A 72089-nucleotide genomic window follows, 5' to 3' on the forward strand; every position below is an offset into this window, starting at 1 on the left:
TCCGACTCAGAGCATAGAGGACGATTTACTTCAATTGAAACATAGCTCATCAAGTAAAACAATTAGTCAAAGTATTCTGATGGCTGGTTTCTTTTGTCAAGCTGTTCCAATGGTAGGTTTCTGCTATCTAAACAATCTGATGACGGAATGCTACCATTAGAACACCTTTTCTACTATTTTACTTTGTTGTGCTTGCAAATAACTTTGATTCATGGAATGACGGGTGGCTCTGAGAGAGTTGTGTTGTGTTGTTAGGAGAGCAGAGTTGAGGAGCTAATTTTGCAGAGGCATCTAGGGACTGCACAGGCTTCATATTCCTCAATGCTATGTTTTTTGTTTTTCTCAATCTTTAGCCTCTCTCTTTGATTTTCTAATGCATTTTTATTCATCCTCCCATCTACCCCTTTGTAATATAATCCTAAATCTCTTGTTTTCTTCTGCATCCATGAGGAGCTTTAGACTGAGCATGCTCTGACCTAAGAAGGAAGAACCCACGATAAACTCCAGCAAGCAACATCAAGGAGGTATCTTGGTGGCTAACGGTTGGTTGGTGATCATTGCCTGACATTAGAACCAAGCATCACATAAATGGCAAAAGTCCATCAAGCATGGAGAGTGGTGCACCAGGCACCACAATCTTAGGAAGTTATTATATGGTAAAAAATATTTTATAATATTATGAATGATCTTATGATACATTTGTTGGAAGTGGGGCATACTGTAAAAGTCCTTGGCATATTTAACATTAAAATAGACCCAAAAAAAGAGTACACAAGTACTCAGGGTTATCCAAGTTGTTGGTTATTTTTCATGAGAAGGATCAGATACTCCTAAGTAATTAAATTTGCTCACAATTATAGGTAAGGTTACGTATCGTGCCTGTAAGACTGAGGAGAAGAGTAATAACATGTGGAGTTCCTTCTTCACCAAGGTCAGACCTCATATTAACATCCAGATGTGCTATCACACTAGGCAATAACACTGACAATCCACCTCATAAAGCATTACTAGAGTTAGATGTGTGAGCCAAATGCATGAGTTTGCAAATGGTCCCTTGATATAAAGAATAGGAAATTTTGTTTAAACTGAAGGTCAGTAAATTTATGGCCAAACTTATGTTGTGACCATGACACCCTAGAGTTTGTTCTTGATAGGGAGCACATTAATTTATTGGATCTACAAATGACTAATGGTTTGACCGTCCAACATAGAAACCATCATAATGGTAGAATGTCCATATTAGAACAAAGATGCGGTCAAACATATGAGACCCAGCTAGGCACTAACTTGCAAGGATTTGAAAATAATTGTTTTCAAATTATTATAGTTAATAATTAATTATTTTCTAAAGGGATTCTTGCAAACAATTTTCACAAAAGTCTATCTGATGTAATCTAGGATTTTAATGGACCATGAATTGCATGGCTAAGGATATGATTGTGCCATGGTACGAGGATACTAGAATGAAGGGGACTAGATTGTAGAATATAGCTTGTGCAAGAATAGGAAGATCAAATGGTTTCATCCTATTGACCAACATACTTAATAATACAATATGAGCACTACATACCCATCCTGGACCATGTCACTGGTATGCAACTAAATGGACCCGAAGGAAAAAGTCTTTGTTGAAAAGAAACCTAAGGTGACTTATCCCAATAATGTATCTAGTATGTGCTATTTCTCTCCCCATCAATTAGAATGAGATTCCAATTGATTTTTCTCTCAAATTAGATCAACTGATGTCTAGATTTAATTGGCGAAAAGATTGGGCTAGAGAAGTAGTTCGGATACAAGAAATGGGCTAGGTTGAATGAAGTAAGACTGGTCGGATAATTTTAGGTCACATGGATTGGATCCAAGTGAGGGTGGCCAACCAAGGAAGGTACCCGACGCCCCTACTAGTGTCCAAGCTAAGGCACATCTAAAAGATAAGGAGGTGGCCCTAGGGCAGCACCTTTGCCTTCTAGGACATCACTAGGGGGCGCATTTTGTGTGCCATCATAAGTAGGAGGCAACCCCTATGGCCGTTGCCCCTTCGCTCTCCTCCATAATTATAGAGTCCACTAGGACTCTAGATGAGGGGCGTCCTAGTAAGGATGCCTCTTCATCCTTATCCTTGGCCAAGTTCTTTCAAGACTCAAGAGAGGTGGTGCCTCCCTCCTCTATAATTAGAAGGAGGGGGTACGCTAGGGTGAGGTGTCCTTGCATCCTAGGAGTACAAATAGGTCGGGTCGGGTCCCGAGTGACCCCGACCTGATCCGATTTCTTATTTGGGTCCTAATTTTGGACCCAGACCCGATCTGGTGGAAAATTCGATCGGTCCACGCCTACAATTTTTGACCCAATGGATCATTCGGGTCAGGTCGGATCCACGTATAACTCAGACCTGATTCAAAAAAATCGGGTCCGGGTTGAGTCTAGTCCGGGTCGGGTCCGGGTCAAATGTTACCACTTTCTTTGTGCTTTTGGAAAATATAATCTTTCATATTCTGAAATACAACGGAAGCTGCAGCAACAGAATTTCAAAGACAGAACCTATGTACGACACATCTTTTATATCACCAACCAGAAGCAGCAAGCAGCATATCGCTTCTGTATATGTGCTAAGGCAAGCTAAGATAATACTCCAACTAAGAAATAACAATATGAAAACTCCCAAACCAAGTTGGCTTTGTGCAGCCTATTGAAAGTTCAAAGCCCCAAGGACAAACAACAAAATAAGAATACCAGAAAAGGCAACACAAACTAAGTACAACAGAAAAACAAAGAGAAAGGACATACACACTCACTGGAGCAGCATCTGACATTTGTTTTTCGGTTATTAAAAAAAAGTTAGCATCAATAAAACTAGTCACAGACTCACAATATCAGCATCACGTAAGAATGTATCAGCATCACATAAGAATTACATAATATTTGTTCAGTGAACCATAGTTTCCTCCATCTATTCGACTACATCTAAAAGATCACTCGCTCGGCAGAAACAATGCTTCGCATCTTTATCCTCCATGGCTCCGGTTAATAAGCACCCATGTAGCTATGGAAAAAGATAATAGATATAATTAACTATGCATAAAAAGCACAATATTCTTAACAATGTAAATATAATAATGAAGATGATTGTTACCACTTACCAATATAAGCTAATCATTAGTAATCTTCAACCTTGTATTTTGTATGAGGAGGTGGAACATCTACAAATAAAAAATTATAAAATGAAAAATCTCAAAGTTTAAAGCACTAGTACTGGTACATGATAAAATTTATGGATGTTTTAGAAATTAAACCTACAAGATGAGGCAAAATGTCTCGAAGCCAATCTTATGTGCATATCAATACTTTAACCATATTCGGAGATAGACGACTATGAAAATCATCTAAAATCCTGCTAGCAGTGCTGAAGGCAGACTCAGATGCGTTGGTAGAAACAAGAATTGCCAAGATATCACATACCATCCTAGACAATATTGGATATTTTGATTCATTGAATCTCCAATACTCTAGAAGGGGTAGGTCTTTGGTGAGTGAGAACCTGAGTGGCCTATTTTAATACCATACTTAATATATATCTTTTGTCTCCAGGTTAATTGGAAGAAGATTCTAATTGATTGTTATCTTATAGATGGGATCAAGAGAGATTCAGATTCAATTGAAGAAGAGATTATGGAAGAAAAATAATTTAGATACAAGAATTGGGCTAGGTCGGGTTAAGTAAGATTGGATCTGGGTCAACCTTAGGTCACTTGGATCCAATCCAAGTGAAAAGGCAAAGAACAAGGGTAGGTGCCCGTCGCCCTTGCTAATTTGGCACCCTAGATAGGGGTGCCTAAAGGAAGAGGAGGTTGCTTCTAGGTTCATACCCTTGCCTTCTAGGGCATCGCCCATGGGGTGCCCATATTTAGAAGGGGCGGCCCCTTGGATTAGCACCCCTTGGCTTCCCGACAAGAAGTCCATCTAGAACTCCAGAAAAGAGGGCAGCAAAATGATGGGAATGCCAATACCCCTTCCTTATCTCTCTTACTTTAGTCCTTTTAGAACTTTGAGAAGGAGGTGACCCCTCCATTATAAAAGAGGAGAGTGTTCTAGGGCTTAAGTATCCCAAGAAAAACAAAAACATCTACATGCCTAGAAGAGGAGAGAGAGAGAGAGAGAGAGAGAGAGAGGTGGAAGTCTAGAGATTCACTTCCCCATTAGATTAAGTGAGAAAGAAAGCTTGCAAGTCAAGCTTATATTACAGAGTATCCCCCTGACCTGCAATATTGGAGACTCATAGTTGGGCAAATCTCTAGATAGACATGTGGACTAAAGCAGTTGTTTTTACACTATATCAATTCGATGACTGTGATCTGATGGCCGATACATCAAAGAAAGTATAGGATGAAATACTAAGAGTGCAGGCTAAGTGACTATTGTGTAGATCGAGGAGGATGAGAACAATCGACCTAGGATAAGGCCTTTTATGGAGCAACAACTAAGGGGTAGCTAACCAATAGCTACCACTACTTAGTATACGAAGAAGTGGTAGTGCTATCCATAATATAAAGTAGTAGAAGAGAGGTAATTATCATGCATAACAATAATAGTCCACATAGTATAAACTAATAAGAACAAGTATTAACCGAGTAGTTACACCTACTTACCACTACCTATAAAGTGGAAGGAATTGTAGCACTACTTAAAATATATAAGTAGAGTGGAGAGAAGATAACCATCATACATAATAATAGTAACTCATATGATACAAACTAGTAAGAACAAGTATCAAAAATTATGTAGTGACACCTATCCCAATAAATAATTAGAGCCACTTAAAAATATTAAATTATAATTCCAAAAAAAAAAGCCATCTACCAATCAAATAATTAGTTATATTTATCTTTAACCTTAAATTATTGTTGCTTTTACCCTTTGAATTCTATGCTTTAGTTCTCTACTACGACTCTAGTTTATATGTAACAATAGAGTAGACTTGTAGTCCTAGCTATACCCTATTTTCTCTTCTTCTGATCAAATGATATTATGATAGTGAAAGTCCTCGAAGATCAAGGCAGCTGGACTTATGCTACTATTCCTTTTCCTTATCTTTCTTTACGATTATCCAATGCTAGTGCCATGCTTATGCAATCATTGACCCAGCCCTAAGCTTGTGATCCATCTCTCGCAAGAGAGCAAACATGCTAGAATAGTAATTTTTAAAAGATCATGTGCTTTTGAAACCTCATGTCATTTAGCAGGTATACTTCTCTCATAATATGAATACAATCTATGTTATCATCATGATTTATCAAAAAAGTGCAATATGTTCCATTTTTTGCACTGTTTTATTTTGCTACATAATGTCATGAAAGTGCCCACTGCATCGTTAAATATTTTGATAATATATTAATATTATTGTGTTAGTTTGCAAAATGTGATTCACTAAGATTATTAAAATTGCAAAATGTGATTCACTAAGATTATTAAAATCAATTAATATGTATATCAAATAAATGCCAAAGTTGAGGTATCTTTTCTCCGAAAATAAAGTAACACATTCTTAATGATAAGGTGTGACACAAGAAGATCTATGAACAATCATTTGAGTTGAATATAGACAATCCATCTTGTTTATACAAATTAGATAAGAATTAAATAAACCAAAACTATACAAACTTGAATTTCGTATATAATATATATTTATCATTTTGTGTTTACCTTGTGATGCATGATATTAGAACCCTAAGTTTTACTCTCCTTCTACTCTAAGTACACTCTTCAATTAGCCGATTCGATCTATTTATTTTTGTTACATATTAGATTATAAATTGACCCTCAAAAGTATTATTATTAATTTCTTTTGATATATTTTCCTATATGAATAGGTTCACAAATACGAGCAACCTGACTACTGGAGTCCGTTTAAAAATCAATATAAATATGTTTTGTATAGGAATTTTCCACACCATTCAAGATAACTTGACAAACAAAACATGTTTAGTTTGCCTTCACATATAATGTTCGTAAAGATCCTTTCCACGAAATTCAGTCAGAGCCTTACGATAATGCTTTTTAAATTAGATGTGTGACATTTTCTTCCGAAAAGGATTTTGAAGTGATTATTAATACTTTCATTTTGTTGTATGATAATCATCATGGCGCAAAATGCAACAAAATGTTAAACCAAAACCCATTTATCTCAAATTGCATATAAGCTTTTAACTTTTGTCGAGTAATTACTTCTAAGGTTAAACATGTCGATAAGTTACTACATGCATGCATATGTACATATATACACACACATAGACAAACATACATTCATACATATATACATACATACATATATGTATGTATACACACACATGAATATCTCTGTGTATATATACTATAGAGAAAAGTTGATATGTAGAAACTCCATATAAATATCCTAAAATTTAAAACTCCTGAGTAGGAGTTTAAAATATAATCATCAAATACTGCTATTTCTTCTGATTGCATAAGATATGTTATAGAAAATATATTTAAAGATTCTAAAATGCTTAATTGTAAGCTTAAATCCTAATTAATGGAAGTATCGGTGGTCCAAAGATGGAAGCAGCCATTAATCATTAACTTTAACCCATTCAACATGTCAGTGTTGGGAGATTGGTTTTTCTTGTACAAGCTTCATGTAACTTGGACTTTCATTCTTTAAGATGAAGTTTTCATGCTCTACCACTTTTATAGTGGGCATGACAATCAATTTTTATAAAGCCATTAGTTGCAAGTCGATGATTGCCGGTATGTAGTCACTGATTTCACATTTTACCTTGCATATGGTAGAATTACTAAAAGAATTTTTATATTCTAAATTATTTGTACAAAGGGATTCTTAATTGGAAACACCTTGCAAATGAAAATTTCTAAAGATTCTAATGGGACAGCCCATCCCTTCCAACCTTCACATGGTCATAATGAACTGCTTGGATATGATGTATGGTTTCAAAGATTTGCAGTTGTATCAGTCTCTTAGAGAGGACAATACTAAGATGGCCAACCATGCCTGGTCCTCTGGGGTTAATTGGTTTATAGATGACCAGGTATTTGGGGAGCCTATGGGTTGGCTCATGACATGTTGGGGGCTCATGATGGAAGGATGCAACAACGGCAACCAAAGAAAAAAATAAAAATAAAATAGCCTCCTTCGAAGCAGGGTCATACCCGAACCGAACAGAAGTTGCGAGCCGAAAAACCGAAAATCCGAGCCGATAGAGAGCAGGACGCGTAGTCGCGCCTCGGCGCTTGCAACGGGATCTCATCTCCCCCACTTCCAGATAGATAGATAGAGAGAGAGAGAGAGAGAGAGAGAGAGAGAGAGAGACGCCATGGCGACGACCGGCAATAAGGAAGGAGACTGGGACTTCCACCTGAGATCACTCTCGGCCAACGCCAGGGATTCCTCCTCCGCCAGCGATCCCGCCTCAGATCCTTATCTCCTCCAATCGGTCCGGCTCGATTCCTCTCTCCTCTTTTAGTTTTTTTTTTTTTTGCCGAAGTTTTTAGCTTTTCTTTTGGGTTTTCTTTGATGTGGTGAAGGTTAGAAAGATATACGATATTTGCAAGGAGGGAGGATCGGAGGAGTTGGTGGCTCGGGCATATCCGCAGATCAACAAGCTTTTCCACCGATGCATCACCGCCTTGCCGCAGTCCCAGACCTCCAATGGCCTTCTACTGCTTGTGGGTTCCAATGGATTTGCTTAAATTTTCCCTTTTCAAGAATATTCTTGATTTTATCGTTTCGATTGGCTTTTAATCATCTGTGAGAATGTTGAAATATTGGCTCGTCGCTTCCACATTTTTGTTGAGATTAATTCAAGAAACTATTTTACTATGCGTGACTCTGTATGGTGTTCATCTTGTAGCATATTGCGAAGTACCTATGTATGTGGATGCGTGATTTTGTGCTGTTTCTCGTTCACTATTGGAGCTTGAAAGTTGATATCATTGTTACCTGGAGAGTATTTGGGTTTAAGGCTTATTTCCCTTTTTATATGCCATTAACCTAAACTTAGGAATGTGGAAATTCTTCAACTAATCTTCTCTTTGTTAGTGTTGGATGATGTAGCAGTGAATGTGTCCTAGAAGAAAATACACAACCAGCTTTGAACTAAAGAAACTATGAGAGGAACAAGTGGATTTTGAATATCTATAGGACAAAAAAGTAAAGAAAAAGGATGACAACATGAAGGGGATAAGAAAGGAGAACAATGAAAGTGCAAAAGGCAGGTGCATGTGTGCAACTACATATTCGAGTACTATTAACATTCTAGGTCAAGGAGTGCTAGGGTACACACGCGAATAGGCCAAGGAGACCTACTCGTGGTGCACTTCTGCCACATCACTTAATAATTTGTTTACCTTTCTCACTGTAACCTATGAATGGTTGGGATGTTTCTTTCTCTTTTGCTCATCTTTGTCGATCTCCTTTTAAATTACCCCCTCATCTATCATCTAAATCCACCCAAAAACACCATGTCTTTTTCTAAACCAAATCTCTCATGCCCCCAAGAACTACTAGAAGCATGCTGCACAATTTCTCAAAAAAGGTCTTTTCGAGAAGAAGGGAATTGATGCTTTCTTCTACTCTTGTACCTCTGCTTTGTAATCTTGGTCTGCTTTTCTATCCATCTACAATGTGGTTTAATTTAGCAATGCTTGGATCCATCTAATTTGTGGTGCACTGATAGATTTTGCTGCTTTAAGCCTTACTAGATCATCTATTTTCCAAGGTACCAAGAATTACCAAGAACCAATGAAATTGATTGTTTGGCTCCGATTGTGATGGAGAACTGCTTTGCTGCCATAAGTACTAGATGGTAGAAGAGTGACAATAATGTCCATCTCACATCGTTGACTTTATCCTAATGCCAAGCACATCCCTTGTTCTCAAAGTCTTGACCGAGTTATTATGCCCCCTATTCTTAAAGTCTTGACTGATTTATTTGGCTGCCTCACCTTGTTCCTTGTTATTTACAGCATTCGATCTTTTATCCTATTCTTGCAAAGAAATTACTTTCATATAGCTAGAGATTCTTGAGGTGTGCCTTCTGGACTTTGGGTTTGATATGCATATATTCCATCTAGGGTTTGTTAACTTCCTCTTCCATCCCCTTCCATCAACAATAAAAAAAAGATTTGTATATATTCCTTTTGTCTCATGCTTATTTGATTGGAGCTTAGTGTGACCTTTCATCCATGTTCTTGTCTCTATAGCATTGGAACTTTTCATAGTAGCAAACCATTTGCCATGGGCCTTGCTCTGATAGGGGCTGGTTAGGGAAAGGGAGAGACATCCATTAGATACCTGAGAAAAACTAGTCCAACTGGTTATCTACTTCATTAAGGGTGTGTTTTGGAAGTTCCCGCAGCATCCAGTAGGATTGTCTTAAAGGGAGTGCGAGGGTGGAATAGAGGGGGGGAGTGAGACTTTTTATCTCTCCTATCATCATAAATGACTTAAATCCCCTGGATGCTCAAGCTGACCACTGATTATCTTTCTTGTTGTCATCATTGTTAAGGAAAATGAATTCTTCAACTTTTTTGCTTAATATTTTTCTCAATCTCAAAATTGAAACTCTTGTTTTTATGAAAATATTTCACTCTCTTAAACTACTTCAATATCATTTTACATTGCATGTGCTACTCCAAGTTGCAAACATCTATATTATTTGCTTATGGTTTTAAACAAATGGTATCCATTTTATCAATCCAAGCATTTTCTTTGATGCAGACTATCCTTCAATTTTTTCTTGATTTTGGAGAAGTGGTTCTACATGATGCTGATCCCAGTTTAAGGACCTTTTTCCGTTCATGCTTAAGTAGGTAATGATATTTCTCCATTATGTAAGAGTATTGTACATTTGTTCTTTTAAGCCTGTGGATGGTCGAAAAAGTATTGTCTGCAATTGCTGTTTTACCAGTCATACAAGGGAGTTACTTATTTGGTTCATGCACTGCTCATAATTGCATTTTTTGGATTGTGTAACCGATACTTCTCTTGGCTTATATCTATGTTTTAGAGAGAAATGTAGTTCCCTGCATCACAATCTGCGCTCTCCCCTTTCATTTTTTTTGACTCTATCCAAGTCTAAAGTAAACCTGAAAGGGCTGGTTCATGGCTGTACGAGCTTAAATTGCATAGCCAATGAAGTAGTTTATCTTTAATCCCAAATGGTGGGTTCATGGCATGACCTTCTCTTGCCCAAAGTTGTGCTAGCTGGGAACATGGCACCACTGGTTGCAGGGTTAATGTCAAGCTAAAAATTGCTCATAAATCAGCTTGAGATTTTGTTGCTCATGCATAGATCCGCTGTCCCAGCAAATATAGATTGGGTAAGGCTTGTTAATTAAGGATTCTTTTATTGGGAACAATGCGGAGAAAGAACTACTCTAGGATCTCACAGTTATGGGTCTTGAAGCATCATTGTATCTCTTGCAAATAATATCTCAAGTAATATATTCTGTAATCTCACTCACAAGAGTAAATAAATTTGGCAAACAAGGAACAACAATATTGATAAGTAGAGAATTCAACTTCCTCTTGAAGGAGAGCTAGTAGTTGCCACTAAATCTTCAACTTGCTTTGGTGGAATCAGCAATGCTAAGAACTCAGATATAATCATGAAATCAATACCAACATACAAGAGAAAACTTAGCACTTAAGATTTTTCTGTTGAGCATCCGTGGTTAAGCTTTGACTGCCAAGGATTTTATAGCTTCTAAGGCTTCCCTGATACTTGGGTAGAATTCAGGACGCATTAGAACTGTAAGGGCATAACTGCATACTATATACAATGAAACATTTGAAATCAGGGAATATTCTCTCTTGGTTCTGTTTGTCATTTTTTATATCAGAATACCTCTCCTGTTTGTCTTAAAAAATACATGAATTACCCCACAAACTTTCTCATTTGTGTTAACTACCACATGTGCTCTCTTTCTTTCTTTTTCAATCGGACTAGACCCCTTTCGTAGAACTCCCAAACAAATTGGACTCTATATCTTTCTCTAATTCGACTCTCAGATATATTGGACTCTTTGATTCAACTTCTAAACAGACTAATCTCTTTGATTTGACTAAAATAGATTGGACTTACCCAAGGTTTTAAATTTTGGTAGGAGTGCCGGGCGTCCCACCATTGCAAGGGATAGGGCACTGTCTTAAGTGTCAGTACGGGATGAGTCGGAAAATGGACTAGGACAAGACATCACATCCATCATCCTGAGTATTGGTATACGAGGTGTTTCGTTCCACGGAAAACTTGGGATATTTCCGCACTGTGATATTTAAAACCTTGACTCTATCACATGCTCTCTCTTCTCTCTTCCATTAAATGTGCATTCCATTTGCTTGCTTGCTACTTAGAATTCTAGGAAATTCAAACTCCATTAGGTTCCCTTCAACTTTTTGAAGAAATACAGGTGGATGGTTGTGTTAATGATGTTATTGAATCTAATGCTGTTCTTTCATCTATCAAATTCTGTTTATAGTTCGACTAAATTATGACCTGTTGGACATGCCAAGTAATACTGTATATAATTTTGCTTTTGTCTAGAAGCCAAGCCCATTTCCAAAAGTAAAATCCTACTCAAATTAGGACACAACATGAATGTCAAACCATTGGTGCTTCAAGGGGGAGTTGGGTGTAGTATTTGAGATTGTCCAAAAAGAGGAAGGAAATAGATAAGAATCCATCATCAAGTTTTAAACCATTGCCAAGTTCATGCCTTGTTGCAACATGAGAGGCATGCCATAATGCCTGAGATTTACTTGGTAAGGAGGCACAGAAAATATATGTTTTTAAGCAAGGTAGGTTGAACCAGTATCGGGATCTGTAACAGCCAGGTATTGGTTTGTATGGTACTGTTTCGGTACTGTATCGAACTATCGACACTTGGTATGCATGGGACGACATGCCTATTTTTGTTTTTTTTATTTTTTCAATTTTTTTGCCTTTCTCAATTTTTTGGTTTTGTGAGTAATATTAATCTTAATTTGATTTTTTTATGTGTTTTGATGTGTTTTGTTGTTTTTTGATGCCTTGACCCTAAATTGACCATAATTTTATCATGAAATATAATTAAAGTCGATCAATCGATATTTTTGTAAAGCAAATTAGTGAGATAAATGACATACAATCAATTTAATGCATTTTAAGTACAACATACATATTGATATCTAAAATTTGGTGGAGTATTGATATCTCTCGTAGATGTTGGGATCATTTATGTGTTCGGGGGCATATCGCACTAATGCTCCATCCACGCAGTGTGATAGTCCTCTAAGGTCATCACATAAGGTATGTGCCCTAGGTCAAAACTATTCTTTGACCTTTCGATATTCTGGCTTTGGCTTTGGGAGAAGTCGTTTATCTGATACCGCGGCTGTAGGAGGATTCATCCGAATTGTTGTTAGCAAAATCTGACCTCTAAGGTGCTCTACGTTGCATAGGATAGTAGCTACTGGAAGACGATGCCTCAAATATACCATATTCGTACACATATGGGTTGTAGTCTGCCTGTGGGTAATAGGATCTGGTGCATGATTCGGAACCTAATATGTCCAAGAATTTTACTCTACATACGTGGTCATTTGCAGCAGCATCATATTTTGAATGACCTCGAGGAGCTCTCTCTTATATGCAATGGTATTCTAGTGGGCTCTAGGTTGTGCACTATGGTCTCTATCTTGCATGGCAGAAGTAAATTAGAATTCTTTGATAATTCAAGGATCATCTTGGGGTTGTCTCATAAATGGTGGTCCCATGTCCTCCACTCCCTCTTTGGCCGCCAGATGCGTCATTATTGGAACTATTGTCGTTGCTCTTTCTGATCTCTTAGTCTGAGTGAATAGACACTTCTTTCACCCTCTCCAACGAGGCTGCAATTGCCTTTTTTTTTTCTTTCATGCTGGGTTGAGCAACTGCCTTCTTTTCCTTCATACTCTTTGTCTAGACATGCTGGGAGGATGGATGATGCCCTACTGACTGAGTGGACTAGATAGCGTAGTGGTTTCGTCTGAGGATTTCTCGATCATATCTCTGGGAGCAAGGTTCGTCGTCTCGGTACCGGACTTCGTACCGGTGCCACACTAGCACTGTATTGGTAAGGTACGATATGGTCTCTTTCAGCGTACTGACACTCGGTACGCTATTCTATCGAGTACCGTACCGTTATAGTACGGTATGCCTCGTACCGTCCAGTTCGGGCCAGTACGGCGAACCATGTCTGGGAGGATGTCTCAGACATGGAGCTGCTTGATGATTGACTCCTCATTGACCCCTCTAGCTAATCGACTAAATACGAGGGTGGAATGTTATGCTTTGCCCATTGCTCCATATCTAGCTCAGCCTTTCTAGCTATAAAACTGACCGATTGTGGAGGCGATCTTAGCTAATTGAGTTTTGGCTACTACGTTGGCCCTTAAGCCAACTAATCATGGGATCATCCTCATGCTGCATGAAATCATTATTGAGTAGATCATTATACTTCAGCTCCACTTTCTTCTGAATACACTTCAGTCTTAACCTTAGATTGTAGTGGATATATACGAGATCATTGAGGCGCTTCTGTATTAGATCGTTCCTCTGCATGATGTGGATAAGGGCGAAGGTGGACCAGTTACGCTTACAACCGCTTAAGGAGACTGCTTGTGAGAGGATCTGGATAGCTAGCAGCGTAATGCTTCTAGCCGACCTTTCAAAATGAATCCACTATTCAGCTGTAAAAATATTTAAAAAAATTATATATAGGATAGTAATAGTTATAAACCGTCAAGTAATAGTTATAGACTTGTAGTTGATATCTAGTATACATGGATCATAGTTTTCTTGCCTGCCACAACTGATTTCTTGTCAAAGCTGTTAGAGCCCTCTCGAAATATTTTTGTCTATGGAAAAGAGAACTTTAAGTTAATGATTGAAGACATGAGTTAACTTACTTCTTCAAGACACTGGGTTACAACTTCTGGATCAGGTTCTATCTTGTAGATTGCATTATGCAGAGGGGCTCGTCCGTATCAATTTCAAAGACTGTGTATTGGAACCTTGAGTTCAAACGGTAAGCTGCCAATACAGTATGCAATTGTTTTAGTAAAATATTTACGAATATAAGAGTATTCAATGAAAAGTATTTCAATGTACATTCTTACCTTCTAGATGCAACTTTATATCCATCTAATAGTCCCACCTTTGCTCGAGGATGTTGATGTATTGCTGGGCATGCTTTGGATCTGTCTGCTTGATCTTAGCCTTTGCCATGACCATCATATGTAAGGCTGCAAATGGGTCGGGTCGACCCATGACCCGACCTGACCCGACCCGCGTAGACCTAACCCGACCCGAATTTTAGGAGCCACGGGTCCGGGTCGGGTCCTAAAATTGGACCCGATCATTTTCTGGGGTGGGTCTGGGTTTACTGAACACACCCGACCCGACCCGAATAGACCCAAAGAGAGAGAGAGAGAGAGAGAGAGAGAGAGAGAGAGGAGGAGGAAAAGCCTTAGAGGCCTAAGGGGAGTAGGGTTCAAGTGTGGAAGGATAGCAACAAGCATAGGTTCACAGAATCCAAAGGAACCTCGGCCCGTCAGGATTCTCTCTCGATCTATTACACTGTTGATACCTCTGGTGTCTTGGTAGCTAGCTTTTTTTTTTTCCTTCTGTTTTTTGGTTTTTGTTTCTTTTAACTTTTGAAGGGAGAAAGTGAGGGAACACTGAATTGAATATGGGTCATGTGCCAGTTTTCTACAATGGAATTGGATTTTGGAAGAAGGTTTGGGATTTTTTTTGTCCTCGTGAGAGGGGAGCTGGGAGACACCAAGTTCCATTCAATCAGTCATATAGATAAAAAAAGTGTGATATGAAATTTGGATTGTAGACTGACTTAGTAAGTCATGGGTCATCAGTTCTGACTGAAGGTCAATTGTAAGTCTTTCAAGTCATGGGTCACCCAGCACCTCATAATTATGGTATGACCAAATTAGATTTGCCCAAATCTTTTTCCAAAAGCACAAAGAAAGCGGACTCGATTCGGACCCGAACCCGACCCGACTTGGACCCGGACTCGACCTGACCCGACCTTATCTTCAACCGGGTCGGGGGGGGGGGTGTCACTCAGGACCCGACCCGACCCGACCCATTTGCACCCCTAATTATATGATACAGAAAGTCCATCTGGAGGAATCTCTTGTTGTCCATGGCTCGAAGGTCTCCAATAATGGCTTGATAGCCTTCACGATCATCTCGACTCTTTGCTAGAACTACTAGCTCGTCACCAAGTGCTCCATGTAGCTCTCCTTAGTGTCGACCCTCGTATATCTGCTCTCCTACTGAGCACTGACAAGCATCTAATGCGGGCTTGCTTTCTTCTCAAGGAGGCTATCAAGTACAATATAATTAGTAGCAAGCCGTGTCACTGCTGGTCTCAAGATCTCCTCTTCTATGTACTTTCTCATCAGTGTTAGGATTTGGGTAGTTAAGCACTGACAAACTTCCGATGCAGGCCATCTTTCTTCTCAAGGAAGCTATCAAGTACAATATAATTAGTAGCAAACCGTGTCACTACTGGTCTCAAGATCTCCTTTTTTGTGTACTTCCTCATTAGTGCTAGGGTCTATATGTGGTTTTATATAAACCTGGTGATGGACTAGGTTGTCTCTATGGTTTGCTGCACCCTACAAATCTTCTTGATCTCCATCAACATGAGATCGATATAGTGTGCAGCACATGGAGTCCAGAAAATTTGTAGCTGTCGCTCCATCAAGATCTTCTCGACAACCTTGTACTGTGATCCATTATTAGTGACCACCTATACAACGCTTTGCTCTCCTACCTGATCTCACATGCTCCATCAATCTTAGGATGTACGTGGCGTCATGCGCCTGATCAAAAGCATTAACAGACTTGTGAAAGGTCTTCATATCATAATATGTCAAAAAGTTGATGCTTCATATGTTGGGATCGGTCCAACCATTACACATTACGGTTAGTCCATATTTGCCCTACTTGCTCTAGTAGGAGGTAATCCACTTATGTAGTTCCTTTTTATTGGTATCAAAGAGTTCACCATATATATCCTTTGGTCCTGAAGGATCCAAACCTGGACCGGCAATCTGTATGGAGGCGATGGTAGATCGATAGTATGTGTTGCCTATCGAATTTACTATGATGTGGTTGAAGTGAAACCAGGATGTACTAGCTTGCTACATGTCCTTTTGTCCTTCACGAGCATAGTGTTGATCCTTTGCTACTTTGCATCCTTGATGGGAAAGGTACGTGGATCTAGGCCATAGATGGTGGCTCGGTGGAATCTCTGTAAAGGACTTATTCATTTTTTTGCTACCAAAGATCTCCAACATAGATGTAATATGGCTCTCGCCTCTACTGACGGCCTCCTTGACTAAGGAGGTCTTTTTGGAGCTGCATTGGGTGCCCCAACACTAGAGCCTGACTTGAACCTTTTGCCTGGCCACCTTCTCTAGCTACCACTGGTCATCTAGGCTCGCTTAAATGGTAGACTGGGTTTGCACCTCCTTATCATTTGAAATAGAGGCTTCCTTTGACTCCATGGAGTGATAAAAAGGTAGCTTTGGTGCTTGGCGATTCTCCTCCGCCCTCTTTTGGATAGCCTTCTGTTTTACTACTGTGAAATCAGAAGTATTTTTTCTTCAACTGTTGGACCTTCTCTGGGTATTTGCGGCACTTGGATATATCGGAGTAATGACCAGCCAGGGGCTGCTTCAACTTTGTTACCCCTTTTTTCTTGAACTTTATGTTACACTAGTTTCACCCCCAGTAGTGCCGATCTAAGAGCATCTGCTTATGTTCTCAATCATATCATATGCTGGATCTTTTTTCTTTCTGGATTGATCCATTCCTGTAAGTTGGTCGAGCACATGTTATTTTATTAATTATTTTAAAATAGTAAAATTTTTCTCTGATGTAAAAATATATTTTCTACTTTAGAAAATACTTTTGAATTATCTATACATAGTATTAATTTTTCATATTTTTATTAATTATATATTTGTTAAATTCTATAGATTAAAAATAAAATTTTAAATATAAAAAATCCAAAAAATTAATTTGAGCTCAGATTCGTATAACACTCTACCATGATGCTATATATATTTTTTCTCAGTCCACAGGCTTGCATGGAAGGCCACTTATTTTTCAATTTTATTTAAAATTGGGCCTACACGTATGATCGCGTCTAAACTTGAATAAATTGGCACCAAATTTTAGTCAAGAGTAGCATGCATACTTCTAAACATTTTTTGATTTTACAATAATTTTTGACTTTATTTTATTTTTATTTTTTAGTCCAAATATATATTTTTAATTTAAAAATTATAGATTTAATAAAAAAATAAAGATTTTAGTGGGATTGTATAGATCATCCATAGATCTACAATATATTATGAAATGTGAAAATTGAAATTTTGGCATGATCTTTCTCTATTTTTCATGTTATTGCCGTTTTCCGAAAATGAAAAAATTGAAGAAATGAAGAAGGGGGAGAGCCACATTACCTTATTTTGGGTTGGATGTGCCCTTAAATCATGGAAATCTACTGATTTTTGGTGATTATTGGGTTTTTTTGAAAAAGAAAAAGGCACGAGAGGCCTTCTCAGGCCATCCTATTATTGAAGCTGCTTTGCGTGGGGGAAGGGGGGTTGCGAACCACCCCGTATCGGTGCGAATCGGGTGGTTCGCACAGGTACCGCTCCAACCTGCCCGATTTGGAGCAATTCTGAATATTTTCCAAACCAAAGGGTAGAGCCGTCCAGACTCTACCTCGGTTTTGCTCGATACACCCCAGACCGGGTGGTTCAGCTCGGTACAACATTCCATGTTCTTAAGCTTTCTTTGTTAGCAATACATTTGTTTATGAGACTCTCCTTTCCCCTTTGATGAGTTTGCATTTCTCTTGGTTTCAGGATTCAAAGAGCCCCATTTCCATCATCCATCAATATTGATTATTTATTGGAAGGCTCAAGTGATTCTGAGGGGAAATTGCTGAATATTAAGTATTAGATGAGACTAGCTAGAGGTGATGAATTACAGGAGTAGTGGGTATACTGATTCATGATGTTTGGATTCCATTATTAGATGAGAAGCTAGTGAATAGGGGTGCATTTCGAGCGTAAAAAATGTACAAGTTGCTGAATATCTTCCTGCCTTTAATCATGAAGATTAGTCTCCACAAGTACAACATGCAGCAACTCACTCATGAAAGCCCTTTTCTCCATCTCTTAGTTTAGATATTTGACCAAAATTACATGAGTACAACCTGAGGCATCAGTTTGGTTTCAGTCAAACTTACTACTCAATTATGCGGTAAAAATTTGAGGTTTTCTCACTGGTAGGAATTGTTCACACTGGGAGGAGCATTCATTCTTTCTCGAAGGGTATAACGGAAAGCCTTGATTCGGTTTAAATTTAACAAGAAAAAAGTTCGAATGGTTGATTAGTAAATGCTAATACATGTCTGACTTTCTACATGACTGACTTTCCGTCATTCATTTCTACCAGAAAATCCCTAGAGCTGACTGGGATGATGGTCAATACACCCTCTTTATAGAACAGTACTCTTCTTCATGTTCTTTTCAGATCTGATACAGGAGAGTGCATTCATTATAGAATGGGGTACCTATTAGTTTGTCAAAGGCACTCCCCACTATCTCAATAGAACATCATACACTGTCTAAGATTGGTTTGTCATCATGTTTTTCCAATATCGAGCCTTATATTTCTATCTCAAAATAACCTAGTCATTATCTAATTTGCACATTTACCATTGATTTTTCGAACATCAAATAGCCGATCAAGCCTATCTCTATACAAACTCTGTTTGTTAACACATATGTGCCCTAGTTCATTCTCCCTCCCCAAAAAGTGGGAGTGTAACATGAGTTCCGACAAACAAACAAAAAAAAAAAAAAATCTAATCCGAGATAACTAATTCATCATTAGATGGGTTTGGTGCCACCTCTCAAATAGTCATTGATTATCAACTCCTTCCTTAAGTCAGACGCATGCACTCAAGGTGTCACATGCACTGCGCGTAATAGATGCAATTATATGCTAGTGCTTGGTATGAATTGATGCATGTGATACCTGAACCTAGTGTTCAATGGTTAAGTTTAGGTGCACTGGTTTACTGGAACTTGTCTTTAGATTTTATATTACGCACCTTTCATGCTTATCTCTTTCTCTGTAGTGTTTCTGAGAGAGAAATGAAGGGAGTGCAGCTTGTAAAATAAGAGTGCTTAAATTGGCTTCTAGTGCCATTTTCCAATTTGGAGGGTTTCTTTTTTTCATAACTATAAATTGTTTGCCCTAGAGCTTGGTTGTCTGGAATATATGCAGCTTTTTGGTCATGGGTAGGATCCTTGTATCATGCATATATGTATACATTATGCATATTTATATGCATGTACTTGTGTAAAATGTTTCTATGACCCAATTAACATATTTCTGCCATGGTGAGAAAAGTTATGGTGGCTATCCAAAATGACAATTGATGCTTATTATGGTAATTTATAAATCGTTAAACGCTTATAGGTTACCATTTATCATACTAAATAAATATCCATTTTGTGACCACTTGATGTGTAGGCAAGATATCTCCAAGACTCCAACCATTTGAATTTTTGGTTTTTAGGATTTTTAGATGAAGAAGGTTGCCATTGACAATGTGGATCGTCATTTGGATGGTTCACATTGCCACTGGAACATCATAGCTGGCCTATATATGTTAAGGTAGACTTTTAGGAGAATTTGAGCATGATCTTTCTCCATCCACACTACACAACGAGCATCTAATCACATTGTCAATCATGACCTGCAACATCTAAAATGGCAAAATGTGAAAAGGCAAAGGTCTTGAAGTTTCTTAGACTATGCATTAAGTGGGTACCAGACGGATAGTCTTCAATTATAACAAACTATGTTTTGATTTCTGGATTGGAAGCTTACAAACCTTTTAGATGTGTTTTACAATAAGATCATAATCATTGCATATGTTCTTAGTTTATATAATCCACGATGAGTTTTCCACCCATTTCTATTGTTACCATCCTTTTCAATATTTCATGGCCACTTGGTTCTTAGGAGATGAATCTTCAAAACCATTGAAGTTGAGTTTTATTTGCATGTTGATGTATAATGATTAGACTTCATAATTTTATACATGTTTATGTATACATGTATTCATGTATAAATAAGGTTGCAAACGGGTTGGGTTGACCCGTGACCCGATCCGTCCCGACTCCATTAGACCCGATCTGACCTGGTTTAAAGGATCCATAGGGCTGGGTCAGGTTCTAAAATTGGACCCATTCTATTTTTTGGGTCGGATTTGGGTTTACTAAATTCTAACTCGACCCATTTGATTTTTGAAAATTTTTGGGTTTCCTACCTTATAACCTGACCTAACCCAAACCCGATACACCATTGGTCTCGGAAGGTTCGGAACTTACTAGGCCCAATTTTGATGTTGTAGCCTGCACTATCTAGGCTATGGTGTTGGAGAATCATGGGCCTATTCAGCTGTAACCACGTAGGCCCGCCGAGTTACTATACTGATTGCTGTTGGGGTGATGGTGACCCAACAGAGAGGTTGCACCCATGCGGTGATCAAATGTGACTGCGAAGCTAAAGCCTTAAAAGGAGGACCATGGATACATCTCTACCTGGCCCTCTCAAATGCAACCCCACCCCTTTTCTTCATCTCATAGCCCTTCTACATTTCTTTCTCAGTCCACTGTCCGCCACCACCCAAAGCCAAGCCCAGTTAACCTTGGAATAGGATAAAAAAATTAAGTACAAGGAATGACAACTACAGAGATCTGACCTGGACCCGACCCAGACCTGGATTTTTTGGGTTGGGATCAGGTTATATATAGACCTGATCGGATCCGAATGACCCATTGGGTCAGAAATTTTAACTATTGACCTAATCCGACCCGACCCGATCTTCTATGGGGCCGGGTCTGGGTCTAACATTAGATCCGAACAAGGAACCGGGTTGGGTCGGGGTGACCCAATGCGACCCGATCCATTTGCACGCTTATGTATAAATGAATGTTATGTATGAGTTGGATTATGTAATTGTTATTTAATTTTTAAAATCAAGATATCTTATTATTTGGCTTTGGCTGGTACCAGTGGTTGATTCTGACTTGATCAACATGATTCATGGGTTTCATGTGCTTGTATGCATATTTGTACATACATCCATAAATACATACATGCATATATATGCACACATACATAGATCTATACATACACATATATATACATTACATGCATACATATATATACGCATACATACATACATATGTATATATATATATATATGTATGTATGTATAATGTATCTATGTATGTATGTATGTAAATGTGCTGTATGTATGTATGTATCCACATATATTCATCTATTTATATATATACATAGATTTACATGTATACATATATGTACATAAATACACATACAAAGATATACATATGCATATATGCGCATATATATATATATATATATATATATATATATATATATATATATATATATATATATATATATATATATATATCACTAGCATGCAAACATGCACATGTGCATAGTAGAATGCCGTTTACATATGATGGATAATGGACAGCTTATATCACTCTTATCAAACTTACTTCAAGAAAGTTAAATGAACTGTATTCAGTACATCTTTTATACTTGCTTCTGTACAAGATTTTTTTTTTTTTTAATACTTTGGTTTGATAATGGATTTAAATATTCTATCTACATTGTCTATCCAAGCAACTGAAAAAACACATCACTAGAATTTTAAATACTGCATATGTTATCCATAATGCCTAAAATTTATTTCATGGCACTTCAAGGCATACTGTAGTCATTTTCTTTTCAATTTGGAATAGACATAGATTGTAGGAGAGTAGTTTTGATGCAAACAGATTTCAGAATCAGTTATGTCAGCATCACATCCAAGTCGGTTAAATTTTGGATCTTGATCTTGATTTTGTATCTGAACCTAACTGATAGGTCTGAAATACCTTATGGATTAACTCCAGACTTTCTTGCTGATTAATCAGCTCTCTCTCTCTCTCTCACACACACACACACACACAACAACAACAACAACAACAATTTATTCCTGTATTAGACGGGTATTTAACTATTTTAGTTGTTTCTAACAACCTACTTTGTTTTCTTTGTTGTTGCAGGGAGTTTTCAGACCCTGTTGTTGCGGAAGCGACCCTTGACTTTCTTAACTTGAACATGAAAAAACTTCTCATTTCATTTCCCACTTTACTCCCACAGGTATAATTTTGTAGATTGAAGTTTCCGAACATCAAAAAATCTGCATGTTTATGATCCTGAATGAAGATGAAATTCAAAATCCTGTGTATAGTTTGCAGTTCGCTGTATTTACTTATATGATAGCAGCATTTTAAAAAACAATTACTTTAGTATTAGACCTGTTTAAACTTTAAATGGTAATCACATACGCAGGGGCGGCCCAATACATTTGGGGGCCTAAGACGAACTCATTAAAGAGGCATTTTTTTTAAAAAAAAAATAATTTTTTTTAATAAATGCAAAATATTTTAAAAATTCATTTAAAAATAATAGCTATTAGATGTTCCGAAATCAGTGCTTACAAGTAGTGAAAAGCTACGAGAATAGGGCCCATTTATGCTTAGCTATTAGTGTTTAGAAATCTAAACCTTCAGCACCCTTTAATAACTTAGCTATGTGCATTCATCTACACCACAAATGCTTTCCAATGTATGTGAAGAGGCCCTGCCCCAAAGAATTTACAACATACCTGATCACATTAGAAGATAGCCCAAGCCAAGGCCTTGTTGAAGAGAACCCTTCCTTTTATCATGCTCACCACAGACCTCACCCCCTGGGTTAGACTATAACCTGCAGCTATCCCATTAGCCATCACCAGAAACCTGCAACCCAAGATGTCTTCTAGAAATTATAAACCCATTACAGACTAACACCAGTTTATTTTAAAAAAAGTAATAAAGCTCCACTCTGGAGAAGAGAAAAGTATCCCACCGAAAACTCTGGCATTGACCAAATTGAAAACTCTAACAGAAACAAATTGATGGGTAACAATGGAAGGATTCCACGGGCTTACACCAAAGCCTTCATGTCTGTAAACTTGGCTTTTTTTTCCAAGGAGAAAAACCTTCCTGACCTGGGTGTCAGAGCCCACCAGAGCAATAGGAAAGAAAAAAATGGAAGAACAAATATAAAAAGCAAAAAAAGGAAGAACAAACATAAATCTACTGGGCATTATAACAAACATATGGTAGACAACTCAATCATGGTACTCAAAATGAAAATAAAAACTAAATCTACTGGGCATTACAACAAACATAAATCTACTGGGCATTATAACAAATAGATGGTAGACAACTCAGTCATGGACTCATGGTACTTAAAATGAAAGTAAATCTACTGGGCATTACAACAAACATAAATCTATTTGGTTTATTATTTTCTTTTTATCAGTTTATGTTACTGTTTTATTACTTATTTTATGAATTTACTATCTTACATTGACATCAAACTTAAATCATTAGTACTTGGAAAAATCGGCTAACAACATTGTCATGATATATGATGTTTGAACCTAAGGTGAACTTAACCTCAAATAGACCTTATTTCCCCATCACCCCATTTAATTCTATTGACTAAAGTTGTTGTCCTTCTCTAGAATCTCAACTCTGGACCCAATTCGTTTAGAAAAGTGTTATTTCTCACATAGATTACATCATCCTGGAAGCCTAAAGAAGGTGAAACATGACCCAAATCCCCTTCCTCCTCCAAAAATTATACAAAAAAAAAATCCTTCTCGACAGCAAAAAAAAAAAAAAGAAAACCGGAAGGCTCTTGTCTTCCCGACCCAAAAATCCTTCTCGCTAGATCCCAGAGTCCCCAGCCCCTTGCCCTTTGGTTGGCTCCGGAAGTCAATCGGAACTCGAAAGACTGAACACTGAAGTCCCCCAAAAAAAAAAGAAAACCGGATCCGGAAGTCGAAAGCTCACCTGGAGAGGGCGGAGGGCTGGGAAGGAGAAGAGATGCCATCACGCCGGCGACGCTGCCTCCCTGATCCCTCTTCGGCCGAGTGCGGACTGCGGAGTGCCGGCCCGACAGGGAGGTCCGAGGACGGCGAACGGAGAAGGACCGAGGACGGTGGACTTTAGAGCGGAGCCGACTAGCCGAGGAGGCCGGAGCCCGGAGGTCGGAGGCTCGAAGCCTCGGAGGAGCCGAGGACGGCGAGGAGAGATGTAGCGGTGCTGCGGTGGAGCCTGGAGAGGACTGCCCTAACTGGAGAAGGTTCAGCAATAAAAAAGAAAGCACCGTCAGAGAACTGAGAAGGGGGGAGAGAAGGGGGGAGGAAATGTCCGTTGCTTGTCATTTGTCAATTGTCGTAGCCGTTGCCTAGGGCCGAGCCAGTCTGTCATCGGGGAGACGCCGAAGGGGATGCACTGTAGCGGCGTAGCCCGGTAGCCGTCGCCCACTGCCCAGCTATGACTCTATAAGCTAGCTTTCGGATAGGAAAGGCTGAAAGCTATGCATTAATTAAGCCAAAAAAAAAAAAAAAACTGTGCGGTGGGGTGGGGGCCTTATGCGACTACCTCAGTCGCCTAAGGCCCGAGCCGGCCCTGCACATACGTTGCACACCAGTTTTGCATATGTTGATGAAATTTTCTTGAAACAGTCCGAAGCTCATTAAATTAACTAGTGATTGACTAGTGAGATATATTCTCTTTAAGTTAATTATCATCACTTAAAATATATTTTGCTGCAATGCAGAAAGGTTGATTCCCTACAGCTTGTTTGTTCAATCACACAAGTTTCTACATGTTGTTTGATTTAAATATCTTGTATGGAAACTCTTGTATCAAAACACCTTTTGTATGCATATGAAGGAAGAAAAGAGGGTGAATTAGAAAGAGATTTCGAGGCTTTGTATGACTGTCAGTTTATTTGGTAATAGTTGACCGCCAAAAGTTATCAGGGGTAATAGGTTGGATTGTTTTCTTTGAACCTAGCAGCTGGAGTTGTGCTGTTGAGGCTCAGCAGTCTGATGGAACAGAGTAATAGACACTACTGTAGCATGGTCATGTGAATTTGGATTTCTGCATTGCAATAAACATATGCCCTGTTGTAATGCTGGCATTAGCCTCTTCCACTGTACCTATATTGCTTGATCTTATTACCCAGGTTTTATTCCATATCTATCATGAAATATCGGCCTCTGCATTTGAATGGTGAAAAGATCTAACATCTCACTTAGCTTTCCTTTTGGAGGTAGTTAAAAGAATTAGGATCATAGCTACACTTACTCATGTTGCTTGTATATTTAAAAGATGGTTGTACTAGGGAAGCATGAAAGTATCTTGATGAAATTATTCCCCCCTCTTTAGGCTTAATTTGGTGGACAACGTAAGTTAAGATGAAGTGGTTAACCAGATGTTGATGTCCATACGGAAATACCTTTGTTGATCAATAGTGATTTGACATGAGCACTATTACTAGAGATAGAGGATCACTCTGACAAAGCAATGAAGATCTGCCAAAAATGGATCTGCATGTCATACATGAGGAGCCTCATTTGGCATTGGCACTTCCAAAACTGTAGTTGCGCCACAGGTCTCTCATATTCTTTATTTGTTCCTTGTAAGCTTTTCATGTCTCTACCAACTTCAGGAACAACTAAGCTTTCCTACCTATGAAATTATAGTGCTGAAGTAATACTTGTTTTTGCCACTTCTCACCGTTAAGGCTTATTCTATTCATTCAACAATAAGTTCTCCCTGTATTAAACTTTATGTGTGCTCACCTTTGATTTGGAGGGTCAGCAATGATATTGTGTGAATAGTTAGATCATCAGGATGAAAAGTAGTTATATGTTATTCCAATTAACTTCCATAGGGAAATGCCATTCATCAAGTTAAGGAGATATGGCAGAAGCATGATATCTAAGGATGCTGTTTATATCTGCATCTTTTATAAATTTTTAATTGCTTTTTAAGTTAAGGATGATCCAGTTTCTGAACTAGTTGATATGACTTGAATTTGGTGCATGTAATCTAATAGAAAAAGAAAAATGAAACAGTCTATGGGTAAACATATGGTTTTTCAAGGTAATGCCAAGTCTTTACACTATATATTAGGGGCAAGGATGGTATGTCTTGAATCTTTCAGATCAGGTTTTGATAGAAGCCTTAGTGTGGAATTTATAGGGAAAGCTATTCTTGATGTATAGAAACTTGATACATCCAATAAATTGCTGGATTTTTCTTAACGAAGATTTAAGCTTTCTAAGTGTTTGATAATAATGCATTATACAAGGTCGGCAATACCGAAACTGGCAGTACAGTATGGTACGTCCTCGTGCTGTGCCGTTTCGGCATGAACTGACAGGGAAACCAGCAAGGGAGGGGGAGAGGAAGAAGGAAAGAGACAGAAAGAGAGAGACGAGGGAGGGAGGGAGGAAAAGGGAGAGAGCAGGAGAGCGCGATAGAGAGAGAGAGAGGCGGAGGGAGAGGGAGAAAGAAAGAGAGGAAAAGAGAGGGAGAGGGAGAGGGGGGAGAGAGAGGGAGGATGGGAGGGAGAGGGCGATGGTGAATGATGGCCGCTGGAACATGACCAAGGGAGAGGGGAGAGAGGGCTTCAATGACCACCGGAACAGGACCGAGGGTCCATGTGTCGGAACAGGGGAGGAGGCTTCGGTCCCTTTTTTAATATATATTTTTGATTTTTTAAAGTGAAGTCAGCATCCACTACCGACTTCACCTATTATTTTCTTTTTCTAAAATTTTTAAGTGAAGTCGGCGACGTGGCAAAATTTGACTATGTTCACCTAGGCCACTGATAGGATGCCAGCCTTTCTTCTACCATGTCAACCATCTTTTCCGTTGCTTTGCTAGTCATCGGTAAAATCTGAGCCAAACCTAGATTGGTGAACTTGGTACCTGACTAGTGCCTTGTTGCATATAGTGTTACTATGCCAGATGGTATCGTACTGTATTGACCCGGTACCTGACCAGCGCAAGTCATGGTATTGGTTCCAAACCTTGGACATTTATTGTGTACATCTTTGTCTTCTCTTGCTTGTGCTATGGGTTAACTTATTCATTGGGATCTCACTAATTCTTCTTTCTAATTTCTCCATGGAAAGCTACCTAGCATGTAGTGGTGGCAAAATTTGACTTGTACCTGGCAACTTGCATGAATCCACCTAGAATAATTAAGTTCAGGTGGGTTTTCTTTAAAGTTGAGTCAGTTCCTCGCTGACCCAAAACCAACTCGGTTAAAAATGGGTGGGTTTGGGTTTAGCCACCGAACTCAATGGGTCTCTTGAAATGATGGGTTTAATTGTCTCCTAGATCCAACATGAGTTGTAGTTTCGTAATTTTTCCATACGGTTTAGTTCGCTAAAAGATGGATAGGGTGGTCCATGAGATTTAGGAACTTGGAAGTTGCATTTTAGCTATTTTTATCCTTAATTAGTTTATGATTGTCGTATATCCTGAATTTCTAGGTTTATCATGATTATGACAACGTATTTGAAGATAATTTTGATTCTGTTGTTTGTGATCTTTGCATACCATGTTTTGCTTTATCCTCCAGTTATATGTATGATTGATGAACAAAAACTTAATAGGTTTGTGCAAGGTCTGCCAAACCAGTGCCGAAATTTGTACCGGTCGGCGGATGGATCGGTACGGTACCGACACACGGTACCGTTGGGCGTGCCGGTTTCACACCGGTACGTCCATTTTTTTTGAGTTTTTCAAGTTGATTTATTTGGTAATCTATCTTTTGAATTTTTTCAATAATTTTTAAGTCTAATTTGATATTTTTTTGATATTTGATGTTTTTTGGTGTTTCTACGACTACAGTTTAACGTAAAATGATGATCGTATTATTTTAAAATGATACAAATCATAAAATAATTAGTGAGATATTGCATGTTATAAGAAGCAACATGAAATATCCTCAAATTAAGTAGTGAGATAAAAAATATAAAATAATACAATTAATTACATATATTTAAAGTACAACGTACATACCGATATCTAAAATCTCGTATAGTGACGATACTTCTCGTAAATATCCGAATCATTAGCATAGTCAGAAGGCACATCAACCCATCCTTCTAATCAAGCGGCTTTGTAGTTTTGTATGTCCATCCTATAAGAATCGTGCTTCGGGTTATACCACTCTCGGATCTCTCGTTGAAGCTCTGGCTCTAAGAGTTGTCCTTTTGCTGATAAACTAACTGATAAAATGCCTGTGAAGGGGTCCATCCGAATAAGTCAGCAGCAAAATTTGACCCGTAAACTAGGACTCACCGGTGAATCGAAGACCATCCTGTGGCCGTGTCTCATAAACGGTAGTCTCATGTCCTCTACTTCCTTCTTGGCCAGCAGATCCATGACTGCTAGAAGTGCTGCTTCTGATATCTGAATCTAAGTGAACTGACTCCTCCTCGACACTCTTCATTGGGGCTGCATATGCCTTTTGTTTTTCTTTTTTGGTGTGCTAGGCAGTTGCCTTCTTACCCTTCGTGCTACTCGCCTCTACTTACTCTTCTTGCCCTTCTCTGCCTGGCTATATTGGGAGGATGTGTGTCGCCTTTTTGACTGAGTCGACCAGGTAGCGTAGTAGCCTCATCTAAGCATCTCTCGATCATATCTCTGAGAGGATGTTTCGGACAAGGAATCATGTGAGAGGGGGCCTTCCCAACATCTTTTAACCAGCAAACAAAGAAAATGGTAGGGGGCCCGGTTCAGAACCGGGTTGACTCGGTGCAAACCGCATCGAGTTCGAACGGAACTGCCTCGTTTCGAACAGTTTCAGCCAGCTCCAAGCCGATTTCAGTTAGTTTAGAACCAGTTCCGGCCTGGAACCGACTTCAATAGGCAAACCGACTCGGTCTCCCACCGGGTCGGCTCGGTACAGGCCGAACCGGGTGGTTCGGTCTGGTTCGGTCTTCCTTGGGTTTGTGGGTAGGCTTGGGTTTATGTAAAAATAAATAAGTTAAGTATGTGTTTATATTTTCCAACCCAATTATGAGTAGGTTGGGTTTGGTTTGAGAGTCTTTTTTTGATCCAAACCAGGGTTGACCCCCAACCTGATGCCAACCCATTGCTACCCTTGCTAGCATGGCTTGCAGATAAATGGTGAAATATATAAAGATTAATACTTTTGGTTGGAAATTCTTATTCTATTTTATTTTTAGTTTGCTAGTCCTTAGAGGAATGACTAATCAAATATCTTTGGTCACACGCAGTTCTTCCCATTGCTGCTAAAGTTAATTGCTTGGAACGGAGAGAGGTATGTTCTCCCTTTATTCGATATTGTTGGTGTGACGTTTGATCCTTGCCATTTGTCTTCTACTATACCTTTTTGTTCAACAAAGAACATTTCAGTCGATATCTAAACAATAGATTATTGTTTAATATTTTGCTATGACCCAGATGACTTTCCATTTGTATTCCAGAATTACTTGGTCATGCCCATTGTGACTTGCATGGATAAAGTCCCTAGCCAATGCTGATACCTGTTTTACGTTGCATTTCCAGATTTGAGAAATCTTTTTTGATGATTCTTCCAGCGATGATGTCAACTGGGTCATTTCTTCCCCTTTTTCTATCACTCTTGGATCTGCCAAGTAAGTTCTTTTTTCACTTTGAATATAAACACTTTACAGTTATTGTTTTGTAATATGAATTGACATCAACTGGGTTTGGAAAGGTATTGTACAAGAATACTGCAACAAATGTAGAAGCTGGATCATGTTATAATGGTTTACTTGACATGTGCACTTTATTTTTCTTTTTGTATACTATCTTAGTATTGCAATGCCTTTTTTTTTGTAGTATTATTAATAATATACAATTTTGGTATTACAGTTTGACACCTTTATCCAGTTGGCTTTTTATCTTATATCAGCCCTTTATTCCTTTGATGTTGCTAATGACATTTATGTTGATTCTTCTTAAAAAACCAAGAAGCTTTTCGTCGTATTTTGATAAAGTTGTAGAAACGTTACTGGTAATATGATTTTACAATCTCAAAATAAGTATCTCATGTTTTATAGACATCTTGACCAATGATTGCTGAATTGAGCCAAACTGGCTGGTTCAGCCCAAATCGAGCCGACCCGATCTCCGACTGGGTCGGTTCTCTAATGGAAAATGGTTCCTGATTGGATGTGGCCAGAACCGACCAGAATCGGCCGGTACCGAACCATACTGGTCGTTGACTGGTATGGGTCTCGGTACCGGTTCGACGAACCGTGATCTTGACCACTGAGGAATTGGTCATGATTTATGAAGCTTAGAGGAATTGAAACTAGAAATGATATTTTATTAGAATGACAATAAAATGGCAGAAAAATAAGCATCAATTTTTTATTCAGAGATAATAGTTATATCTATTAGTTGTTTGGTTAAAATGGCAGAAGAATAAGTATCATTTTTTTATTCGAAAATATAGTTATATCTAGTATTTATTTGGTCAAGGTTTGAACATGGATTTAAGACTTGAGTGTAGAACCAGACTTCTTTCATTGAATTGGCTAGTGATCATTATGAGAGACCTTATTACACCTTGATGGTAGTGAACCGGGCCCAAATTGCACTGCATCAGGCGTACTTGTTTCAAAGCATATCTTGGTATATCGTTTATTCCTTTTCACTTTTTTGCTCATTTGTAGAAATGCACTTTTAACATGTAACAAATTGGCTCATGACTCATGAGTGGTATAGGTTAATGCTGTGATATTTAAATACTTCTTGAAGTATTGATGGGAACCATATCATATTGTATGATACATTTTTTGTCAAGGCATCATCAACACATTACACACGCTTCGTAAGTTCGTATATAGGGGTTTTAATCTTGTACCAGTTGGTGCCACTTTATAATATATACTATGATATAATGATGTTGTAGAGCTTAGAGTGCAGCTCAACCATAGATGTGTTCATTGGAATAGAATTCTAGTTGTGATCATTTTCTTATTTATGATTTTAATAACAACTGTATCACTTAAGGTCTGTAAGTTAAAACATTGGCATCCATTTTAGCTACATCTTTTCTAATTTCAGAATTCAGACACCTTGGATGAGACCTCACTTTTTTATCCTAAACACTATGTTAGTGTGTCAATGTACCATGTGATGACTTTCATATTCCTAAAATATCCCCATCTTTTCAAAAAAATCCCCCTCCCAGGATGCCCTTATAGAAAAATAAGTTTTCTCCTAAAACATCCTTTTCTGATCTAACCTTTTTAAATTCTAAATGAACTTAAACTCTTGAGGCCATTGGTGCGAGGTAAGGGTCTCTTCTAGGCTGCAAAGCTTTAACATATTCGTGACAACTAAGATAAACATGGCTTTGTATTGTTGGGTTACCAAGTTTAATTTTCATTAGTTTATGAGGATTCTTCAGACATGATCTCAATAGTCAAAATCTAACGGTTCTTATGGACTATTAGGATTAAGCAAGAGGGTGTGTGGAATAGGTTCTTTAAGATACAATGATGAGGGGAGCGCTTCTTCTATATCCAACTGATATGCCAATAGTAGGATTTATACACGTAAAGTGAGCCTTTTTTTTGCTTTCCAACATTATCTCAACACCTAAGGTCGGGAAAATCAATGTTCTCAAGAGTAAGTATTGATATGGGGCTCCCCAACATGACCTGCATAAGTGATGCACCAAAACCCATTATGTGACCCCACAATGCTTGACCATCAAATTTTATATTTTAATTTAGTTATAGAATTTCTTAGCCTTATATCAACAAGAGAAGGCAGCTGACAAATCCTTCATTGATCTTGTAGAAGAACAGATAAAAGTTATAAACTTAAAAAGGGTATGTAATGTCTGCTTAAAAATAGATAGGATGACAAACCTCTATATATTGAAGGGTGCTTCTTCAAGTTAAAAGGGAAAACTTCTAAACAGAGTGCAAGAATCACATAGAAGAGTAAAGAGGGGGTCGCGACCAGGTTGTCTATCGTATGGGTGAGATCAAGGTACACCATATCGGCTCGAACCAGACAGTATGAGCTAGTATGGGTGGCGTACCGAGTGTCGGTATACCAAAAAATTTTTGTATTATACCGTACTGATACTATCAAGGTCCACCGAACTAGTACTAGAACCCAAGTGTCGGTAATATTTAATTAAGTCTTTTTTCAATTATTTTCAATAATTTGAAGTCTAATTTGATGTTTTTTTGGTATTTTTTTGATGTTGATTGATGTTTTTATGATCTCGATTTAACCTAAATGATGCATCTTATTATTTTAAAATGATACAAATCATAAAATAATTAGTGAGATGTTGCATGCTACAAAAAACAACATAAAATATCCTCAAATCAGGTAGTGACATAAAAATTATAAAATAATATAATTAATTACATATATTTAAAGTACAACATATATACTGATATCTAAAATCGAGTCGAGTGGCGATGACTCTCGTAGATATCCGAATCATTAGTATAGTTAGGCGGCACATCAGTCCATCCCTAACCAAGCGACATTGTAGTCATGTACGTTCATCTATATAGAACGCATGCCGGGTTATAAGCACTCTCGGACAAGGTCTGCCGAACCGGCATCGAGACTCGTACCGGTGGTGGCCGGTACGGTTCAGTATCATGCCATGGTCGATAAGGGTAGGGCATGTTGATTCCGTACTGACACGCCATTTTTTTTGAGTTTTCTATAATGTTTAATTGCTAATACTCTTTTTGATCTTTTTCAATAATTTTAAGTCTATTTTAATTTTTTTGGTTTTTTTTGATGTTTATATGATCTTGGTTTAATTTAAAGGATGCATCTTATTGTTTTAAAATGATGCAAATCATAAAATAATTAGTGAGATGTTGCATGCTACAAGGAACAACATAAAATATCCTCAAATCAAGTAATGACGTAAAAATTATAAAATAATACAATCAATTACATACATTTAAAGTACAACATACATACTAAAATTGGATCGAGTGGCGATGGCTCTCGTAGATATCCGAATCATCAGTATAGTCATGAGGCACATCAATCCACCTCTCTAAGCAAGCAACGTTGTAGTCTTGTATGTTCATCCCATAAGAAACGCGCGCCAGGCTATAAGCATTCTCGAATCTCTTGCTAAAGCTCTAACTCTGAGAAGTATCTTATGGCTGATAATACGGCTGTGGAGGGACCCATCCAAATATGTTGGCAGCAAAATCCGACTTGTGAGATGCTTTAGGCTGTGTAGGGTAGTAGCCACCGGAAGATGCCCCAGATGCACCATATCCGTATCCGAATGGGTCATAGGCTCTCTGTGGCTGTAGATAATAAGATCTAGTATACAACTCGAAACCTAATACGTCTGTGGATTCTACTTCATATGCGAGGTCATTTGCAGCTGCATCGTGTCCTGAATGATCTCGAGAAGTCCGTCTTCTATATTCAATTGTATTCTTGTAGGCACTAATAGATCGTGCACCGTGGTCCCTATCCTGCATAGCATGTATAAATTGAGTTTCATCGGTGAATCAAAGACCATCCTGTGGCTATTTTATAAATGGTGGTCTCCTATCCTTCACTCTCTACCCAGTAGATCCATGACCATCAGAATTGCTACTGGTCTCTGAATCTGAGTGAACCGACTCCTCGACACTCTTTATTAGGATTGCATGTGCTTTTTGTTTTTCTTTTTTGGTGTGTTGGCAACTGCCTTCCTACCCTTCATACCTCTCTCTGTCTGGCTATGCTGGAAGGATGTATGTCACCCTCCTGACCAAGTCAATCGAGTAGCCTAATGGCCTCATCTAAGCATCTGTCGATTATATTTCTGAGAGGATGTCTCGGACAAGGAGTCATATGGTACTGGCTCCCTTGTAGTTGTGGCTGATCAGCTGAAAGGATACGTGGAATATTGCACTCAACTCATTGCCCTGCATCAACCCTAGCCTCGCTGGCTATGAAACTGATCGGTCGTGGAGGCAATCCTCGCTTATCATGCTCCGGCTCCTACTGCTGGCCCATAAGCCATCCGATTATAAGATCATCCTCATCATCAACGAAAGTACTATGGATCGGATCTATATAGTCGAGCTCTTCCTTCTGAATGCACTTTAGCCTCAACCTCAGATTGTAGTGAGCATATACAAGGTCGTTGAGGTGCTTCTATGTCAAACAATTTCTCTGCTTGCTATGGATTGAGGACGAAGGTGGACCAGTTGCACTCATAGCCACTCGAGGAGACCATCTGAGAAAGAATTTGGATAGTTAGTCGCTTAAGATTTTAAGTGCAATGTAGTTGGTAGCAAACCATGTGACTTCTGGTCTCAAGATCTCTCCTGCATACCTCATCAGTGAAAGGACCATGTATGATTATAAATATACCTGGCGATGATTTGGTAGAAAGTCATACACCTAATCACCTCCTCCATCAGTTTAAGGATGTATGCAACGTCATGCATCTAATCAGAAGCATCAACCGACTTGTAGAAGAAAGTCTTCGTTTCACAATATGTTAGAAAGTTGATGCTCCGCTTGGTAGGATCGGTCCAACCATTACATATCATCGTCAGTCCATATGTGGGCCACTTGCTCTTGTAGGAGGCAATCCATTTCTCTATCTCATTACTGTCAAAAAGCTCACCGTAGATGTCCTTTGGGCCTGGAGATCTACACCGAGACCGGCAGCCTATACGGCGGAAATGACAGATCTATAGTACGTATTGTCTGTCACATTCGCTGGGATGTAGCTGAAGTGGAACCAAAATTCAATAGCTTGCCATATATTCTTCTGTTTATCCTTCTTTAGTGTTGAGTCAACCCTCTGCTGCTTCGAATCTTTGCTGGGGAAGGTATGTAGATCTAAATCATGGATTGCTGATTCTGGTGGAATCTCTCTGGATGACTTTTTTGCTACCAAAAACCCCCAGCATAGATGCAATTTGGCCACTACCTCTGCTGACGACCTTCCTGACTGAGGTCTCCTAAACTCTGGATCTGCCCTTTGCTCACAGAATTGGAACCCGACTCGTAGTACGAGAGGCCAAATTGAGCCCTATGCTTGGCCACCTCATCCTGCTACCGCTAATCATTCAGGCTCGCTTGCATGGTAGTTTGGATCTATGCCTCATCATCTGGAGCGGAAGCCTCCTTTGACTTTCTAGTGTGATAAGGTGGATCTGCCGCTCGGCGGTCCACCTCTGCCTTCTTCTTGACAACCCTCTCCTTCGCTATTCTGAAATCAGCGAAGTGCTTCTTCATCAGCTGTCAAATCTTCTGTGGGCATTTCTGGCACATAGATACGTCGAGATAACCACCAGCAAAGTGCTGCTTCAATCTAGTTATCCTCCTCTCTTGAACTCTGTGTTGCATCAATTGCACTTCCAATGGTGCTGGTCCAAGAGTATTTGTCCATGATTTCAGTTAATATCATGCTCTGGTTCTCTTTTTTTGATGGCTCCATTCCTGCAGGTTTATCACATATGTCAGTTTATCAATTATTTAAGAATAGCAAAATTTTGTTACAACGAAGATATTTTTTCTCAAAAAATACATCTGATTTATCTAATACATAATACTATTTTTTCATATTTTTTTATTTATGTATATATTTTTAATAATTTTTAAATTAAAAATATGTTTAAATATCATAAATTTAAAAAAAATATGATTTCTACCTCAAAACTTACTTTTGAATTATGTAATACGTACTACTAATTTTTCATAATTTTTGGTATTATTTATATATTTTTAATTATTTTTTGACTTTAAAAATAATATTAAAATATTAATATTTTAAAAAATTAATTTAACTCAGATTCATATTGAACCTAATAATGGATGCAACATATATTTTTCTAGGCCTTTTGGCATACATCAAAGGCTACTTATTTTTCAATTTTTTTCAACTTTAGGCTTAGGTCACTTTACGCATGATTGCATCGAAATTTGAATAAATAGACAACAAAATTTTATGGAGAGTAGGTTGAATAACCCTAAATATGTTTCTAATTTTATGTTTTTAAAATTTTTATTAATTTTATTATTTTTTTATTTTTTAATCGAAATATATATTTTTAATTTTTAAAACTTATATATAATCTAAAAATTAAAATTTTTATGTCATCGGGTAGATCGTCTATAGATCTAGGACATATAATAAAATCAAGCCCAAATCAAAAATTATGGCATGATCTTCTCTTATTTTGCAATTTTCGAGCTATTTTTTCAAGGGCCCCCCAAAAATTGAAGGAATGAGATAGCGGAGAGGAAGTACACCTAATTTAGGCTTGGATCTTTCTTTTGAGCTGCTAAATAGGCAAATTTTTTGATTGTTGGAAAGGAAAAGCGGCAACAATCTGATACTTTAAAAGCATCAGATTAGTTCAAACTCGGTTCGAGACCGGATTGACTCGGTGCAATCCAGCTGGTTCGCACCGAATCTGCACTGAACCAACTGGTTCGGATCCTTTCCGATCGGTTCAGGACCCGTTCTGGTTGGTTCAGTACGAGTTTCAGCCGGTACGGGGTCAAAACCGAAAATAGAAGGCGAACCGAATTGGTTTCGCACCAGGTCAGCTTGGCACTGCCCGAACTGGGCGGTTCGGTCTAGTTTGGGAGACCATGGATAATTTGCTAGTGTGGCACCGGTACAGGGTCCGGTACTGAGATGGCGAACCTTGGGTGAGAAGATAAGTGAAAAAGGAGAGCATAATCATAAGCTGCAGTAAATGAGGTTGGAGGTGCTACTTTTGTTAATTGATAGTTTAAATGCATCCTTTCTTTGTTTTCATGTACTTCAGTTGCAAATTTTAAAATATTTATCTTTTAAATGTATTTTGAGTTGCAAGTTATATTATGTAATGTGATATTTTTGCATGTTAATGACTTAACACACACATTACACCTTGACTAAGGCATTTAGCTCAATACTCCCATCTTATTTCTTCCAAAAGTTTATATAGACAAGAAAATGGGATAAACAACCCAGAAACAGAATTTGGAGGTCTAAGAAGGCTGTAACAATGGTTTATGGCCTGAGTCTTTGCATTCCCATTTGGAGGTGTCTTACCTATCCTTGGTCCATATAGCTCTAATTCTTGGTATTACATGCCTTACTGTAAAAGCTAACAAATTACAACTTTTTAATCATGTCATAAATGTGACTGAAGGTCTTTATGGTTTGAAATTTGGCATGTGGGCTTAAAGATTTTCTTTTTCAACACGTTTAGAAATTAAAAATCCTTTAGTAATACCTATTTTTAATCGATTATTTCATTCAGATGCTGCGCATCACTTTCTTAACATCCAAACACAAACATTTGTGCATGAAATTAAGGGTGCTTTTAGTTTTGCTTTTTTTTTTTTAAAGTTATTCTCAAAAATCACTTTCGTTGAAGTTCTTGAATTAAAAACACTTTTTTGTGTGTTTGGTGTTTGGTAATCACATATTATAGAACTAACTTTTATAGATGGTCTTACTATATTTGAAAGACAAGGAGCAAGATGAGAGCAGAAGCTAGAAACTAGTTTCTCTAACTTATCCTAAAAGCCACATTTTGACTTATGCTTCTTCGAGAAGCACTTATTAAATGATGTTACCAAACACTAACATTTTTAGAAAGAATTTTTTCTTTAAAGCCTTCAAAGGACTTTAGCAAAGCAACATCAAATATACCCTTAACTGCTCTACCGAAAGGGTAGTTATTCAGCAAGGCCACAGGGTCAAGTGTCTTGGGAAAGGGCAAATTTGTTCTAAATGTCTATATGGTTTTGCAGGGAGCTAGAAGGTGGTCCAAGATAATAATTCTCCCTACATGATGAGTCAATGTTCCTTCAGCTAGTCTTCAGAAGTTAAACTTGTTTGGATGAATTTTTGGTTCACCTTTTGAGTAGGAAAACTTTGATCCAATCATTAATTTAGGGCTGTTGTATTACTTTTATTTTCTCTTTTTTTTTTTTACAAAATCCAAGAAGAAAGTTTAACCAGACGGAACAACATGATGATGAAACACTTTGTTTTTTGAAATTGTTTGTGAAATCTGTAGAGCTTTTAGCAGCAATTTTTTATTGCTTTTAGAAAGAGCGAAAATAAAGCAAGGAATAGCAGAAGCTTAGTGCAAATTCTGTCTTCAACATCAATCTCCATTTGGTATTTCATTAATTTGCGGAGAAAACAAAAAAATAACAATGATGTCAAACAGGCCCTTTGTTTTTCATATTTTAAGATAAATATAAAGTTTTTTAATATATTCTACATCAATTATGTTTTTGTAATATGCTTGTGCTTTCTGATACATTTTCCCTGCCTCAAAACAGTACTGATAGTGGCATTGGAAAAGGTAGAAAGAAGCTCAGGAACTCTCATTGGCAGTAGCATAGCTTCTATCCAGAAGAGTACGGCTCCTGAGGTTATATTTGAAATTCTTGGAGTTATAAGTTTATGCGATGAAAGTTACCTCACTTATATGTGTATCAGGATTATTTGATATATTTCGAATCATATTGCAGATGCTACTTGCACTCATGGATGAAGCTTATACTGGATCAGCCATAGAAGATCGGGGGGGTGATTCTGGTTCCGATGATAATAATACAATAGATGTTGCTGACCCAGTGTTTCTTGACCTTCTAAAAGACGAGAATGATGGGCTTGCTGTAAGTCTATTCATGTACATTGAATGACTAAATAGTAGTTTATGTGCAAGGACTCAGGATTTTTCTTTGCTGTGTTGGGATCTTGCTATCAAAGAACTTCATAAGTATCCAAGTCTCTGATGTGTGTCTAACTTGAATAGTTATCCTTGGAGCTGGTTGTGAATGTCCGTGTAATGTAGCCATTAGAGCCTTGGATAAATTTGATATTGGATAATCCTAATGAATTTCAGAAACATTAGAAGACATTGAGCATATGTAGTTTTTAGACCCCCCCCAAAAGGAAAAAGGTAAGAAAACATTGGTTTTGGTTAGTTTTGGCCGAAACTGCCGAATGTGTCAGAAAACTGAACTAAACTGAAAAATTTGATCAGTTTTAGACCGGTCTCGGCTGAAATCAATCTGTTTCGGCTGAAACTTTAGGCTTTGTTCTTTTGTCTAGTTTGTAGAATTGCTGATACATGTTTTGTGTTCCAGTTGAGGTTGTTGATTCTAGTGGTCCGATGAAGCTAACTATTTTCATCTGATTGGCTGATCTGACATTCATGGTTTCTGATAGTTAATGCATCATACTTCTTTTTTTGTTCCCCAGTACTCATATTGATATAGATATAAAGATCCCAAGTTTCCAACACATTAAAGGCGAGCTTAAATTTAAATACATGGCATGCAAACTAGTAAGTATTATATGCTATTCTGTGTCAGCATGTTGTAGGTGTCATATTTCCCTTGGCATGACAATCCTCAAAATATGACACATGGACACCCATTTTTCCAAGTCATCGAGAGAGATTAGCTTTGCTAGGAAGTGCAATTTTTGTACTTGATAATGATAAAGTGCTCAATACATTTGGGATGCTATTATGGTTGATGTGTTTGTCACAATTGGAAATTCTTCGATAAGTAATGGTATATTAGAATCTTAGAGAGACGAGACAAAATAATTTCTAGCATATTGGTCATTGGAAAGCTCGTACAAGTGGTACTTGATGGCATGTTAGTTGCAATTTAGTATGTGGGCGAAAGAGGAGAAATGTAGTAAAAATGATCATGATACTGCTGACTTAGGACCTAGGATAAGACCTATGATCGGCAGGCTAGGAGTTTGTCAACCAGGGTCTGCCGCCCTGAACCAGTATCGGATCAGCGTGGAATCTAGTACCGGATTAGTTTTTTTAGAGAACCGACCGGTACATCTTTTGTATCGGTCAATACTGCCATGTATCGGCCGATACCGGTCAGGTTTTCAAATTTTTTTTAAACCATAGCGCGGCGCGGTGTGGTTTTTCAAACGAAGATCCAACAGAGACAAAACTTCAAGAAAAAAAACGCCGGAACCCAAAATCCGGCCATTCTCCCGAGACCTGTACGGGACCGGTACGGGACTAGTACGAGACCGGTACGTACCACTCCGAGATGCCACCGGTATGCTGACCGGTACTGATATGGCGGACCTTGTTGTCAACTATACTGGAAACTTGCAATATAAATAGATTATTGTGAAATTGCAAAGGCAGTCAAATGATTGGTGATATTATCAATTTTAAATGGTTACTCATTTTTAAAGACAATACTTTACAAATGGACAACTACAAATTCTGTAGATATTTCCAAGTGTAAAACATATATTTATATTAATAGAAGTAACAGAAATAAAGACAATCTCCTAACATGTAAAAATTTCTTTCTAAATTCTATAACACAAGTACCATTTTTTTTTTTAATGAGGGAAGGGGAGGACAAGCCACCCAATATTATTAATAGATAAGGAAGGTACAAAAAAGAGAGGGAAGGTACAAAAAAGAGAGGGAAAATCCCGGTCTGGGGGATCATTAAGGTACTAATTTTTTATTTATTTAGGCCTCATGGTTTGGGAAGTCTTAAGATATTTTTGCTAAGCTTTCCTTGAATTCTTGCTTAGTTTGCTAACAAAGTGCAGATGACATATGTAGAATTTTCACCTTTGTGGAATCTCGAGGAAAATGAAATTTTGGAGTTTGTTTATCATGGTTTTAAATCTCATGCCCGGTGAATCATTGAAATACCAATTTTTTATTTTATTTTTTTGTTCTTTGTTGTTTGTAATAATTTATAAAAGTTTTTATGGCCACATAAATGGTAAAAAAATGGTGGGGTGGAGATTACTAGGTTTGCAAGACAATTCTAGCGTAGAGGATGCTGAATTTGAGCACGTCCTCTCCCTTTCTTTCTCTTCTCTCCTCTCTCTTTTTGTTCCTTTCCTTTCTCTATTCTTTCTTTTCCTTCCTCTTTCTTTTTGTCTCGCATGCAAATAGCCTAGTAGACAACAAAAGAGCCATGGCGCTTTCTTTTTCCTAACCAAGTCCCAACTCTGTCCTGGGTGTACCATTTGACCTGGTCACTGACCCAAGTGATCTCGACAGGTACCAACCAAGACAGATTAAGCTGACCTAGATTAGGGGGACTTAGGGTCCAGTAATCATCTCAAGACTTGGTCTCTCATGGAAGATCGAGGATGTTCGGGGTGGATCAAATCCAATTAGGACTTCAATCCACCATCTATCTTTTCGGTGCTCTTGAAGGCTTAATCTGAATACTTGATATCGTTCTTTTATCATATCCTATGTTACACAAACTTGGTTTTGTGTGTCATGTGTGGGTGAGTGTCCGAAGTGTCAGGTCCTTTTAATATCTTAGAATTTCTTTATAAATAGTTGTATACAAGTTCAATACCAATGTTGTGTTAAGGTGTTGGGAATGGGTACTCCAGGCTAAATTGAATGATCTGGGTAGCATAGCTCATATATATCTTTTAATTTATTAGGCGGAGTCAACAACATGATTTTCAACAGAATATAAAGAAGAGGAAGACTTGGCCACATTTGAGTGGATCTCCACTCAGATCTGGTTAAGTCTAGTTCGGATGATGGAGGTCCCACATTGATGATTCGAGCTATTAAATGTGATCTACTACATCTAAACTACTTATGCACCAAAAAACTTGTGATTTGGAGACCTCTTGCCTATGCATCAAGTGGTCAAAAATTGGATAGTTCAAATAACACAAAACACTATATGTTTTCTTTAACCACTTGATGCATAGTTTAGGGATCTCCAAATTACATGATCTTTGGTGTGTTAGCAGTTTACAGGAAGTAGATTACATACAATGTTGGATCATCGATTTGAGACCCCTATCGTTTGATCTAGGTTTGATCTAGACCTGACTAGATTTGAGTGAAGATCCACTTGAGTGGAACCAAGTCTAGCTCATATCAAGAATACATTATACGCATGCTATGAATTGCTATGTTATGATTAAAATTTTTGGCATAAACTGATGCATAGTATAATATGACTAATGCGTGAAGAACCCATTAGGAAGAGTACAATGCTAGTGCATATGCCATATAGTAGTCTGAATCATTCATAAGGTGAAGAATGCATGAACAAGTGTCTATCTCGACTGGCTCCAGTCAAGAACCAAAATTGGAGTCCCACTTACAATGATGTGGTTTAGAAAAAAAAGCCATGCATTCCTTTCGAAATCCAATATGTATCATGCAATTTGTCTCCAAGATAACATTTTCGGATATATTTGAAGAAGAGTGGGAGGTGTTGCTTAACCCATGGTTTGCTGAATCTTGGTGGCTGCCCAACCACCAAATCTTCCTCTTCATAGTGGTTGGTTACATGAGTTATCTAAATTTTATCTATCCACCCAATACTTTATCCAAGCAGCTTTAGCCATAAGAACCTTCTGAACCCCATGTGGCAATTGTCAATAGACCTTTGCTACCTGTGATTAAGCATTGATTTGATAGTTGGATTGTCTTAGAAATTTGTGATCGGGAGTCCATCTCAAGGGATTTAACATTTAAGGTTTTAGGTACTATGGTGCAGGGGTGTACCAATCCCATACTAGAAGATACCGATTATGGTATGCTCCTAGGGGTGGCAATTTTTGACTTGTTAACTTGATTTAGGCCGAGCCCACCTAAGCCAACCTATTAGGTACAGATTAGCCAATCCAGACCCACTAGTGGGATGAGTCAGATGTTCGAGTTAGGGCCCCTTAACCCCTCGAGTCAGGTATGTACATATACATACAGATGTGTATATTCATATACATATATGTACATACGATGTACATACATATATACATACACTCATACATTCATGTTTACACATATATATGAAATGGTGGATTTGTGAGGTGATTTGTGATTTGTATTTTATTTTAGTGTCTTTGCTATGTCATTTGGTTTAGTCCAAACACTATGAAAAAAATATGGACTTGGGTTAGGTATAATGGGGTAGCTGGTTGGATGCGGGCAAGGTCCAGGTCGTGCATACTTTCGCTAGTTGGTCGGGTCGGGTTCAAGTCAAGCCCTATGGACTTTGATATGTGATCTCAACCCAACCCAAACTTGATACAGCTTGTAGATTGCTACCCCTATAGGCTTGTGTATCTACTCCTGGTTTGCCGACATATCATGGTACAGTTGGTTTTCAAAACATGAGGAAATAAGTAACTAGTAAGAAATTTAATCCAAATCAATTACAATAAATTGAGTTGTGAATTATTACTAAATCACATTTGTTTATTTGTTCATGCTAACAACAATCTTACTCCTATACCAATATTAATTAACATGCACTAGGCCATTAGTTTTTTTTTTGTCAAGAAAAAACTTTAGGAAATTATTTTTAATATGAAATATCATTATAAGTTGTATTTTATGGTCAACACATTTATCCCATTTAGAATTGATAATTCAATACTTTAAGCTCTAACAAAATGATATATTTTCTCTTGAAAAGAGTTGGGGGATCGTTATTGAGCATCATATATTTCCTCAGGAATCACGATTGACTTAGTTTGGGTAGTTTGGTCCCACTATACAGCCATTGAAAATTACAACTAGATCTAGGAGATATGGATTTCGTATGTCAGGGACATGAAACCATCAAATGTGAGCAACATCCTCCTTTCAAATTTTCAACTGAATTTATGCTTGAGTTAATCAATCTACAACTGTTGTCACACCCATGATCTGATGCAGAATCACTAATGGGATGTTTGAGTCATTGTTACCATCTTATTGTCACCAACTCACCATGCATTAATGGCAGTTCCATAAGAGGATCACCTAGAGTCATCCATAGCTTTAACAGTTTTAGTCAACATTGAAAACCTTTTCTTCGTCAGCCGATGCAGAATCACCATGAGGTGATGTAAAATTAATATTTGGATGCTTGAGTCATTGTTACCATCTTATTATCACCAACTCAATATGCATTAATGGCATTTCCATAAGCGGATCACCTAGATTCATCCACAGCTGTAACAGTTTTAGGTGTAGCAAACTGAACCTATTCTTTTTCAGCTCGAAGCAAATCATCTAAACATTGTGTTGACTAACCAATTGACCTCAAAAGCTTAAGCTGATGGGGAATGAGTCAATAATGTGCATCTCTTAATACATTGTACATGCTACACATGTACATCATGTTAGATATCAGAAGCTGATACCAGTAGAAAGGAACTCATGACATGTGAACACTCATCTCATGAATTTTCAAGAATGCAATAGATGAAATATAATGATGCTGTTTGGGTGCCAAATCTAACAGAGTATCTTATAAAGCGCCTCTTAGGTGAATGATTTGATTTGTCCTATATGAGGAACTAAAAAAAAAGCAAAAGATAGGAAACCTGGATACAACAATGCCCCATTTATATGTTTGTATGCCTGGAAGAAGAGGAAGTGTGATCAGTTCAATTGTAATAGTGAGATGTTTTATGCAATTTGTTGATTTTAGTTTAGCTTCATGGTGACTATTAGTTTAGTTCAATTGTAATAGTGAAATGTTTTTGCATGCCACGTTTGATGCATATTTTGGAATCCTTCTTGTGGAAGAGTTGGCGAATCAGAGATGCGGATTAGTCAGAGGTCTTTTCTGGACAGTGACATCATTGACAGCTTTGAAAGAAACAAGCTTTAGTTTGCATGTTGTAGTGCACATATTAGTCACTTCCATATAGATATTACCCCTGCATGCCATATGGTCTTGTTTACATGCATGCATCATGTATAAGGAAAGAGAAAACAAAAGCAATAGCAAATAGGTTCTTAGTTATTATTGAAATCACATGTTTGTTGTTATCCTCTTAGTGAATGTAAGCTTATTAGGATAAGTTATTTTCATTCGAGATCTCATTGTCAAAGGTCACATGAATTTGTTAAGTTTTTAGAGCTGCATTCCAGTAGTTCACTGGCCCGACATTGGCGTGATTCATGAACTGCTCTGCTGTGCCATGCCTGTGCTTGGCATGAGTGCATCAATATGCAGCCATGTCGTGTGCCAGTAAGGTATCTCTGTTGATTGATACAGATGGATCTCTAATCCTCAAATATGTGTTCTTTTTCATCGGCTAAGAAGCTAAGACTTAATTTATGACCAACATTAAGTTTGAGAGGGGTGGTTTCATGCTAAAATCTTGACTTGAGTATCATAACTTTTCTCCAATTAGGTTTCCTAAATGCAGCCCACCACTTAACCTCCCATCCCCAAACATGTAATTAACATAAAAAAGTCATTATCAAATTTACCCTTGGAGGATGGAAAGCTAACTGTTGATCTGTTTTTTTCCCCTATTTCAAGAAATCTCCTCTCCCATGCACCTTGAAAGTTAACCATGGAAAATTCAATTTGTAATGTTTCCCTTGAAGGATAAAGTGGTAATTGCTGATCTTTTTTTCGTTTTTTGTTGCATTTCAGATGCGCCATTGGACCTCTCCTTCGATGGTTTCATTATTGCAAGCTACTACCAACGCCCCTCAGTCTGATAGGCTGAGACAAGCACTTCATATGACACCTCGGTTTCTTGCTCTATATTTTACAACAGCATTGAGAGATGTCAATGATTGTATGTTGCATGTATTATTTTCTCGTTATGTTGTTTCATCTTAAATTGGACTCATGGTACAATGAACTTTCTATATGAATATTGCAGCAATGTTATGTGCATTACTTCCACTTCTTATGTCGAGATTTGATACAATGTTCCCGGACAAGGTTTTCTCTTTTGAGGTAGGTGAATGACGAGCATGAATTGCAAAAATTCTTTATTCTTTTAACTTGATATTTTGATCATTAATTAATAATTGAAAGCAAGGCTTGCCGTCTCGGTACCAGACCCTGTACCGGTACCATCTTATTACTATGTCGGTAGTATGGTATCCGATTTAGCATACCAAGTGTCAGTATGCCCTCTCAATACTGTATACCGGTTCGGTACCAGTAAAGTATGGTACAGTCAGTATACATCGATACGGTATGGTACGGTTGGTATACACTAGTACGGCAAACCTTGAGTAGTATTCTTTCATGCATGCTTGTGCATAGGTGCTCAAATATGAACACTGCTAGAGTGCAAGAAAATTGATTCAAAACATTGTAATATGGAATTTATGGAGTTCAAAAGTTGTTTGCTGGATGAGATGAATTAATATCTAATTGATTTTCAGTCTTAAAAGAAACAGCTTATCTTAAACTATGAATTAGTTAAACAGCATTCAGAATTTAATTAGATGTATATTCTATGTTTTTGTAATATTTTTATAGTGTCTTGATAACTGATACTAGACCAGACATACATCTGGATCCGATTCGTTGCCACATCATTATGGTTATTTCTTCAAATTCCCTTTGTATTCCTATAATATAATTAGGTTGCAAATACTGGATAGAAAACCGATGATCAAAGGTCCGCAAAACCCCTGCCTAGAACTGTACGATACATTACCGATTTGATACGTTACCGATTTGATACGGTATGTTGGTACTATACGCAACCTATATGAAGACAAGCTTCTAACATTTTTTTATCACTCCCAGCCCCAGAATGGGTTGGTATTGGTAGGTTCCTGGAGATACGGAGCAGTTCCGCTCATTTCAGACTGTTATAGACTGTTTCAGCTCATATACTGAACCAAACTTCGGTACTGTATAGGTACCTTACCGTTAAGTACGGTATGGCCGGTATAGGACAGTTAGGGTTGGTATGGTAGACCTTGACCGTCATTGTAACTAAATCTAGTTTGTAGAAGAATTTTAGATGTATCAGCAACCCTAAACCTTAATAGCCCAATTCTTCAACCTAGACTGCCCCTTCTGTTTTTAAAATCCCTTAAAGCTTCCCCACTCCTTTGTGTTTTGCTGATTTAGGTAACAACGCCTTCAAGCCACTCCTTGGCTTTTGATGACTGTGAAATCAGGAACAGATGTTTAATAATTAATAGTTTTGAATTAGATCAATTTTTAGGAAAATAGTCAAAATACATTAAGCTCTCTCTTCTATTAATTTCTGCTTTGTAGGTTCGAAAGAGGTTTTCAGATTTCATGCTAGCTGCATTTCAACGATCACCTGATTTTATTGCACTGCTGAAGGTACAGTATTTACTAGTTTTTATATAACAAATTGAAGTTAGCTTTGCAAATCTTTACAAGATTGTGGCTATGATCTATGGATGTATGTTTGGAACTGAACTTTATTCACTTTCAGGATTTTATTTTAATTGTAGATCTACTTTATATAACAACTTTTGGTATCCTCTTCTTTGTGTAAACTAAGGGCATCTTTGGAAGGGATGGGATTCATTCAAATCCGACTGGATTTTCCTATTCTAACAATCGTTGGTGTAGGATTGACTGTTTGGGAAGTTGAATGTGTGGAATAAAAAGCCTCCAGAAAAATGCAGATCTGACAGCATAAAAAGAAAAGTCCTAGGGTATACTTTTTGTTGTCCGGCATTCATCATGATGGCGCTATCTCCCTTTGCTTCTTGTCCTTGTCTGCCCCAGCTGGAAGGTAGCAGACACCATCTGCGATATCACCCTGAAGTCCATCCCCTCTGCATCTGAGATGGAACTTTCCATGTTCCTTTAGCTTAGACCTTGTCAAGGCATCCCTCTCGGTATTGATGGAGCGAGAATGGTGGGAAGCACCATGATAGCAGTGGTAGGATGAATAAGAAGGCTGCGGAGGATAGTAGTTTCTGTATCATGCTGCTTTACTGTGCTTTCCAATGATTTATGAAATGCCATTAGTAGAGATACCTATTCAAGTCACTATGTGTTTGGTCAGATTTCAATGTGGTTTTTGGGGTAATGGTTCAATAGAACAATGTGCACTGGTTGTTGTGATGGTGAACCTGGACTTGGTTGTCTAGGTTAGAGTACGTGAACTTAAATTCTTAAGTGGTAAGCATTTTAATAACTACTGGATTGGAATTATTAGAACTTAGAACTTAGATTATTGTAGTTCAGTTGTTGAAGTTTTGGTAGCAGGGTATTTGTCTGATGCCCTTGTGAAAAAAATATTGCACAAACACGTCATATTGGATAGTCTTGTCTTAGCTTAAGATACAGATATTGAAGTGAGTATTGAGTAACGAGATAGCTGTTAGAGTCTGAGTGGAAAAACCTATAGCTCTTTCTTAAAGATTTTTTTTGGCATTTTAATTGATATACATGAATTGAGTTGTGAATGTCTTCAACATTCCAGTTCTCTGCTTACTAAAAATATGTAACTTTGAAATTTCTAGGCACACAAACAGTGATGTAAGTGGGTTTTGAATGTGTTTTCTGTGAACGAAATCATTGGTTTTGATATACTTTCATATTAAACACCATATTTCATGTATTACATTTTTTATCTTTTATTTTGTATTTCCTCGAGTAGTCCTTTTTAGGTTTTGTATGGATGCTACTATTCATAGGAAACATCTATACATTTCATATATATAAAGAACCTCCTCCTGTCACAAAGTAGTCTTTAATTCACCCTTTTTTGCTAGAGTATCCTGTATGAGAAAAAACCCAGAAGAGAGAGCATCTACTCTTTTTTTCTTTAACATTATATATTTTAAAGGAGCATACATGCAATTACATGCTGTCTATTCGAAGCAAGGATTGTTGTGCTGAAACTAGGGCCCAAACCGGCTGCCCAGTGGCATGAGTCGGTATGCCCCCATGCCGTTCCATGCCGGGCTCATACCGACACAATAGAGGAGGCGGGGAGAGAGAGAGAGCCGAAGAGAGAAAGAGAGAGAGAAGGGGGAGAGAGGGAGGGTGGCGGACATCTGGCGGAGGCCAACAAAGAGCCGGAGAGCTGCGTGGAGGGGCGGAGGAGGGGCTCCACTTTCGGTTCCCTTGTTTCATTTGAAATAGGGGTTTCGGAAAGAGCTCCTTTTAAAAAAAATTAAATAAAGGTGGCAAGGGGTTTGCCGACTTGACTTAAAATTTTCGAAAATAAAAAGGAGTCCTCTTCGGGACCTGTTTCGAATGAAACATGAAAACCGGAGGCAGAACCCCCCCTCTACCCCTCCGCGCGGCTCTCTGGCCCTCCGTCGGTCGGCCGCCCCCTTGTTCTCTCATCCTCTCCCTCTCTCCCTCCCCCACTCCTTTCTCTTTTCCTCTCCTTCTCCTTCTCCCCCTCCGTCCTGGTTTCTCTTTTGGTTGCTGGAACCGTCTCGGTCTGCAACTGGTACGGCTCAGTACGTCCATTCAGGATAGTTTCGACATCATGATTCGAAGCATTATTGACCTTTACTCGTCCGCAGAAGGCTGGTCCATGGCATTATGAATGTATCTCATGAGTAGGACAGTATATCAATCTTGGTGCACAGGGGTCTCAATATAGTTCAAGGGGAGTGCTGCAGAAATGTCTCCAATATCTGAGCCACATTTGAACCATATTTTCTATTATATATTCATTTACTTCTTGATCTGATTTAACTATGAATAAATCCTATGCGACCCCTAACATGACTTTTTCCCAACAAAAATATGTTGTTTTGTTCTCATTTTCCTGAGTAAAAAATAGAGGGGATGATGTTTTTCATATTGGTCCTCTTTTAAAGGGTGAAGCATGTTTGCTCTTTTTTTTGTTAAATAAATTTATTTTAATTTTGAAACTCATAGATTTGAGAAGGGCCTTGGCGCAACAGTATGGTTGCTTTATTATGATCTAGGTGTCATAGGTTCAAAATATGGAAACAACCTCTCCGCATGCAAGGGTAAGGCTGCATGAATCTGACCCTCCTCAAACTCTGCTGGCTGGAGCCTCGTGTGCTATGATGCCCTTTTTATTTGAAACTTATAGATTTATTTTTCTTTCTATATCCACACAGTAGATAGGATTAGGTGTCTATAGGATTTTCCACCCACTAGATAGCTGGTCATTTCCTACAAGATGAAAATCTAAATCAGTAAATTCCTATCCTTAGTATAAATATTCTAATTGCCCAAGTATGTCCTCAGTGTAGTACCTGACTAAGAGCTTAAAATATGTGAAACTTTTGTAATTGTAATCATCAAAGATAACCACTTCAAAATACCATAATTTTGTCATGGCAAACTTAAATGAGAGTGATCATAATTCCAAGTTGAAGTTTACACTAGTGAGGTAACCTCTACCAAAGTAAGTGTGATTTTGTAAAACCCTAGTGTAAGATTTGTTTGATAGTGTGATTAGAAAATAGAAAAACATAATAGATGTTTTTTTCTTTTTTACATTTGGAGTGTTCTTTGATTGTAAAATTTTGCAATATATTTACCTGATCAAATGGAAATGCAATTGCAGAAACCTATCACAGACAGACTTGGGGAAGCATATGACAGTCCTGCCAAGGTAAGAACATCCCCTCTGTCCATGTATGCCCTTTCTATTCCTTAATTTAAAAGATATTGGAGCTCATAATGTGAGATTAATATCTTAATTTCTTCCTCTCTGGTTTTGTTTTGCTATTTATTATGTTCCAAGATCATGGTGAGCGAGAATATTAATCGTGGAGTTCTGTGCTGAGCTTATAAGTCCTATTAGTCTATAGATTCTAACATAAATAATCTGCAGACATTTTTTTGATAGGTCCCATATTTTGTGTGAGGTTTGTCCTTGATCTTTCTAAACCATATGGTGATGTGTTTTAAAAAAAATGTACTAATGTTTTCTCTGATGCCGTGTGTCTGGTAGGTATAGAAGTGAAAAATGATCATGAACATTCCTCATTTTAACAGTTGACGACATACAATGAGCCTATTTTGTGTCTGTATCTCTTTAACCAGATCTAACTTTTTTGTATTATTAGTCTTGGGCAATACTCGAATGACAACTGCCTTGAATATATCAGTGGTTTTCATGTTTAATAATACTGCAATTATGTCAGATCCCATGTGCACCAGTCAAATGGCTCGTGTATATTGGCTCTATGAGATTATGCCGGACAAGACATTGGCTTTGTCTCAATTGTTTTTGTTTGATTTCATCAAAATTTTCCCTTATTTGTGACAAATGAAAGTTATACCCATGTTGGTGGGTGGGTGGGGGCCTGGGGGGTTTGCAGCTAACTTCATTTATTGATCTGGAAGTAGAAGTATTAGTTCTAAATGGGGATTAGATGTAGGGCTAGATTTCCATGCTCAAATTGCAATGGCCCAAAATTTCCTGAGATCTGACCATCATAATTAATCAAAACTTCATTAAAATTAAAATCCTCAAAAGGAACCATGACATCCAACAATATAACTAAAATTATAAGTCAAAACATTTAAGACAAAATTCACTTTAGAACTTGAATATATCCTCTAATACACAATATTATACCTTCAACAATATCGACACAACATGAAAACTATGATCTGGTGTCGCTTCCATAATCACTAGATTCAAATATTAACTTCGAAATATCAAGTCCACCTTAAGTAGGTCAACTAAGGCTTTAATAAATCACCCTAAAAAAATTGTAAAAGAGACAACGTGAGCTACAAAGCTCTGCAAGTAAACTTCTATTATGGTCAAGAATTTAAGTTTTCATTGAAAAACACATGGCTCCTAATCATAAAGCAGATCAAATTATCACTAAAAATCCAAGTGTCAGTTCACTGAAATAAGGTGAAATCAAAAAGTTTCAATAAGAAAACACAATTGCGCTGAAAGAGTTAAAGCATATGATTATCAAAAAGAGTTCAGATAATTCATGCTAGATCACAAGTCATATATTCTTCAAAAGTTCAGGCAAAGGTTCAATGAATCACGCCGAAAATGAAAATTCCAGAAATTAAAATCCACAAATAGGAAATCAAAACACATTTACATCAAATTCTAATATTTTATATAGTTTTACATTATCTTGTCAAGTTATACCCTTGAGGCCACTCAATATCCTCATTGCTAGTGCAAATGAGGCCATTCATATCCTCAGAGTTCACTCATACTGCTTGGCCGAGGGTTCAGTTGTGCCACCTGGCCAGAGATTCCTTATCGATAATTCAAGTGACACCACTATATACAACCTTTCATAGGATCCTTATAAATTCTTATTGGTAATCCAAGTGAGGCCTCAAATACCACCCAGACAGAGGTTCCTCGAAGAAACTCAAGTGAGGCCTCTCAAGTTCTTCAATTATGACACTTATTTTATATTTGAAAATGCTCAGAAATATCAGATGAAACATTCATTAGAAGCTCCAAAAATAAACACATGTAAGCGAATTTCTAGTGAGAGGAGAATCTAAAGTCAATCATAAGTATAACATAGCAATGAATGATTCATAAATTTTTCATAATTTCACGAAGAAACTAGAACATGATTTTAAGGTAGCATAGGACCATGAACAATTTCAAAATCATCGAAACAGAGTACAGCTTTAGAAACTAAATCAATTATAATATCCAAAATTCAAGAAAACCCATGGTTTAAAAAGTGGCTAGTGGTCCAAGGTATCAAAATAATACTTGATCTCGAAGGATTTGATGAACCAATTTCTGTCAAAATTCTGATGCAAAACATACTTGGACCTTAGGGTTTCAAAGAATTTCAAAACCATTCAGAAGCTTAACACTGATTATGGGATTCAAAGATACTAGTGAATTTAGAACTTAAATGGAGAAGGTTACAAGGAAAATCATGTTATTTTGGAAAGAGCCATGCATCTAAGACTTTCAAATCATGAATGAGCTTAAAATCGACTAAGAGATTCGAAAGAAACACTAATCTGACAAAAACTTAAATCTAAAGCCATGGAGAAAGTTACTTACCTAATGAAGAAAATGAAACACATCATATCCAAGTTTCATAATCATCTACTTCTTGTTCTTCTTCATTTCCTTCTCCTCTCTGGAAAACCCATCCATTCCTTTCCCCCTCCCTGAGTTGCCCCCTATCACCCTTTATTTACAGAGTTATGGAGTTGGAAGGGCAGTTTAGAAGGTGGGGTCCACTAGGTCGGTTCCTCTAAAAAGGTGGATCAGCTCAGTCAGTTGGCAGGGCAGGTGGGTTAAGATGTGGCTTAGCAGGCAGTCCACTTAGGACAGTCGAGCAGGTAGATTGGCAGACTTATTTACATGTATTATTGTTCAAGTAACTTAAGACATTACATGTAAACAAGAAAGTGCGGCAAGTGCCCCTTATTTGAATTTGTCAAAAATTCTTAAAAATTCTAATTCTTCAAGAGTAAGAAGTTAATTTCCCAAATTTAGTTCAGAGCTCTGATTTTTGGCTCCAAGACAAAATTGTGTCTTTTTAAATGCAATGGTATTTCTCGAACCTTATAGTTTTGTGAATTTTTTTTCTACCTAAATATGAGTAAAACTCAAAACTCTGGTTTGAAATTAGTCTCCAAGGCATATGACCTAAAATGATGCTTGACAACACTAAGCACATTCCATAGTTTCAAGGATCACACATATAGATGTATTTGTAAGTTTTCTAGTTATAAATTTGTTTGCAACTCATATATGTAAATGCATTTTATATGTGGGTTATATAAGATAAAATATTATCTGCATGCCCTTCTGAAAAAAATATCTTTCCTTGCACAGACAGAGTTGGCATTGCATTTGTGTTGGGTCATTGGGGAGCATGGAGCTGGTGGCATCTCTCACAAGGATGTGGCTCGTGAGCTATTTGAGAGCTTAGAATTGCTTTTATATGAGAATCTTTCATCTAGGTTGGTCCAAAGCGTAGCAAAAATATAAGTCTTCTGAAACTGAATACTGCAGATCTGTTTTTAATGTTGTTTTATCTTGTCCTGGGCAGTCGTTTGGGCTTGGGACAGGAGTCAGCTGTTGACTCAAATATTGCTGCTTTTAGAAAATCTTCGCAAGCTAGACTTCTTTGCTTTGTGGTGACAGCAATCGCGAAACTTGCAACGTGCCACAATGAGCTACTTCCAAGGGCTCGAGTGTCATTAGCTAAGGTTTGTATATATTCTAGACCTATTTAGGAATTATAAATGGCAGGTTCATAAGCTTATCATTAGTTTTTCAAATCAATAATTGGAAGAACTTTTGCATTTCGTGTATGTCAGGTGGCTCGTTCTCGAAACTCAGACAGGAGGGTCTGGAGACGTGCTAGTGATTATTTGGGACTAATGAGTGAACCAGCAATCTGCTTGTCTGTTTTGGGATCCTCAACAAGGCATGTCAATGGTCCTGGCATTGTCAATTGGAGTGAAGGAGGATCGAAGATGATTGCTCATATTCCATTTTACATTCTTAACGAACAAGAAGGTAAGTAGATTTTTTTTAAAGTTTTTTCAGCTATCCTGTAGTGCTTCTAAGAAATACACAGGAATGCCTGAAACCCGAATTAGGGATTGGATATCTTGTTGAAATAAGGTGTTCTCCATGTAAACGTTCAAATATTTGAATATTTATTAAGTTTAATTACAAATAGGGAAGGTCAAATTGCCTAAATAATAAAGTGCCTTCCAAATGGATACTTAATGAGAATACAAAAAATCATAGTCAATCTTATACAAGTTTTCCTTTGCTTGTGTAACTGTTTGTTATATTATAGTTATATTGCTTCTGAGCCACTCTGAGATTCTTCAAATTTTAGTTAATTTAACTGGATTCCAGCTACACATTTATATTGGCCTTTGAACAATGTTAGCTTGTTTGCTTTAGTACCCACAATTTCTTTAACTACCCAATGTTTCTTTAAGTATTTTTTAAATTTGATTTTGTTTAAGTGGACTTGTCAGGAAGCGTGTTTACCTAGAATGTGTAGTAGACTGAAGATACTTTATTAAACATTAACACTACTAGTATTAGTCCGAATGTGAGATGCAGGGGTTCTGGTCCCATTAGCAGCCATTTGTAAAACTAACATCATGTAAAACAGCCCTAGGGAACCCTTTTAATGCCATAGCACGCATAAGTCCTAGCTTTTATATCATGCAAATCCTATTTATATCATTATTATATTTGCTATCCTATAGCATTAAAATTAATCTTTCACATATAGAAATTAGGACTTAATTACATTTATTACATGTGCATAGCATTGTATGGGTTCCCTATGCTTGTTTGCACTATAAGATCTCATTTAGTCTGTAGATATTGTTTCAACTATTTCTCAAATTTCAATTCTTAATAATTTCAGGTGGAAGATGCAATTTAATTATTAGTACAAGTTAGTTTGTGTTTCATATCTACTTTGTTCTTGAGGTTAAATATATGGTAGTTTCTTAATTATGAATAGAGTTCTTTAGGTAGATGTATGTCTAATAAGACTCTTTTAGGGTTTAATTTTTGCAAGATTTATGTGATTTGCTATAAGGAGAGCTTAAAGAAGGGCATCCCAATGCATGAAGCTCCCACCACTATGGGGTCTAAGGACGGTTAGATGCAAGATTCACCGAACTGGTATTGGAGATTGTACTGGCTGGCAACCGGTTTCATATGGTATAGGTTGGTACCATATCATTTTGGGGCATGCAGAGAATTGGGAGAGGGAGTGTCACGCCCCGGATCGGGTCCGCGCCACAGCCGTGCTACTGCAAGCTACTGCCTGCAATAACACGAAGCCTCATTACTAATAATTCATAAACAAAAGGGTCATTTCATTCATAAAGTATTTCTCCAAAATGGAGCAGTACAGAGCTCTAAATTTGTACATCCAAAATGAATTTCCCCACCTAAAAGTCTTCCGGCTCTCTGCTCCTAGCACCCTATATATCTGAAAGAAAAACAACAGAAGATATATATGAGCTATGTGGCTCAGTAAGTGACCATGTACTATCTTACCGGATCAAGCATAAGAATTCATACAATTAGCATTATTTAAAGGAGATAGCAGTTATAGCAAAATGCAACATTTCATAAAGAATATATTCAAAAATCCGTCATAAAACAATGTATGCTCTGGCCAGGCAAGTTCATAAATGTCACGGCCCGCCTGTGCGGGGCACGTGACCATCGGGCCCACATGAGGAGGAACACGGGGCTCCCCGGCCAATTGTTCGGTTCCGGGGTTCGTACGCGCGCGCATGCGCCGCACTTAACCCCTCACTGATTTTGCTTCTCCCCAAAATGTATCTACAGGATTTGGAAACACCCGTCTCATATGCCCAGGCTCATGATCATGTTTCAAATATCATTTTCATGCAATATATCATAATCATAATTCATACCCAATCATATATTCATGAAGAAATACTATTTAACCAAATTCATGAATCACATGCAATCATATGCTTGATCCTAATTTTGAGAAAATACACTATATCAAATACTATTTCATCATTTCATACTTTCAACTTAAACAGTGATTTGCAATCCATAAGATTTGTGCAGGGTCACTTACCTCGGTTCGCTCTCGGAACTTTAATCTTGTCCTGACAAATTCTCTATACCTATTAAATAGTTCAAAATATATTTTTCATTATTCATCTATTTAAAACTCCGAATTAAACTTGAATAGATCTTAAATTCCAACCGGGTAATTGAACTAAAATCCACTTATTCCCTATTTATTTTATTTTTATTTTTATTTTTCTTTTTCCTTTCTTTTTCTTTTTCTTTTCCTTCTCTTTTCTTTCTCTTTTCTTTTTCTTCTTTTCTTCTCCTTTCTTTCCCTTTTCTTTTTCTTCTTTTCTCCTTCCCGAAGCTTCTCCCGACTCCTCTCTTCCTTCGACCGCGAAGAGAGGAGGGTAAGCTCGGGAGGGACCGAGCCAGGGCCGGCCGGCTCCCGCGACCGGCTCCCGCAGCCTTCACCCGCAACCGAAGCCCGCGGCGCCCTCGGCTGCGCTCGCGGCCGACGCTCGACGCCCGCGTCCTCGGCCGGCCTGTGGCCAATGCTCGTGCCGGCGGCGCTCGCAGCCGAAGCCGGTGGCCGCCGCACACGACGACGAACCGGTTAGTTCGGCTTCCTTTCCTCTCCATTCTTTCTTCCTTTCTTTTCTTCTCCTCCCTTTCTTCTCTTCTCCCGATCCCTCTTTTCCTTTCCCCCTTTCTTCTCCCGCGAAGGGAGGAAGGCGAGCTCGGGATGAGGGCGACGGAGTTCTCGAGAGGGCTGGCCGAGGCCGGTGGCGCCTACGGCAGCCCTCCCTTCTCCCATGGAGAGACGCGCTGGGAGAAGCTAGCAGCGTCGTGGGATGCCCACGGTTGAGCCCACGGCCGCTCCCCGCGATGGTCATGGCGCTCACGGCCGGGCTGCAACGCTGCGGTGCTCGTGACCGGGGCCAGCGGCGCCGGCGATGCTCGCGGCCGCATGCGATGAGCCTTCTTTCTTCCCCTTCCTTTCTCTCTTTGTTTCTTTCTTTCTTTGTTATCTCGAATAAATCAAGAGAAGAGAAGGCAGGGGGCTTACCTAGCTTCCAGGGAGTAACAGCGACGACCCCTGCTTCGACGCCTAGGTTGACGGTTCCGAGACCCCGTTCTGAGGGAGGACGGTGAGATCCATGTAGATAGGGGGGGTTTGGGATTTCTTAGGCGGTGATCATTGCTTTAGCAACACCGCTTCAGCGACGCTCGACAGCTAGACTCCCCATATCCCCTCAATTAGCACGAGGTGGCAACCCTCAAATGGGTTGTCAATCATGGGCCCAAGTTGGCCCATGAAGTGTCCTGGCCCAATGCTCAAGCATGGGCCCAAAAGGTTATTGGGCCCAGTTATTACAGGGAGAGAGGGAGAAAGAGAGAGAGGAAGAGAGAAAGGGGGGAGGGTTGCGGGAAACCTTTAACTCTAACCTTAGCGGAGCAAGAGAGGGAGGGAGGAAGCGGGAGGGCCGAGGGAAAACCCTCACCCTAACCCTAGCTAGCAAGAGGGAGAGTGAGAGGGAGGGAGGGAGGGAGGGAGAGGGAGGGACGAACTTACTGGAAAATGTGTGGGGGGGTGGGGGGTGGGGGGGGGGGGGGTTGTTCATAAGTGGGGGGGGGGGGGAGGGGGTTTTAATGAATGAACCAGGGGGGTTTTATCCTCAACCTGCCCTATCTCAAAATTATAGTCTGAAATGGGCCAGTCCCCGACCAAGCCGGTTTAGTACACCTTGAACCGGCCAATTCAGCATGGTTCGACCATCCTTAGACATGGGTATACTGCCTTAATCCTGCATGTGGAAAAAATATTTTTCTCTCAAATTTGTGACACGTAGTTCATAATGGAGCAACCATATATTTGCTCCAAGGCCTGTCCTCTAGTTGCTATAAGGAGAGTAACACATAACAAAATGATAATTTAAATACTATAGATCTTATCTCTCCTACAATTTGATTTATTTCTTATCATCCCCATATGTTCTCCATTAAATTCGAGTAAGTACTAAAGAGAGATTAAAGGCCCTAAGTATCCATTGAAAAGCTCTAGAAGTGTTGTTCTTGGTTCCAACAATCTCTAAGATGGTTTTTCATAGGAGCATTAAGGAAAATGAGAATAAGGAAAGCTATGCGAGGTGTATAGCTATGCCATATGTTCATGCTAGATTCTTTTTGGTTGTCAAAATTTTTAAAATAAGCTAAAAATTTGAATAAACTATTTCTCAAATGTTAAAACTACCTTTGATCTATTATAGTATATTTTATATGATAATATGAGCTAGACTCGGCTACACTTGAGTGGATCTCCACTCAGATCCGATCAGGTCTGTATTGGATAATGAGGGTCCTATATCGATGGTCCGAGTTATTGGATGTGATCTGCTATCTCTAAATTACTCACATACCAAAAATCATATGATTTGGAGATCTAGACCTATGCATCAAGTAGTTAGAAAATTGGAAGATCTAAATAACATTAAATTATATATATTTTTTATTATCACTTGATGTCTCCAAATCATATAATTATTGGTGTGTAAAAAGTTTAGAGATAATAGATCGCCATCCAACGGTTCGGATCTTTGATGTGGGATCCTTATTGTCCAATGTAGACTTGAGCGGATCTGAGTGGAGTTCCACTCAAGTGTAGCAGAGTCTAGATCATGATAATATTCAGGATTTTGCTATGATGCTTCCTAAGATATTATATATAATAAATTTTTATTTTTGTATGCCATCCGTTTTGTGATGAATGGTCCAGATTTTCTCAAAAGGTAACCAGTTACGACCGGTGGAAAGTCCATGTACAGATGGCAAGTATCGTAATTTGGATAAAATCCGGGGGTTATAACTGATATCTTGTAACATGATAATTTCGTAATTTGGGCAGCTTTCAGGGGTCAGAACCGATCCCTATATCAGACAGTTGCAAGCTTTCATTTTTTTCGTTTTGATGAGGAACCCTCTTCTCCTTTGTCTCCCGACTGTTCATCATTGTTGTACATCCCTCGGTCTACTTTCTCGTTGTAGCAAGTCCCTTGTTCCTCTACTCCAATGCCACTTCCTCCAACTCTGCAGCATCTCATTGGAAAACGGCCGCTGCTTAATCCTTCTGGCCCTTATTCTTTCACCAGCAAAATGGAGCACGTGATCAGAGGGAGTTGTGGGAGATGGATTATGGAACACGAGTCAAAGGGGTGTTGGAGTTGCGAGGGCAACTGGATGATATCGGTTTATTGTAAATTTTCTGTTATAACTACTGAAAGCAAATGGCTGAGATTAATTCTTTTCTTTTGAAAAAAAGAAAAGCACCAAAGCAGATCTCTCATATTAATATTTAATATAATATCAATATTAGAATAATGTCTGTGGACATTATGCATCTACAATTTTAATTCTTTATTAATTTTGATGCCATTGATGATGATTTATATTTGGTCATCCTTTTTTCCTCTTTTTCTCTTTTAATATGTAGTATGATGCAGTTATCTTCTAAATTGTCTGTTTTGCAGGTCCGCCCTTTCATGACTTTTCCTTCTTTGATGTCTTTCCAAGAGTATGAGATATAATGTTCTGGAAAGGTGTCAGTAAATATTTGTATGACCTTGAATCGGTGAGGGGCTAGAACAGAGTGGACTACGTCTGCAAATTATGATGGCAGAAACAATGTTAAGAATTTTACGGTGCACAAAAATGACAAGATATCCTCTATAATCTTCCAGAGATGCAATTTTCATTCCCAAGGAATTGAGGAAGGCTCCTCTGAAATAACTAAATGTGTGCTTCATTCTTCTTTGACTGGCAATCTTGATGTCATATTTGCTTTGTCCCATCAGCTGGCAGGTGGTTGGCACGGCCCTGTATCTGCCCATCAATGATGTCTATTTGAGGCAACTAAAGCATGGTTGCAGAATGAGAGAGGAGCTCCAGAAACTGTACAAAAGGGTCAATAAGTCAAAATGGCCTTGGTCAATAGATCTTTGAATATAAAAAAATGTGTGACATGTAAAACAGATTTCGTTATGGTTTCTAAAAATAATTTTTCTGGGAGACTGAAATAAAATGCAAACATCTGTATTCTTATCATATTCAACATATTAAGATTTCTGATGACATCTTTTGTATGGACATTTAATATTGCTATGTTTCACTAGCGGCAATTATTGATTTAATCTATTCCAACGTTAAAGCATCAGTGCCTCTTACTTGAATGACAGTTTAGTTGGATGATGAACATGGAATTCTCTGTTATACCATAACATTTCGGTAATTCACTTGAATGATAACTTCTGTCTGTCAAACAGGCTTTTGTATATTGTTGAGAAATGTTACGTGGTCTGATATTCTACCTTGCAGAACATTCTGAGGTGTGATGCTGCAATTAAATCATCTGAGTGCATGTGGAAAATTTTCTCTGACCTTCTTTGGTATCAAAGTTGTTTACGGAGCACAATTTACAAAATAATTAGTGTACTGTTTGAATGTAATCATCAGGATACAAGGACGCCCTGGTTGGAGATCAGCTCTTAAATAGAAAATGAATAAGCAAATGAAAGCATATGATATGTCTGAGCAGGGGAGAAAGATAGCATAGCTGGCAAAATGTTGGCCCATGATAAGATGGTATCCATGCATATCATGTTCCTTAAAACCGAGGAAAAATAAAGAAAATTGGAGGCTAAAGCTATCAAACCCAACTCAACCAACCCTGCCTAGGCTGGAACCAGGCTCCTGGGTAGACCAAGGTTGAGCTCATGGAATCGGGTGGTTCTATATACACCCCCCCTATTGCTCAGGACACCCCCCAAAAATTAAAAAAAAATTAAATACTCTCTACACCCCCCCATTTGCTAAGGACACCCCTAAAAAATTAAAAATTCCTAAATTACCCCCCACCCTCCCCACCCCCTCACCTAAATTGCTCTCTACACCCCCCAAACCCCCCCCATCCCGCTCTTCCCCTCCAAAACACCCGCCAACGCCCAAAACCCCCCCGTTCCCCCTTCTTCCTCTCGTCGCCGGCATTCTCCCGATCTCCGACCACCTCGCCGGCTTCTCCCGGAACCACCTCCCCGGCCATCTCCCGAGCAACGAGCACCTCGCCGGCGCCTCCACGACCACCTCGAGGTAGCTCCCCCCCCCCCCCCCCCGCCTCCCCAAATCGTTCGGCACTGGTTCTTTGAACCAGTGCCTTCGGTTCGGCCCCATGGGGCCGACCCGCTGCAATTGGGTCGGCCCCATGGGGCCGACCAAAATACATTGGTTCGGCCCCATGGGGCCGAACCAATGTATCTTGGTCCCCATGGGGCCGAATCCAAATTTTTTTTTTTTTTCTGTTGCTAGACTAAGGATTATTTTTATTCCCAAATTTTAGCCTAGATCACGTCCTTAGGGTGAATTGGATACCCAACATCAAGGACAAGTTTTTCATTACTAGATTAGATAGTAATTTGAGAAGTAGGGATAATTTAGAATCATTATCATATAGCATTAACATGGTGCATCCAAATATGATGATCTTGTTACCTTCATCGATGTCATTCTTGATCTTGGAATGATTATCTCATATCAAATGCTCTATCAAATAATAAAACCACAACATTAGTTAACGAACAAAAACTAAAAACAAAAACTAAGAATTGCGGCATAGTTTTAGGTAAAGTCTATTATTGAGTTATGTCTTGAGTTTACGAGTCGTATACTTTTGAATTATCATTTATGTATGCAATTGAAGTAACATTGAATTATTTATCACAAAACCCAATCATGTAGATTCCAAGAAGTAACTTGTTTCTTTTTTGGCTTGTTTTATCATTTATCATTTATGTATGCAATTGAATTATTTTCTTTGATATAGCCTAACATTGAATTTCTATATTTTCAGACATGGATCCCGGTCCCTCCAGAGTTAGACCTACGACGTCAGCTAGGAGACGTCGTGCTAGGATTGCTTCTCCCGAGCCTGCTCATATGCCATCGCCCTCTCCTGAGTCAGAGCATGATGATATGCCCGCTAGGGGCGAAGACGATGAGTCCGTTGGACCATGTCCAGGAGGTCCAGAGGATGAGTCCGTCCTGATCAGTTTCAGGACGCATATAGCAGCTTCCATCTGGAGGCAACAGGTATTGTTTATTTGTTATAGCATTATATTTTGTTTATTGATGTTTTATAAAGTAGTAGTAATTATACATTTATATTACAGGAACGGGCTCCACTAAAGTGCATGAACCATACTGCCAAGGTTGGTGAATGGAAGTGGTGGTCTTCAAACCAACCAAATACCAGGTTCAAAGCACTATTGAGGCAGTCGGGCCTCATAGAGTTAGTATAGTGCTCTTATCGATTCACCGATAAGATTTTGATTTCGGGCTTCGTAGAGAGATGGCAGCCCGAGACGAACACCTTCCATATACCATTTGGCGAGATCACTATCACGTTGGATGATGTATCCGCCATTTTAGGGATTCCTGTCGCAGGTGCCTCAGTAGCAGTTTCTCCTGAGAGGATGAGTGATCGGGATGCTGAGGAGCTACTTGTGGAGTTGTTGGGGGTGTCAGCTGGAGACGCGCGTCAGGAGGTACTGTCATCGCGCGGTCAGTCTGTGAGGATGGAGTGGCTGAGGACTCAGTTTCACTCTGTATCTGATAGAGATAGCCAGCAGAGGATAGAGTGTGCAGCACGAGCCTATTTGTTATTTTTGTTAGGCTGCACACTCTTTGCTGATAAGAGTGGGACCAGGGTGCCTATAGCGTATCTGTGTTTACTGCGGGATCTGGATAGGGTGAGCACATATGCCTGGGGTACAGCTGCCTTAGCATATTTGTATCGGCAGTTGGGGATTGCGTCGAGGTCATCAGTGAGACAGATCAGTGGTTATATGACGCTTCTGCAGGCATGGATTTATGAGCATTTTCCAGCACTCAGTCCTCACCCGTCGCTTGAGTATACTGATGCCAGTCCCCGCGTGCACCGCTGGATGCCCGCTACTCCATCCCGTACCACGATGGACCATTTAGTGGTTCTACGTGAGTCATTGGACCTTTTGAGCATCGATGAGGTACGTATCATATTACCATTTGCTTGTGTTTGTCAGTACTTTTAATATGCGATATAGTATAAAACTGAAATGGACCTTTTGTTTTGCAGGTTATTTGGGATCCCCATCATCGGCTTCGGGGAGATCGCCCATATGTTGATATCGCATTTTTTAGTGGCTCCATCAAGTGCCTTGATATCGTAGAACCCTATCATCCAGAAAGGGTTCTTAGACAGTTTGGTCGTATTCAGACCATCCCTCGAGCGCCACTAGCCCCTACGCGAGCCAACAGAGGTTCCACAGCAGGCTCGTACCGGATACATTACTCCTATATGGATCAGCTTTGGGAGCGGTGGGAGGACCACGTGCTGAGCCAGGCGAGCAGGAGCCACCCAGTTACCCGGCCATCAGACAGCGTACCGGGATACATGGAGTGGTATCTCCGTATCACGCACGTTGCAGTTCAGCCTCCTCATCTGCGCTCGAGTACTCATTCTGGAGCTAGGGGAGGTCATGATGATGCTGACATGCACCGGCGGTGTATTGCAGATGCACTCGGTATCAGTACCGACATTGTACGGATGGGTCCCTCAGATGCTACGTCACTAGGTGCCGGGCACCTATTTCATGCTATTTGTCAGATGCATCAGTTACTTCTGGGTGATGAGCCTGGCCCGAGTACAGCACCCTCTCATTCGGATCCAGCACCCTCTCATTCGGACGTACAGCAGTACACGCGTCGACGACGGCGTCATAGGGATTGATGATGGAGCCTTTATTTTGATTATGTAGCTTCGACTTTTTTTTTGTGTAATTTGAAACTGTTGATATTAATGAAAAATATATATTTTTGGTACATTTACGTGTAATCTTTGTAAAGCCTGGCCCGTTCTATTTTACACAAATATAACAGTGCACATAACAATCAATCTAACAATGCGAAGACAGATATTTTTTGATTTATATTGATGATGGAGTTTCACAGTACATGACTCTAAGAGCCCAAAAAAATTTACAACTTTCAAAAATTGTACATATATAAACAATCAATCTAACTCTACTGTCTCGCTAATTATAACATTAGGTGAGATGCTCTCTTTGAACTGTTGAATCCGGGCTTCATATGAATTTTTCCATCCGGTAGCACAAGGAAGATGATATTTTCGCCAGTTGGTCGCTACTGGCGGAACGGGATGTCCCGGCAACAAGAACACATTCAAAATTAGAAATAAGAAAATATTAATAGCTACAAAATTATAAATAAGCAAAATTAAATAAGCAAAATTAAATATTCGCAAGTGTTGTGAACGTAGTACCTCAACAAAATGATTTCCATTTACGAATCCGATAGCGATATCTTTGCGGGATAGAAGAGGTACTGGCACAGAACGGAGAGGTAGGAAGGTCAGACATTGTTGCAACGAGAGATGGTATAGGACAACATTATAGCAGGATGCTATAAGATGACCCATGTCCGGCATAGTCATCCATCTGTCATATGGTGGACAATCATCATAATAGGATAATGCATGAGTGATCTCAGCAATCGTCCCTTCCACACCATATAATGTGCGATAGTGGTCCGAATGACATTGCAACTCTTGCAATAAATCCTTCCTAACACGCACCCAGTCATCTTCTCCAAATCCCAGTAAGTCAGCTATTGCCCTAAATCCGCAATTCCCATCAGCTTTTACATCCTTGATATGCTGGATGTATGGTCTCAAGGCAGAAGGAATAGCATCAATATAGATAATGGGCGTATGTGACTGGGCTCTAGTACGAAAAACCTGCAAATAATATCAAATGATAGAAAATATGTAACAATGGCAGAAATATCCAAATAGTTATCCGTCTCAGCACATCCCGTACCGGCACGGCACGGCACGTCCCGACATGTCCCGTATCGGCACATCTCGGCACGGCACGTACCGACATGTCCCGTATCGGCACATCTCGGCACGGCACATCCCGTATCGGCACATCTCGGCACGGCACATCCCGTATCGGCACATCTCGGCACGGCACGTCCCGACATGTCCCGTATCGGCACATCTCGGCACGGCACGTCCCGACATGTCCCGTATCGGCACATCACATACCGGCACGGCACGGACCGTCCCGTAGACGTTGTGATACCTATTGTAAGGAAATAAATATTTGGTACTTACCTTTTGCTTGGGCCGCCTCTTTTGAATCTGAGTAGATGGATTGCGGATGGTAACTTTCTCAACACCAGGTGAATAACTATCCTGTCCAGATAGAACCAACTCAAACGCAGACGGGTCACGTCGAGTAGACGTATCAACCTTCATTGAAGCGCGCCCACGTGAACCGGTCTTCCGTTTTGCAGGCTCTAAAAGAGGTGTACTATCTGGACTTGCAATCTCTCATAACTTCTTGATCATCTGCAATTGAGAAGCCCCATCTAACTTCTTGAATCGTAGCGCAATCAAATCTAACTCTGCATCACAACTCAACTGAATTGGCTGCACAGGGGGGGGTAGGCACAATATCAAGTTTCCTCCAATGAGGATCTATGCAGTTGAGAGGAATGGGCCGACCTTCCACCCTGTACCGCGCAATCTGGTGAGCACATGGTATACCATGTGTGCGTCGAATAGCGCACCCACAATTTGAATCATCAAACCCAACTGAATTGGCTCGTTTCGATTGGGCGAGGACATGATTTAACGCACTTATAGATATGAAACCTCGCAACTCTTTGAATTCAGCTGGCTTGAAGTTGTGCTGCACTACCAATAAACTCTTCTCCAATGAGGCTTTAACGGAGCTGTGCTGCAACTCAATCAATCCATGTATTCTAGTCCAAGATGACTCGAAACTTCCTTGGCTTGATCCAAGCTGCTTTTTGAGCTTTGCATGTGCACTCTCGACCCTAGTAAACAAATGAAAGTTAGATATAACAATTGAGGCAAATTAAAATTAAATGAGTCTTTATTTGTGATACCTATTTGTCGTCACATTTCCGTAGTGCCTGCATGTATCCGTCCACGCCGCAACGAATCTTTCCTTGTATTTGCTCAGCCAAGTATCTGACACATACTGTAGTGCATCTGGATAGGTACCGAACTCTCTCTGCAGTGCACTCCAGCGATCATTATACTCGTCTTCCGTGGAGGACAGCACTAGTATATTCCAACTCATAATAAATTTATCCCATTTCTCCTTCAATTCGAAAAATTTTTTGCACTTGGCCAAAACATTCCTACTAATATGCCATCTACATAATAAATGTCTAGCAGTAGGAAATACTCTATGAATTGCATTCATCAAAGCCAAGTCTCTATCTGTAACAATTAACTCAGGCAAAACATCATCAGCTATGACACTGCGCAATCTCTCTAATGCCCAAGTATAGCTTTCTTCCCGCTCAGAATTTAAGTATACAAAAGCAATTGAAAATGTCATGTCAGTAGATGTCACCCCCACAATCTCTAAGAGCGGAAGACGATACCTATTCGTCTTGTACGTGCAATCCATTATCAACACACGGGGAAATGCACGGAACAAATCAATGCTGCCAGGGTGTGCCCAAAATAAGTCATGCACAACATCCGTATTAGTACAATTCCTATGCCACTCAATATATTTAGCCTCTGATAATTTACCTAATAGATGTTGCATTTTAGACCTCCCGGCTTTCTCTACAACCTTAAACCGTTGACGTACATTGTAGATAGTCTTGATAGTCGTAACATTGAGGGCATCTCTTTCCTTCAATGTGGATAATATGTCCTTTGGACGAACCAAACTCTTCGACATATCCACTAACAATTCCGTCTCCTGCTCAGATAATCTCCCTGCATATGAGTGCCCCTCCAGATTCTCTGCAGCGGGATGATTGTGCACTCCACATACGACCAGTAATATCCAATCATCCGTAGTATCCAATTTCTTTCCTCTTAATGCAAAAGGGCATCCACACTTCTTTGTCCCACAGGCAGTCTTTATTCGCTTTTCTTTTTTGGTTCGGTACGTCCCACCCCTCTCACAACCTAACGTAATTCTGGGTTTCTTAGAAATGGTACCTGCATCGGATGATTTGATTACAACAACAAAACCATTTCGCCTCCCAGCTTCACGACACCAATTACACAAGTCCTCTCTACTCTTGAAGATCTATACATTAAACAATTTATGTAAGTACACAGTTGTAAAAATAGCTCGCTAAACTAATACAAAATTGCACAATACATTATAATACCTCGTAAGTTGTAAATTCGCTTGTGTAATCCAGTACAAATTCTGATCTATATATACTCGATTCAGTTGTAGCATAGCCCTACATATAAAATAATTTATCACCAAGAATTAATGAATCAGAGGATCTGTTCGGCACAAAATTCAGCACGGCACGCGATTTGGCACCAGAAGCCTTCTGTTCGGCTGCACAGGGCCGAACAGAAGGCTTCTGTTCGGCTGCACAGAGCCGGACAGAACCCTTCTGTTCGGCTGCACAGTGCCGGACAGAAGCCTTCTGTTCGGCACTGTGCAGCCGAACAGAAGGCTTCTGTTCGGTTGCCGAACAGAAAGCTTCTGTTCGGCACTGTTCAGCCGAACAAAAGCCTTTTGTTCGGCGATCCAGTGCCGAACGGAGCACGAACCGTGAAAAAAAAAATTTCGAAACAAGGTGGAACACGTACCTTTGCGGCCGATTCTTCGTCCCAAATCACTAGTTGCTTGTCCATGCTTCGAATGGGGCTTAAATCTTCTTCAAAGATCGCCTAAACGATGTAAATGGATCGAGGGGTTTAAGGGGGGTTTGAGGGGTGTTTTTTTTTTTCTTTTCAAAACGAAACGGAGGAGGAGGAAGGGGGGGTGTACTGAGAAAATTTCAAGGGCAATATGGTAATTACACTAAAGGTTAGTTTGGGTATTTTTTTTTTGGTTTTTGGGGGGTGTCCTTAGCAATAGGGGGGGTGTATATAGAACCACCCCATGGAATCAGGTCTTATATTAAGACGGGGCGGAAATGTGGGCCAACGCTACTCAAGGTCAAAGCACCGACCTCTCTTTTAAAAGGTGAGAGGTAATACCATCCAAGGTAAAAGTCAGTGATGTCCATGCATGCTATGTCATCCAGTAGAAGAATATGATTTGATTGGAAACTAAAATTGCAGTTTGGAGGAGGTTGTGTGTTCAAACCATGGTAAATGTTTCATAAGTGTTTCGCTGACCAAAAAAACCAAACAAAAGAAAAGATTTGAAATTGCATTTACTTGATAGTTTACTACTACAGTTATATAATTGCTTGTTTGTCAGTGTTTTGTTTGCTTTGCTAATTCACGTTATTCCAACTGAAGAACTAGATGAAATGTGGCGAAGTTAAACTAAAATGATCATAGTTGCATTGTACTAGGTGAGTATGGTTAAATTTTTTTGAGTGTAACAAGTGCTGTTGTAAAGGGAGTTGGTTCTAATTCTAACTTCCTCAAATTCTAGTTGCTCAGCATTTGGCTACTAGGAGCTAATTCAGCTTCAATTAGTAGTGTTACTGTATCAATAGTCTTATTGCAAGTGATCTGCTCTTGGGGGGATTATATCCCTAATCCCTGCATGGTGTAGAGAGGTATGCAGAACACAGAAGATGCATATTAAATGTGTCAAGGGAAAAAAATACTAATACTAGGTCAAAAGATTGGAGTATTAAATGTGTCAAGGGAAAATTTATTAGGACCAGGTCAAAGGATTGAAGGTGCAAATTGGTTGGCAGGATCCTAGTGGTCCAATTCGGACCAAATTTTAGATTCATGCAAGCAAGTCCAGTCAGGTGGGCGGGCCTTTGGTAAAGATCCACCTAAAAAAACATCATGGTCACAATAGGCTTTCTAGCAGATTTCGGTACACTGGAACTCTGCCTGCATTACTAATCTCTCCTCCACGGTTTGATAGATCTCTAACTGCACGGCTCTCCTGGTCAACTGGTTCCAGACAGGGTGACTTGCTGTCTCCCTAGTTTTTTTATCATTGGATCAGAGATTCACCAAGGGTTTGTTTGCATATTCCTATAGAATTAAGTTGAAAATCCTATAGAATTTATGGATGGGACTGTTTATTTAAGCATGGCCCTGTATCAACCAAACACCACTAAGGCCAAATCCTGTGGGAAGGAAAAATAAAAGTGCCTTCAATTCATCTGAAGGAAGGAGTCAAGTTTGTCTCACCTCTTCGAAGTTGGAGTGCGTCAACCTCGATGGTCATGTTATCTTGGTGCAATCAGTCTGATTTACTGTATCAATTCACTGGTTGTTCATCTGGTTGGACTCTTCAATCCATTCTTTGCCCAGAACGAAGCTTCAGAAACTTTCTATGGATTAAAGGAATGCCGGGCTAAGGGAATTCACCTTCCGAATTTGGATACTGTCACTTTGCCCAAGTGTTGGATTCTTCATCATAAAATTGACATAGCCAAGGCACATCACTATGGCTTTCCTTCATTCTTCTTGATTTGCCCCCCCACCCCCCTCCCCTCCCCTAAGTCAATTGTTTAGTTCCTTCAGCCAAAAGAAATTCTCAAATACCGCCTGTCTCTTATGCTGTTCGATTTTGAAGCCACCTCCACTGAAAACATCCTTCCTCTAAGCAAAATATCTTCTCTTGCCTCCATTCTCCACATAAGCTACCTGCGCTCCAGACTCGGTACTTATCATCAAATTACAAGCTATGATTTAGAATATTTGGAAGGCTAGGAATGAACTTGTTTCCAGCGGACATTTTGACCTTAGCATATTGTCATCTACAATCATAGACATGGCTAATGAGCATCTCAGCTGTTGTTAAACGTGCAATTTGATATATATGCCAGTCAGTAGACGGAGCCTCCACCATGATAATTGATGCAAGTTATTTCACGTCTCCACACGTCTGTGCTTTGTCGTTTGGAGACATGCCTTAAGGGATGTACTACCAGGGTCCAATTTCATATCACCGAGTCCATTATTTTGCTACCCCGTGCAAGCTATATAGCCTTTTATAATGTACTTCATGTTATAACGTAGGTGTCACTTGTTAATAGTCATGAGATTTAAAAGAACAATCAAGGCTCAATTCGATATATGCAACTTGATCAAATTGTTTAGGGCTGACCATTTAATATAATACGCCAAGTCAACTCAGCCTTCACATGAAAAAGGAAGAAAAATTGTCTGCCAACTCGTTCTCCCTATCCCATCCGCTATCTTTTCTCTCTTTCCAACTCTAGGAGCAAATTAATTATTAATTACAAACACAAATACATACGTACATATGCATGCATGCATGCATGCATATAAGTGTATAGATTTCCTTAAACCCTACTATTCAATTACACTATCTCAAGCTGCATATCGTAGAACAGTATGTCTTATTTTACTTTTCATGTAGTAAAAGCTTACATATGGGCACTATATTTGTGTTTTATGTTGGATTTCCTCTCCTTCGGTATTTGATTCTTCGACTCTTCTGTTTTCTTATCAATCTGTTAGAAGCTCCATCTTGTTTAATGCATGAAAAAACATCCATATAACATTTTAGTTAAAGGAGACAGGAGATTAGAATGAGAAATATCTCCATCATTAAGATCACAAACATATGATCATTGGAATTACAAGAGTGTACATACAGCATATATAATTCAGATTTTCTATAGCAGTAAGGCAGCATCGCACTACCATGTTTTTTTTCTGGCATTATCATGTAACCAAGAAATTAAACTAAGAGGAATGAAGGGTAATATTAATTGAAGATTAAAGATAAATATGAAAGTAAAATGTGATAATACATCATATGTAAAACTTGAAATACAAATTCATAAGTTCAAGTGCTGCTTCAAGTGATAACTAGAAACTATGGTTGTTGGATATTTGTTGGTGTTGGATGTCCGATGGGTTCTCGACTTGATGATGAAGTTGATGCTGAGATGGAGTGTAGAAGTCATTGTCAGCTTCACACTGCACACGTTGGAGGAGATAGGCCAATGAGGAGCTACTCAATAAGGAGTTACATGGAGTTGTTAGCATGGACTTCAAAATTAGGGAAAGTGTTGTTAATTCATTGTGAGCCCTAGTTATAAACTAAGACTATATTCCTAGTTATTATTTTTTCCACTGTTATCCTAGTTTGTTATCCCTGTGTTATTCAAGCTAGGATAGGCACTGTCTTTTAGTGGGATAGTTGGAGCAAAAGTTGGCTTCTGAGTTTCGATACACTTAGAAAAAATTTATTTTAAATAATCAATAAATAGCCTTCTTATTTGAGTTTGAAGAGGAATAATCTTTATTTTTTATATAAATTAAGAGTCCTTATGACTTGTTAGAAGTAATGCGCTTTGGTTCATGGTGTGTTCACTACTAGAGAGAGATTTTGCAAGGCCTTCTTAGAGAAACTAAGAACTTTGATCTAGCTTTTGTAAGTTTTCTTTATCCATAAACTATTTATTTTCTCTTTCTAAATTTATCCTCAATTTTTTTAGTCTTCTCACAATCCTTTTTATATTAGTATAGGTGCTTGTTTATGGTGATCCAGAGCTGACCGATCTTATTACACAAATCAATCTCTCGTTCTAGACTATCATCAGATAGTGTGTAGATTTTCTAAATAGCATCCATTCAAATACTTCGGGCCCTTTCTATTGGCAAATTATCCAAAAGTGATTAATTATCACTCTTATCAAGAGTAGAGAGATGCCTCATAAAATGGTGGACCAAAT

At 38.8% G+C, this 72089-nt stretch overlaps 1 protein-coding gene and 1 long non-coding RNA gene across 10 annotated transcripts; one reads left to right on the top strand and one right to left on the bottom strand.

Moving 5' to 3' along the window:
• Positions 1-7031: 7031 nt before the first annotated feature.
• LOC103720838 (AP-5 complex subunit zeta-1) lies at positions 7032-60428 on the top strand. Of its 9 annotated transcripts, none has more exons than XM_008810763.5 (16): positions 7032-7463; positions 7555-7695; positions 9749-9840; positions 22253-22349; positions 29356-29399; positions 29648-29736; positions 38417-38508; positions 38609-38755; positions 45518-45665; positions 45753-45829; positions 47117-47188; positions 50385-50432; positions 53622-53749; positions 53839-53998; positions 54110-54311; positions 59855-60428. In XM_008810763.5, exons 1-16 carry the CDS (start codon positions 7344-7346, stop codon positions 59902-59904), a joined length of 1707 nt encoding a protein of 568 aa, XP_008808985.2. In that variant the 5' UTR covers positions 7032-7343; the 3' UTR covers positions 59905-60428. The 9 variants fall into 9 exon arrangements, with proteins under 9 accessions (XP_008808985.2, XP_088559078.2, XP_088559080.2 ...); XM_088702952.2 differs by lacking the exon at positions 59855-60428 and adding an exon at positions 59373-59575; XM_088702957.2 differs by having other exon boundaries at positions 7295-7463; positions 9749-9836.
• Positions 60429-64310: 3882 nt separating this feature from the next.
• LOC148714086 (uncharacterized) lies at positions 64311-67650 on the bottom strand. Its single transcript, XR_016396180.1, has 2 exons — positions 65551-67650; positions 64311-65169 (listed from the first exon to the last, which is right to left on the bottom strand). It is a non-coding gene; the product is annotated as an uncharacterized LOC148714086 (long non-coding RNA).
• Between the last annotated feature and the right edge of the window lie 4439 nt (positions 67651-72089).

The sequence above is a fragment of the Phoenix dactylifera genome, chromosome 8, assembly GCF_051530095.1.
Source record: "Phoenix dactylifera cultivar Ajwa chromosome 8, Ajwa_hap1_PhDact_Kaust_v1.1, whole genome shotgun sequence".
Taxonomy (NCBI): domain Eukaryota; kingdom Viridiplantae; phylum Streptophyta; class Magnoliopsida; order Arecales; family Arecaceae; genus Phoenix; species Phoenix dactylifera.

What these genes read in the sequence shown, in the direction of transcription:
- LOC103720838 (XM_088702952.2), top strand. Translation starts at nt 7,344, where the DNA reads ATGGCGACGACCGGCAATAAGGAAGGAGACTGGGACTTCCACCTGAGA. An exon ending in ATTGCTTGGAACGGAGAGAG is followed by an intron (nt 29,400 to 29,647) that starts GTATGTTCTCCC and finishes TTGCATTTCCAG; the next exon opens with ATTTGAGAAATCTTTTTTGA. An exon ending in ACAAGGTTTTCTCTTTTGAG is followed by an intron (nt 45,830 to 47,116) that starts GTAGGTGAATGA and finishes TCTGCTTTGTAG; the next exon opens with GTTCGAAAGAGGTTTTCAGA.